At 38.9% G+C, this 69,763-nt stretch overlaps 5 protein-coding genes across 5 annotated transcripts in view; 3 read left to right on the top strand and 2 right to left on the bottom strand.

Moving 5' to 3' along the window:
- Nucleotides 1–6,347: 6,347 nt before the first annotated feature.
- On the bottom strand, nucleotides 6,348–11,187 carry LOC139711964 (protein HGH1 homolog). The gene is made up of 3 exons (XM_071623814.1): nucleotides 10,483–11,187; nucleotides 7,268–7,458; nucleotides 6,348–6,578 (listed from the first exon to the last, which is right to left on the bottom strand). Exons 1-3 carry the CDS (start codon nucleotides 11,156–11,158, stop codon nucleotides 6,348–6,350), a joined length of 1,098 nt encoding a protein of 365 aa, XP_071479915.1. The 5' UTR covers nucleotides 11,159–11,187.
- Nucleotides 11,188–11,528: 341 nt separating this feature from the next.
- LOC139711976 (serine/threonine-protein phosphatase PGAM5, mitochondrial-like) lies at nucleotides 11,529–17,380 on the top strand. The gene is made up of 5 exons (XM_071623823.1): nucleotides 11,529–11,713; nucleotides 12,435–12,610; nucleotides 13,479–13,696; nucleotides 16,189–16,322; nucleotides 16,667–17,380. The coding sequence occupies exons 1-5, from the start codon at nucleotides 11,529–11,531 to the stop codon at nucleotides 16,815–16,817; spliced, it is 864 nt and encodes a 287-aa protein (XP_071479924.1). The 3' UTR covers nucleotides 16,818–17,380.
- A 6,471-nt stretch (nucleotides 17,381–23,851) lies between these two features.
- On the bottom strand, nucleotides 23,852–28,298 carry LOC139711392 (mediator of RNA polymerase II transcription subunit 19-like). Its single transcript, XM_071623281.1, has 6 exons — nucleotides 28,184–28,298; nucleotides 27,304–27,426; nucleotides 26,656–26,786; nucleotides 26,008–26,116; nucleotides 24,699–24,811; nucleotides 23,852–23,920 (listed from the first exon to the last, which is right to left on the bottom strand). Exons 1-6 carry the CDS (start codon nucleotides 28,296–28,298, stop codon nucleotides 23,852–23,854), a joined length of 660 nt encoding a protein of 219 aa, XP_071479382.1.
- A 5,916-nt stretch (nucleotides 28,299–34,214) lies between these two features.
- Nucleotides 34,215–40,497, top strand: LOC139711986 (complement component 1 Q subcomponent-binding protein, mitochondrial-like). The gene is made up of 5 exons (XM_071623833.1): nucleotides 34,215–34,515; nucleotides 35,916–36,057; nucleotides 37,297–37,384; nucleotides 38,932–39,156; nucleotides 40,007–40,497. The coding sequence occupies exons 1-5, from the start codon at nucleotides 34,215–34,217 to the stop codon at nucleotides 40,151–40,153; spliced, it is 903 nt and encodes a 300-aa protein (XP_071479934.1). The 3' UTR covers nucleotides 40,154–40,497.
- A 24,136-nt stretch (nucleotides 40,498–64,633) lies between these two features.
- Nucleotides 64,634–69,763, top strand: part of LOC139711997 (ubiquitin-conjugating enzyme E2 G1-like) — a 9,160-nt gene continuing 4,030 nt past the window's right edge. The window contains exons 1-3 of the mRNA XM_071623842.1: nucleotides 64,634–64,777; nucleotides 67,428–67,530; nucleotides 69,008–69,105. Coding sequence (XP_071479943.1) covers nucleotides 64,732–64,777; nucleotides 67,428–67,530; nucleotides 69,008–69,105 — 247 coding nt within the window. The 5' untranslated portion in view covers nucleotides 64,634–64,731. The remainder of the gene's footprint in view (nucleotides 64,778–67,427; nucleotides 67,531–69,007; nucleotides 69,106–69,763) is intronic.

Raw genomic sequence — 69,763 nt, forward strand, 5'->3', positions numbered from 1 at the left:
CCTAATTTACCAACCCAAGATGGTGTCCGATCAAGTAGTTGTTAGTTTATGAAATAATGTACGTGACATGAACTAAACATGTGCAAAATATGGGGGTGATAAAGGCTTTTTTTCTTGAGTTATTGCAAAGAAAGTTTCAGCAAAAAAAAATATCACAAAACATCGAAGATAAGCTTTAATTTCAACCAAGTTTTTTGACATGATGCCGACGTTGTATGAAGAAACGAATTCGACATTACGATAGCCCAAAGTCTCAGCTACAACATATTACAATCTGGGAGAAATTCACTGAAGGGTAAGTGAGCTAGTTCTCGATAAAGACAACCATGTCAATTTTCACATCTAGAAAAATTCCCTCCCATAGAGATAACACGTCATAACGAAGATAGAGGAAAAAGTACATATGACCTTTGACCCCACTTTGCACAGACAAGATGGCATCTGAGCAAAAGGTGGTTATTTTGTTCAATGATTCTTGTAACATGGTCTTTGCGTGTGCAAAATATGGGAAAGATAAGACATGTATTCACCAAGATACAAGATAAAACATTTATGACCTTTGACCCTAATTTACATACCCAAGATGGTGTCTGATCAAGTACTTGTTATTTTATGAAATAATTTATGTGACATGAACTAAACATGTGCAAAATATGGTGGTGATAGGGTATGTTTTTTCTTGAGTTATTGCAAAGAAAGTTGGAAAAAGAAAGAAATATGAAAATACATCGAAGATAGGCTTTGATTTCAACCAAGTTTTTGGACGTGATCCCGATACCGTATGAAAAAATGAAGGGCACACTTACGATAGCCCAAAGTCTCAGCTACAACATATTAAAATCTTAGAGAAATTCACAGAAGCATAGGTGAGCTAGTGCTCGAAAAAGATAGTCATGTCAATTTTCATTTCCAGAAAAACTGCACTCCCATTAAGATAACACGTAAACTGGTCAAATTTGACAAGATTACTCTCAATCCAATATTACGAGGTGATGCCGTCATCTAATCAAAATGTTGTTAATATATAAATGAAAGAACATTTAATAAGCTACAACATACTGAAATCTGGATGTAAATTGGCAAAGGATAAGTGAGATATGCTCGAGTGAACTTGTAATTTGATGACGTCATTTTGAAAATTTACTCTTTTTATTAGGTGATACGCTATCAGCGTATCACCTATTGTGATTGTCAAAATCTCTCTTTATTTCTTTTTATTAGGTGATACGCTATCAGCGTATCACCTATTGTGATTGTCAAAATCTCTCTTTATTTCTTTTTATTCTTCTTTCTTTCTGGACAATTTTGTGTCATCAATATCTCAAGAATGACATTACGGAATAACATGACATTTTCAGGGAACATGTCTCATGACAATATCTAGCCACAATAAGGTTTTCATGACAGTAACATATCTATGACGTCGTCTAGGCGCCATTTTGTGATTTTTGGACCATGTTACATGATCGATCATAACTTCATAACTAAAGGTCATTTCTGTATCATTTTTTGTGGACATAAAGTTCAGGTCACGTTCTATCTTACTTCTTTTGATGCTAATTACCTAGGACATCATTAAGTGCGCGTAAGCGCGCGTCAAAATTTTAAAAGGCTCAAAACAACTTTCCAATGGGAAATCTCGAAGTTTCAGACAATTTTATGCGTTTCAAACAATTTTGCGCGTGCGCGTCCGTCCGCGCATTTTCGCGCGCACAGCGCGTCAGCAACATGAAAATACACTTTTTTTTGACAGATTTGGATTCCTGATACTTTGAGCAACAATATCCATTGATTTCTAATCGATTCCTACAAATAACAAAGCAATGCACTTGCGTCAAAGTTCAAATTTCGCGTGCGCGTCTATGTGCAAATATAGTGAAAAAACATGTCTTTGTTTATTTCGCCATAGCTCTTTAAAACGTCAGGTGACCCTATGTTTTTATTGCATATTACAAAAGCATATAAATTGGACATGACGTTTCAAGTATCATTATTTCCATAATTACATTATGACGTCATCATATCGTCATCTGAAATCAAAAAAGTGGAATTAATTTTTTTGAGGTACTGTTTCTGACATTCATTTGCTCGTATCTCTGTTGTTTAAGCTCAATATTATCCCAAATTCAGATATGTTGTACTTTGAACATTTGCCTTTCAAGTCCATGTCATGGTTTTGAAATTTGATGACGTCATCATGCTTTAAATTGTGTTTAAAGGTAAAGACGCAAAATCGGACAAGTTTACGTGTTATGTCTATGGGAGGTGATTTTTTTAGAAACCATGCATTGACTTGACAACGTTTAAGCACCTTTATCTCAGCTGATTTTGCTTCATTTCCTCTGAAACTTATTTATGTTGTAGCTGTGACAATAAGCTGCAGTAATCATGCATTTTATTCTTTGAAATCTCCTCATGAGGTTGACAATTTTGCAATTTAAAACTGAAAATGAGAATGGAATGCGGACCAAACGATTCCTGATTCATCTTTCACGTACATAAGCTTACGTTCCTCTAATTTTCTCGTCGAGACGTATGGTCGAGTGGTTAGAGGCGTCGTCTTAGAAACGTGAGGTTGCACACGTACGGGTTCGATCCTCACAAGAGCACGAAAGAAAATAATATATTTTTTTTACTTTTTTTCTTCAATAGAGTACTACACCTTCGTCCATGTAGAAATCACGTTTGCATGTAAACACACCTATACGCACACACTCACACAGTATACCTTTGTTTTGCGTTGGAGACTGCATTACTTCGACTGCTGCAAAATTATAGTTTTGCAGGTTGGGCTTTTCAAACTGATATAGTATACTGTCACAACATGAAATTTGTTCATATTAATTCAGTAACACAATGTAGTCGTGGTTACTTTGTGCTGATTTATACATGTAACAAGCTATACATTGTAAAAAAGGTATTCAGTCTTCTGTATTGATGATTATTTGTCAATTAGTGGTTTTTGTGGAGTTTCAGATAGTGATAAAAAGTATGGATGATAAGTGCAGCGATAATTCCTATAGTTAGTTCAAAGCTGTGTTACAGATGTTTGATACATACATTTAGCATTGTGTGTGTGTATATACGTGTGTATACAGGTTGGCCATATGACACATGCTAGACAATTACTCTTAATTGATTAGCAAACGTGATCAGCTATGGAACTGAATATGGTACTAATGTATGATGTTAATGATTCTGATTAAACTGTGACGAGTTTAAAGGGATAGCGTAACTGTGTGTAAAAATAAGGCAATTATAAGGATATTTTAGGGCAATTTGATAACCATGCCTATAATAATTTCATACAGGTACTAATGCCTGCCTCATATTCAAATGATAGATCGTCATGTCAATAGCAAACTGACAACGTACGATGAATGTGTTATATATTGAACAACTGTCTTTCAAGTCCATAACGTTCCCCATATTTTCCCGTCGAGACGTGTCGCCGAGTGGTTAAAGGCGACGTCTCAGAGACGTGAGGTTGCGGGTTCGAACCCCACAAGATCACGAAACAAAATAATTAGCTACTTTACTGTTTTTTTTTCTTCAATTTTGTATTACATATTCGTCCATGTAGAAATCACGTTCGTATATAAACGCACCTATACACACACACAGACACACACACACGCCATATCCCTCTTTTTTGTGTGTTGGAGACCACATTGCTTCGACTGCAGCAACATTTTGCAGGTTGACTTTGTCAAACCGATCATAGTATGTAATGACGACGACTGAGGTGTTGTACTTTGAACAATTTTCTTTCAAGACCATGTCATTGTTTTGTAATTTGATGACGTCATTACACTGAAAATTGTGATTAAAGGCAAGGTATCAAAACCAGCCGATTATAGGTTTTATGTCTGCGGGACGTATTTTTCCCAAGTTGCCAGAAATGGCATAGCGACCTCAGTCGTTACAAGGCCGCTTTTCCGTCTAGCAATGCAATAGATGTTCACACGGCCACGTTAGTTGAGTGGGCATTGACTTTCCCCCCGTTATATCTATACATTGTTGTTGTTTTTTTGTCTTACCATTTCCGTGGATGACCCGTGGTCGAGTGGTTACAGATACGGTTTCGCATGCACGCTCAATATAACTTCAAGGTGCCTATATCACATTCTTTTCTTTGTCGATCACAGATGACTGTCATCTCATGACCACAAGCGTATCACCTAACTCGTCCTCAATGTGACGAGTTTTCATGTCTCGTTTTATTAAGAAATTTGATATCTTTTAATCATTTTTCCAGCATCGCCAACCCATGAAATGACATGTACAACTCATCAGCTTTCAGAATATGTAAAAAAAATGGGGGGTCACCGTCCATCCTGATGAGTAATATCGGATTTAAAATTGGCGGTTTTTTGGCATTGTTGCACTGTATATCGCCATTGACGCGCGCGCGGAATTTCAACTTTGACGGGCCCGTATGACGTCATATTGAGTCGGATTGACTTGAAACTTGGTAGAAATATTCCTTGACATTTCAGGCATCCGATAAACGTTAAAAAACGGGAAATTTCAGTTGCATATGTGCTGTGCATGCATATATGTGTGCGCGTGTACGCGTCCGTCCGATTTTTTCAATTTTTCAAAAAATGCTCCAAATGGTCTGAAACGTGTGCAAAAAAAATTTGAGCTCGATTTGAGCATACAAATATTTCAACGCGCGCGTACGCGCGCGTTTTAAGAGAAAATGTAAATTTTGAGAATATGAGTAGAATGCGCATAACTTGAAATATATGTGACGTAAATTTCATTGAAAAAGTCCATTCCATTGATGAGATATGATTGAGAATGTGTTTTCATATAATGACGTCATAGTGACGTCCCGGTCGACTGATCACTATGATTTTATTAGACCCGTCGTCTTTGGGACGTGATACATATATGGTATAAGTTTGAAATTGATAGGAAGAACACTTTCTGAGCTAATCGATACACAAATTTTGTCCAGAAATAAAGAAAGAAGAAGAAGAAGAAGAACCACCAACAAAGAATCCGTACAGATACAGAAGGTGATCCGAGAGGATACTCGGATCACCTAATAATAGAGTTCGACTTGGTTGCGACAGAAGACTCTAAAAATTAGTACTGTACACAGTGGTGCAGTTAGGACCTATGGGATAAACAGCAGTTCAAGCTCTGTGACAGAAGCAAAGAAACATTGCAGATGACACTACATTGCTATGATGGCAGAGGACCTATTGTATTCTCGACTACTTGACTAACTCTGAGGCACGTGCAGGCATGAACCCATGGTCCAATGATGAGGCCCTTAAATATTTAACTGCCAGGGGAGTATTGGTATGTGTAAAACAAACGGGAAGAAAGCTGACTTGTCCCCAGCTCATCAGTGGGCTGAAGCAACGGTTGGAACTGCCCACAAAACAGAGATAATCTTGGCTGAGCTATGGACAAGATGAAGGAGGCCAAGGAGGCTTTGCAGAAACTGAGGCAGAGTATGCAGGAATTGACGGCACTTTTTAATTCAATTCAAGTCAATTCAATTCAATTCAATTCAACTTGCCTACCAAGATTTTGATGAGGCTGGGCACGACCGTCGACGGGTTGGCAAGAGGGCACTTCAGGGATGCAGTGGTGAGATCAGAGATTTGTAAAGGTCTGTTTCGTGCATAACCCCACACAATGGACAAGACAATTGAAACTGTATTGAGCATTGAAGCACTTTTAAAGATGGAATTAGAGAAATACAATGGTAGGCCACAGCAACATAACTGAGCTCTTGGGGTAGTGTCGAGCAGAAGGTTGAGTTTACTAAACAATGTTGCAATGATATTTTTGACACTGGATAAATATAAATCTGTTAGATTTACAACAATGCTACAAACTGACAAAACCATAATTTGCAATGGTCATGGGAATATAGCCCAGTGTACCAAAGCAAGTAGCAATGCAAGTACATTGCATCAGACACAAGACACAGCTGCATAGTGCTAGCTATGGGCTTTATGGTGATGCTGTGACAATGTCAAACATTCTACATGTACAATTCAAAACACCCAAACACATCACCCTCGGCTAAAAAGATGTGAAAGTGTTACAAGAAAAAAAAAAATAACAAATCAAGTTTCTCATGGTAAGGTCAGTGGGTGTATATAGACGAGACTCTCATGAGTTTCTCCTATGATGGCTGCTTACATCAGGCTGGGGCTGTTGCGACAGAAACTTATGAGGCCGGAAGACTTAAAGAGAGGTGACAGAGCTCGGAAAGGATGCTGTGAGTGGAGAATGTGCCAAGGGGTCAAGCTCCCCCCCCCCCCCCCCCCACTAAAAGAATGTTCCACAGCCCCTGCTCAAAACCCTGTCTTATTCACTCAGTCCTCCTCTTGATCTCCTTCTTCAAGCTGAACTTTGACGTTTTCTGGTATCTCGACCTCATTCAGGTTCTCCATCCCCGGCTCTGGGTCGTCCATGATCAGTACGTCAATCACCTTGCGGCAAAGGGCCTCGACTTTGGGGTCCTTCTCCCACTTCATGAATTCACGGAAGATCACATAGGTCCTCTTTTCTTTCACTATCTGCCGACCGACAGCCGTTGCACATAACTGTTGTGAAAAAAGACAGGAGTTTCATTAGATATTTGCAAATTGACAAAGACCAAAATAAATATTATATTAATAGGCTATACATTGACATCTAGCCAGATATAGGCAGGCTGATGGAACTGACAGAGGTAGATATGCATGCATGTGTTTACTTTGCGTCCATGTGAAATCTGTTTGATTACACACGTACACATAGTACACATAGATGTGGTTATTTACTCACAGGCACATAGTTATGGACTGGTAATTACCATGAGTAAGTGCCAGGATGGAAATATCAAATATAAATGACATTCAAAGGGAATAAAGAAATGCCAGAGAGTATTTCTTTTTCTTTTTTTGGTTAATCAATTCAGTTTTATTTACTTTAATAAATGAATATATTGAAACATAATTATAATAACATAATTCTAAGGTTTGCTGCAATGCCCCACAACTTCATTAGATTTGTCCAACACATAGGAATAAATCTTCAATGCAGGGCATCAAATCTATCCCTTTTGATTGAGTTCTCAAATCCCATTCAAGTTGTCTAGGCCAAAAGTTTCTTACCTAGGCAAATGGTCAACATGCAAACCAGCATGATATGACATTTTAGCAAGCCTCAGCTACAATAAACCTGTTTTTGGAGAAAATCGAGAGGCACATGGATCACAGATCTAGCATATCACATGATCGACTTAGATTACCTGATACACAGCTTCTAGGAGCATGATCCTGATCTCAGGATCCTCCTCCCTCTGTTTGTCCTCCTCGAGATACTGGAGGTCATCGGGCATCCCTTCCATGTCCTCTTCACTGAGTTCCTCTGGCCCAGCCAGTGGGAGGAGAAGATGTGGTAGGATGTCCACCTGGTCTCCTAGCAACCATTCATGAGATGCTGCAGAAAATACATTAGAGGGCAAGTCCAAGATAAGGTCCCCTCAGAAGGCAAAATTTCATCTTTGCTCAATATTGACATGTTTGGTATCATTTTAAAGCTTATGAGTTGAAGTTTTGATTTCCGTGAAGGAAAAAATGATATTATGTAAATTTATGCAAATTTCAAGGGCTTCATTTGCATAAATGTGAAACACAGCGTTACGTATGGGACATTTATAAAAATTCATATTAATTTGAAGGAAAGCAAATAGTAATTGATTAATATGTGGACATAAGAAGTTCATCACATAGTTTAACTTGGTATGAAAATTTAGGGATTATGCAAATGATTATGCAAATTAGCTCGTGTCCTATCATGAGATGTCCCATACGTAACAAAATGAGGTCATTTTTTTAGGTTTTTTCTGAAATTGCTAAGGTTATTTTAATGCCCTTTTGGAAAGTTCTAATTTATTGTTTAGAGAAATTAAATACCAGAGAAAAAAGAAAAAAAAGTAAAAGAAATACTTTTTATTAGGCATTGAAATAATGTTACGTATGGGACAAATGCGTTACGTATGGGACATCCTCATACATATTGCATGTGAATGCATGTAGCTAGCTGGGAAGGTCCCTCAGTACACAAATGGTCAATCATCCTGAAGAAAGCATCCCAACATTGTAGCTACTTTTGGAGTTATAGACACTTGAAACAATACATGAACTTGACTGAACAATTTTCAGAAAGGGGAGGGGAAAATGGCAAAATTATTACACAATGAAAAATCAGCATTAAAGGGATAGTATAGTTTTTTGTAGAAATGGGGATTCAGTTTTCAACATTTAAAGAGATGATTGGAAACCAATTATACGAAATACTTAAGAGCATAAAATCCTAAGACTAGAGGAATTCAAAGTTTATGTGATGGAGATCCAATTTGAAATGGCTGTGATAGTATATATATAGAAGGAAAAAAAAGTAAAATGATTTTTTTTTTGGTTTATTGCAAGTGATACACAAATTGTCCTTATTCAGTTTTCAGTAGTAGCCACAACAAAATTCATGGGTATACATACTGAGTTGTGACTCGAATCAATGACCCAACTGCTAGACAGACATCATATATCTACTCGATCACTGGGGTTCCACGCAGCAGGTATTGCTTATTTATTAAACTTAATATTTCTTGTGTCAAGTTGTTTTTTACTGAAACTAAATGGCAAACTGCCCTTCATCAATGGAAGTAAACACTTTAAACTATTCAATTTTTCAGTAGTAACTATCCTGATAAAAATAGGGCATACATACTCAGGTTGGTCATAGAAAATATAGAATATGATTGAATGTGATTATGATGGTAAATATTTGGGGAATATTGTTCCCTTGTCAATCTGGATCAGTATTTGAGTAATTTCAACTGATTCCACCTCAATAATTATGCAAAAATTTGTTTAAATGGATATTTTGCAAAATTATTAAAATATAGAATATGATTGAATGTGATTATGATGGTAAATATTTGGGGAATATTGTTCCCTTGTCAATCTGGATCAGTATTTGAGTAATTTCAACTGATTCCACCTCAATAATTATGCAAAAATTTGTTTAAATGGATATTTTGCAAAATTATTTTGCAAAATACCCATAAACATGGTTCTCCACACACTAAACGAATGGGGGACAAAGGGCATGCATACCCAGGTTGGTCATAAAAATATAAAAATATGATTGAATATGATTATGATGGTGAATATTTGGGGAATATTGTTTCCTTGACAATCTGGATCAGTATTTGAGTAGTTTCAACTGATTTTACTTCAATAATTATGCAAAATACCCATAAACATGGTTTTCACACACTAAATGAATGGGGGACAAACTGTCCCATACGTAACTGTCCCATACGTAACACGTCATGTCTGTCTTTAATTAGAACCTGTAATTAGAGCTTTTTGCCTAATGACATGAAACTTACCTGTGATAATCTTGAGTGTTGTGACTTTCATCACAGTGAGTTACAAGTTGTAGAATGAAATACTTTCAGAGAGTTTTGAGGTTGAAAAAAATGTTCAAAAAAACAAAATTTTTCTGGTCCCATACGTAACGGCACATATTTTCTCTTCTAGAATATAATTGTCAAAGTCATTTTTCTCAATTTTTTACATGATTATACTTCTTCTAGATATCAATCACCATGATGAAGTTCAATATGATCAAAGGCCATTAACACTATTTTTCAGGTCATAAAAGTCTCTGAATGTCCCATACGTAACGTGCGCATTATCTTGGACTTACCCTAGACACAATAACTGACAATTAGTTTTCTATGTCAACTATTTGACAGTGCAAATAAGAGGCAATTAATGATGATAATCAAACATTTTAAACACGACTCAATCAATGTTATATTAAACCATTACAGGTATTCAAAAAATCACAGGAATCTCAAGAGAACACATGAAAAAAACTGTTCAATTACAGTGCACTCCCGTTATAACGAAATGCTCGGGACCGGCAGTTTTCTTTCGTTATAACGAAATTTTGTTATAACCGAACAAATACAATATATAACGAAAACAAGGAAGCCACATGCATAATATCATAATTTATGTTTGCTGAATACTCATCATACACTGGAAAGCTATGTGAAATGTGATGGGATAACTGTATTACAATAATAAACGAAAGTTCCTCTCAGAAACTGTGCGTGACACAAGGAGCGAACACACAGTGGTGTGAAGCGTTAACCCATGCAGAGATGCTATATGATATGCTTGTTCCGCTACGTATTTTCGAAAGCAATTCGCATTTCGTTATAACGGAGCACATTTCTTTTGTTTTTCTTTGTCTGTGGTGCTCGGAAAAGACTTCGTTATAACGGAAATTTCACTATATGGTAGTATAACCGTGTTCGTTATAAGCGAATTTTGTACCATAGACTTTAATGGTGATAATTTTGGGACCAGAAGATTTACTTCGTTATGACGAAATTTCGTTATAACCGTGTTCGTTGTAACGGGAGTGCACTGTACTGTGCCATACCAATATCAAAGCAGCAATTTTTCAGAGCAGTCACCACGCCTCTCCGTCTGACCTCGGATTTGATGTACTGAGTGTATGGCAGCAGTCTCTGAACAGTGCAGCGGTTCCGATCCAATACAAATGTCCTGGCTTCACTGAGTTGTGTTAAGTTTGCTAGTAGGGGACCTACAAAATCGAGACACGAATTTTTCTTGTTGTATCCTTGCAAGCAGAATGCTTCTATGAGTTTATTCATCCCCACCTGTTGTGACTCGTTCTCACTTTCCAAAATTGACAAAACTCTTTTCGATCCGGTCAAGGTTCGAGTTAGGTTGCTGAGTATCATGCATGCCGGCTGAGCGTATTGACTTGAAGGATCAACGACAGTCTGCAAGAGATAAGGAATGAAAGTGAGATCCCTGGCGAGCTTCTCCGCGAAAGTGTCCTCAGACGTCAGGTTGACTAGCGCGTGATAGCACTGTTTCACGTGAGGGTCGCCTATCCCTTCACTGCCACTAGCACGGATGAGCTCCCCGAGAGCTTCGGCGCAAGGAACAATGTGGGTGCCGAGCGCTTCACGTCCATCCCGAGTCGCAGTTGTACCGACGACGTGCTGGAGCGCCGTATTTCTGACGTCTTGCCTTGTCGCCGGTGATAAAAATGGAAGTAACTCTTCAATCACAGATGCATCTACCATGCTCAACTATTGTCAAAGATACCAAAATGGAAAATGTAAGTATGATTTCAACGACCGAGATACGAGTACACGATTCGCAATTGCGACACATGTGGGACAGTGAGATGAGAAGCCATATATCTAAATCCAGTCGTTTCTTTGTTTTGTATTAACCCGTAATTTCCCTTTGCTTGAATTTACCAAGCACAAACATTTTGTATTTCTTGAAGTGTCTCTTAGCAAGTCTATTCGTGTCTCCGCGCGCACTGAGCTTCCGGTTTGTTGAAACGTTATTCGCGTTGGCGAGTGCCCGGAAAAAACACATTCTCAAGTTGAAAGTAGGCACTGTTATATTGTTGTGATAACACTCAGAATAAGTTGCCAAATAATAATGCCTTCTTTTCAACAAAGCTACCGACTTCTGAAAGTAGTTATTGGCGTTACGAGTAGCGCCACTGCCGGAGCTGTAGCCGTCTGCTACTCGCACGAGAATAAGAATGGATTCCTCCCTGCAGTTCTGGCTGCTTGGACGACTAATCATTCGCCTAGTGTCAAATGGGACGCCAACTGGGATAGGTAAGATCATGAGCAGGGAGCAGAGGTGATGATATGACTATGAGCATCAAAATGTCAAACCAGAGTGGTCAAAATATTTTAGCATTTAATGATGTATTTTTTTATTTCGGCAATAACAATACTAAAGGTATGACGGAGTTGTGCAAGATTTCATCTAAACTAGGAAACTTCTAAGGCAGGACAAAACTCAAGAGAAGAGGTATAGCTAACATTACATCTAATGTCTAATCATTTCACTTAAAGTACACACTTTCCAAAACACAATTTCACATTTTAAAGCATAAACACTCGATAAAAGCACACTTTTGCATTACTACACAAAAAGCCCTGACCCTGCATGTTGCTGTACACAAAACAGGTGTCGCGATCAAGCACTTTTGTCTGGACAGGCTAACTTTTAGACAGATTGTTTTTCCTAATTATTTGATGCTAGAAGGAATGGTATGATAACACACAACGTTGCTCATTTAGACTTGGGGAATCAAACCCGGGTCCTTTGGATCTACTGGAGGCAGGTGGACACGATATTGACTGAGCCCTGACTGTATATTATGTGTATTGTTTGATCTTTTCTTGATGAAATTACATCAGTAATCAGCAAGGATTTGAGAACATGTTTCATTTTCTCCCTTTTATTTTTTTAATCTCTAAATCTCTTTCCTTATTTTTTTTTCCCCTCTCTTTTCCTTTGCTTTTCTTTCACTTGTTGACCTACATTCAGGAGGGAGCCGGAGAGTTTGACGCAACCATCAAGGACCGAGGTAGATTCCAAGGGCAGCCAGGAGAGCAAGCTAGAAGGTGTGAAGGCTACAGCAACAAGACACTTGATTCTCATCAGACACGGACAATACAACTTGCAGGGTGCCACAGATGAAGCTCGGATACTTACTGCCTTAGGTTTGTCAGCTTCTTCTTCATATTCTTCTCTCATTCTTTTCCTCCCTCTTCTTCTTTCTCTTCTCCTTTTTCTTCATTCTTTTTTCTTCATCTTTCCTCATATGGGATCTTCTTCTACATCCATCAAATTCAGTTGTGAAGATTATGCTATCTGTTTATACATGCCAGTCAAATTTTCTTCAAAACAATACATTTTACATGATTCAGAAATGCCAAGTCTCCCAGAATCTACAGGATGCTTCCTTAAAAGTAGCTGCTTCCTCACATCCTGAACAAAGAATTTAAAAACATCCCTGATAACTTGGAAATCCTTTACTGTTGCTTGCTGAAATGCATGTCTATGCGACACCCAAGTACATGTATCTCCATGGGGCACTTTGGAACCTTATTGATTTTGATGTTTGAATGTGGTAAGCCCTGTATCACTGAGTGAGAGATGATCATGAACTGTAAACCATTCAATTGCTGTAAATATTAGCATGCCTTGATTTGACTTAACAGTCATTCTTCTGTCTTAGCTTCAAGGAGTGATTCTATGAAGTTTCACACTTTCCTTTGAACGGATGTCATATTTTAATTGTTCTGCAGTCAACACCATGCTTTACCATTTTAAGTTCTGGGTTGCATGGTAGCAAAACTAAAACAATTACCTGGCAACAATATTATATTCACTCCTCAGAAGCATGTATAGAATAATGGTTGTGCTAACGATTTGTTGTTGTATCATACTTCAGTAGTTCTTGATGGCAGTGATAGTCACAGAAAGACAGAGCTGGATAAAAATAAGAGAAGATTATGCTCTGTATATGCTTTGTATAGCTACAATGCCCAATTCTACACCCATTCCCTTCTTCAATGATATCTCAAGGCCGGGAGCAGGCCGAGCTGACGGGAAAGAGGCTGAAGGAACTGGGCCACCCCTACACCGTATTGGTCAGCTCCACCATGGCCCGGGCCAAGGAGACGGCCGACCTCATCCAGGCCCAGTTACCACCAGAGATCCCCCGCATGGAGTGTGACCTGCTCAGGGAGGGTGCCCCCATCCCACCTGAGCCTCCTGTGGGTCACTGGAAGCCTGAAGTCAGGGTAATGTACTGTCACTGCCTTTTGGCCACCTGTTAGAAACATACCTGTATTCTTGTTTAAAGTGTTGGACTATTTTTTGTAGTCGCAAGTTTCATTTAGATATTCAGACGCAAGTGTTTTCCTCAGAGCTTGCAATTCTCTTGAATTGTAATTATTGCCTCTCTGTTTTATTTCAATGGGGAGTTTTAACATTATCAATCATTCTTTTTTTTTGTATCTATTTTCATAGAGCCACTATTTCACAGCCCCTTTTCATGTAGGTAGAGTTGATAGGATAGAAACAAAATTGAAATTTGATGTGTTTTTTTCCCCCTGCAATTATAAATGCAGAATTTTGTACACCATCAATGATTATGATTTTAGGTGTATTGTAGAGTGCATTCATATGTTTTTAGCAATCTCAGTTTCAGAAAAACAAATTCTGTTTGACACATTGCATCAAATTTGAATGAATGAAGTAATGAAAGTCTATTTTTACGGGCTTAAAAACATTTTAAAATTTTTATGGTACCTTCTTGATGTTTTCTGAATACCAAAGACCTCCTCCACCTAACTTGAGATCAGTGAGTGTAGTGACCGAAGTTGATCGGATTAGCTATGAGCTTGAAATAATGTTGTGAATCCTTATTTGATTATTCAGTATACATGTATCATTACTTCTTCTCCACACTTCCTTGATATTTTGTGAATGAAGGCCACCTTCCATGATTGTGGCATTCCTCCACTACAGCTAGCTAGCTATCCTCCCTTCCTCTTCTCTATGAATATCAACCGGGACTTTCAGAAACCAGTCTTTACTATGCTCTTTATTTATGGGTTGCTGGCTTTATTAATCATCAAATGCAGACACACTGTCACATTCATACACACACACACACACACACACACACATACACACACACACACACACGCACACACACTCACTCACTCACTCTGCAACCCAACACACAAAATTTACTAATCTTAAAAACTGCAGAGAAATGCCTGCAAAGTTAGTTTTCCTGCTTGTCCAGTGAAGCAATGGGACCACCAAGCACCATACTCATCCTAGGTGGCAAGTTTCCGCTTTTCTTAGAACAGACAAATACAGTGCACTCCCGTTATAACGAACATGGTTATAACAAAATTTCATTATAACGAAGTAAAATTCTGGTCCCAAAATTATTGCCACATAAGTCTAGCGAAATTTTTGATATAACAAAGTCTTTTCCGAGCACCACCGACAAAGAAAAACAAAAGAAATGCGCTCTGTTATAACGAAATTGGGATCGCTTTCGTAAATGCTGAGCGGAACAAGCATTTCCAGCGTCTATAGACGAACGATTCAATTAAATCTGTGCTGTGTGGTCGCTCCGTAACTTGCGTTATTGTAATACAATAATCTGAAATTGAATTAGGTTCGTTTTATTGTTCCGAAGGCTCTTATTACAAAAACAAAAAACAACAACAACAACAACAAAACCAGTTCTGATACACCTCAATGTCCGTTAGTTCGGAAATGAAATATGGTTTTGTTATTACGAACATGTTGACGTTATACCAAAGGTTCGTTGTTCATAAGGTTCGTTAATCCGACAATGAAATAGGGTTCTTATTACGACGGTTCGTTAATCCGAGTGATATAGGAATTTCAAACGTTCATTAATCGGAACATTAAAAAAGATTTCGCTAATCCAAAAGTGAAAAAGGTGACTCCACTAACAAAACTTAGGAATTTCAAACCTTATAACCATCATTAAAGGATAACCAAAACTTCGAAATAACTAACCTTTCTCATTTTTGTGATAAATAACGGACCTTTTATTTTCATGTTTGGATCGAAAAACCTTCGGAACAACGAACCTTCGGAAAAGTGAACTTTTCTTATTTTATGATTTACAAACCTTCGAATGATGAACATCATTTCATTTTCCGAGCAATGAACCTTCAGAAAAAGAACAATATATTAATATCTAAATTATGAACTTTCGGAATAACGAATCCTCGGAAAAGCGTAGCTTCAAATGAACAAACCTTCGGAATCCCGGGAATGGCAAAACTTCGGAATAAGGAGCCTTCGAAGTAACAAACTTTTGTTAAAAAAACAAACAGTTGGCATAGCGAATTGTCATTTTCTATACGGGTCTGAAAATACAAAAAAAAAACTTTATGTTCTCTTTTAAGTGTATGATGGGTATTCAACAAACATTATATGATATATGCGTGGTTTGCTTGTTTTCGTTATATTGTATTTGTTCGGTTATAACGAAATTTCATAATAACGAAAGAAAACTACCGGTCCCGAGCATTTCGTTATAACAGGAGTGCACTGTACCCTAGTATCCTGGCTGAATCATTTTTACTGCCCATAGCTGCTATTTTTGGTCTCTAACACCCTTCAGCAGATGTGTGCTGACTTTACTCTTTGCACCTTTCTCTTCTCGTGTGCACCTTCATTCCTAACACTGGTCCCGTGTACATCTTCTTGATGACATGCCTTGGCCCCTCTTCAGCAGTTCTTTGAGGACGGGGCCCGCATCGAGGCGGCCTTCAGAAAGTACTTCCACCGTGCCGACCCCGAGCAGGTCAAAGACAGCTACGAGATCATCGTCTGCCACGCCAATGTCATCAGATACTTCGTCTGCAGGTGAGTCGCGGCTCAAGATATCCAAGTCTTTCAGATTAGCTGTGTGGGATTGTAGCTCTTTACATGTCCTTATTCACTGACACCTGTCCACGTACAATTTTTTAGGTTTTGTCACCTTATTAGTCATTTGTGATGCTAAGTATGCAGGCCTTGGGATAGTATGCATAAATTGTAAAGGAACTAAACACATTTTCCTTTACCCCTTTTCAGAATGTTTTTGCAAGTCACTGGAATGAAAAGTTTTGGATCTATCTTTGTGTCTGTTTTCTCTTGATATTGATTTTAATTAGATTTGTATTTTATCCAAAAAAAAATTTGTCTTTGTTTTTATTTTTCTTTGACAGAGCCATGCAGTTTCCACCCGAGGCCTGGCTAAGAATTAGTCTAAACCATGGCAGTCTTACGTGGCTCTCGTTACGACCCAGTGGGCGTGTCTCGCTCAAGTTCCTTGGTGACGTGGGCTTTATGCCCGCAGACAAGGTGACATCCTCATAGGGGTTTCCATGGCAACCATACCTCACCGTCTTAACAATGAAGCCTGCACAGTCCCTGCAAGTCAAAGCTGCCAATTTTAGCGAATCCTCAGGATTGATCGCCTGTCTGTTGAAGTGGATGTATGTATATACTAGACATATAGGACAGGATCTGGTGATATACTAGAAATTGCATGTTTTTGGTCCAGGACCGTGCTTGAGAAGGATAATCCACACCATTTCTGTCCGGCACAACATGTGAAATACAGTTACAGTAGTAAATGTATTTGTTTAAACTCGTCTATTTTCCCACTGGAATGCTCTTTCCAGGCAGAGGCTTCTGTATTCCCTGGGCATGATATTATTTTCAACTTATTCAAGTTTTGGTGTTCTATCTTCTATCCTTTTTCTTGCAAATTTTTTTTCTTTTCTTGTAGATTTGATTCTATTTTCTTGAGTTGCAGCAACTGGCTATGGATCTGTTTTATTAGTGTTATATAATGACAACAATTCATGGCTTCAGATGTTTGACTTGCAAACCTAGGTTTTGTATGTTTAACAAGAAAGTACTTAACTGAAATTATGTCCGAGTCTAGTGGTTAGACTGGAGTATTCAGTATAAGATTGTTGAATGCCTTAAGCGTCATCTGTATTTCTTACGTAGATTTATAATATGTGTGTTTATGAGTTGAACGAGTAGATGCTGGTAATTCTGTAACGCTTATATTTAAGTCATTCTGAGCTTTTGTGATCCCAAGTCTAATTTTAAGGAGGAAAGAATGTCAGAAATTGATGCTGATGAAAGAAATGCATTCTCCCCTTCATTTTTTTCCCCCCTTGAGGTGTATAATGGGTTTGCACTGTAGCTGATGAAAACTTCACATGATAGCTCCTTTTGAATTCAATAATGCTGCAAGTAAGTTGTATGGAAATTGTGAAAAGTACCGGTATGGCTGCAGAACATGTTTGCAATGCAAACCATGGGATAGAGTGGAGAAACGTTTTTAGCAGAGTGTGGGAGATATCAAGTCTTGATGCTAAGGGTTAAGTCTATAAATTGTATGACACTTCTGCTGACAAAGAGAGTCTATCTATCATTCTATCATTCTATCTGTCATGAGCCGTGTTATTGTTGGCAAGGGATGAAGCCTGACTCTATGCTATGAAACCATTTTCACTGGCATCTATATGGTCATGGTACCTTTGTCATGCTCTTGAGGCACAATCATTCACTTTGCAATCAATCAAGTAGTAGTCGTACCTCATGTGTTCTGTTTGTATGCTGCATTTCGTGCACACATCTTGTGCTGTAAATTCAGACTGGTATTAAGTTAAGCAGACCTAGGTAAATTATGCTCTTTTGCATGTTGGTCAATTCTAAAGTCTTTATGTAAGTCGTCATAAACGAGTACAATGAAGCTTTCTTCCACTACCTCCCCCCCCCCCAAAAAAAAAATAAAAAATAAAAAAATAAAAAAAAAATAAAAAATGTAATTACAACATAATTCTGATACTCACTTAACAAATTCTAGGTGTGTATGTTTGTAATGTAACATTCCAGAGTTCCCTTATGTGCCAATATCTCCCCAAGCACTTTTCTTTTGTCTTATGCTGCCGATTGTACTGTTGAGAAGATTATTTGAAACATAAGGTCATTAAAAATGAGTAAGATGTAAGTGCTACTAGTAATTGACTCCCCATGGATATTTGTTTTCAGGCCTTTGCATTGCCACTCCTCCCCCCCCCCCCCCATTACCACCACCAGTTTGCACATAACATTCAAATATGACTGTTGGGTAATATGCACAAACCACCTGTGTAGGGTGCATTGTTTAAAAGACCACCCATGCAGAATGCTCTCCCCTCATAATGCACCCCCTTCAATTTCTTGATCAAGTTTGTGTGGATATAAAAGTGACAAACTATGCTTGACACAAAATTTCTCCATTCTATGGAATTAGCTCACACTGATGTAAAAAATTTTGCAGGCGAGTCTCCAGGGGGAAAAAAAGTGATTGCAGACCAATTGTAATTCTAGTTATAATTTCCATAAATTATGATTATTAAATGTATGCAGATTTTGGTTTCTTTTTTGTTATTGTCATATAAGTGAAATCTAATTTGAATTTATGCTGACTGTAAGTGGGCATACTGGGAACATAGTGTCAAAAACTTGAAGCACAACATCTGCATTATCTCATGGGCCATTTCATGTCAATGTGTCTGGAATACATGGGTTAGCTGAAAATGCTTTTGCACACGTACCATGTAGACATCTTGTACATGTATTGACTTGTCAGAGTATCTCAGGCATACAAAGAGAGCCACAAACTAAATATACATGTATGTATGTGGGAATTTTCCCTCGAATAGATGGATGAAATAAAAGATAAATGAATGAAAACAGTCTCCAAGTCTCATATTGCCTTCTTGTTGGGGAATCCCCCTCTCCCAGACCTGCTTACAATTTACACTGAAAACTACTCAAACTTTAGTACAATGTACTTGGATAAGATTATCACACCTATAGATGAAGTGGAAATGAGTATGGAGGTAGACATTGTAATTGCTGAAAGTGGAATCACTCAATCTTTTGTCAGATGTTCAGCTACGTTTGGGTTTTGTGGATTCTACGCCCCATTTTGTAGAACACTTCGTGATTACCAATTGTACGGGAACATCTGTGAACATATGAACAGCTGTTGGCATATTAGTTGATACATTGCACATTGTGTACTGTGGTAACTGCAATTGTGGAAACAATCTGTAGAAATGTGGTACTGTAGTAATGAAGACAAAATGTGTATGTTGATCACCATTGCTCTGTATTTTAATTTACGATCTGTCAGTGTAACTTACCTGAAAACCTTCCCAATCCCCCCCCCCCAAAAAAAAAAAGAAAAGAAAAAAGAAAAATGGCAATCATGAAATAGTTAATGTACCTGGTACCAACAATATAAAAGACAGATTTTTGTGATTTTTGGATTTATAAATTAAGAATCCCCATGGCGTAGATCGTTAATTTGTATACACTCCCTTGCAAGCCATAAACACACAAAATACTGTATAGTAAGAACACATACACGTATGTATAAAGCAATAATTACAGTGTGCCACTTTTTAGAACATCTTTTCATTCAAATATGATCTTTGGATACTTTGTAGAAGTTGGGTGAAAATGCAATTTAGCAATGGTTAAGATTGAAAGATGGACAAAATTGGGTTATCTGAATCACTTGTAGATGTATTGTCACAGTTTTATTAAAAGTACATGTTGGGTTTGTATAAAGGAACTGTTGGAAGACTCCAAGAGAAAGCAGCAAGATTCTGTGATTACTTTCTGATGACGAGACATTTTTAATGAAACAAATTTTGCATGTTTCCATTGACTTTACATACATGCATTCTTAAATCTCACAAAATGTACAGTACATAATTCTGTTTATACATCTTTGACGTCTATCTTTATATAAATACAGTCAACCTTGCGTAAATATATTTCCCCAAAAGATCTGATCTTTCCCTTGTATGCCATGGATACAAATGATGTTGTGGTTAATTCGTCCTGAGACTTTACATCAGGGCTGCCAACTCTCACGCATTGAGCATGAGACTCGCGCATTTTGGTCCTTTCTCACTCTAAAATTTCATTTCATTTGCGTGCATTTCTACTGATCTCACTCATTTTGACTCCTAAATTATAGCATTGGCCTATGGGAGTCTCACTCTCAACTAGTTTCCAGTGTTGGCAGCCCTGCTTTACATTATGGTCACCAAACTCTAGTATTAATACAACCTGCGATCAGCAGCAACAGCCAAAAATTTGTGATATACATGGCGGCTAATTTGACCAATGACCACTGTTGTATAATATCAAATTTCACAAATATCCAGCATCGCCCTTACTGCGTATTGCCTCTGACATTAAGAATGATGATGGACAGAAGATAAATCATCATTCATTCACCAAAGGTACCTTCATCCTCACCATACATATCCTTGTTGTAAGAGGGCTGTTTTCCACAAGTTCTTCACAATAGCTTTAACGCCTTTGTACCAAAGTGGGTTCTTGCTTATGAGCATTAAACTGCTTTCTGTATAGGGGTCAAGTAAAATGAATCCATACACAACTATTAAAACAAACAAACAAACAAACAAACAAAATAACAATAATTGCAATGCCTTGTAGGCAGAATGAAAGTTGATCCTTTCACAGACAATGTTGCAGAATGAGTGCAAGGCAAGGTAAATGTACAGACACAGTGTTTGCAGGTGTTCAAACAAATGCTTACATTTTGGCACCTTTTTGGAGGGAGCAACATTTAAACTGCCCACTGCCCCTCTACTACATCTCACAAATATCAGTGAACAGTTAATATTTAGTTTTCAATGTCACAAGGTACATGAAGAGAATGGGTTTGCAAAGTGGAAAAGCAGTTGGAGGTAAGACAGAAGCTGGACATATCTCCATCCGGTCCTTGACCAGGGCAGTGTCCAGCAGACTGGCACTTGCTACATGGCACGGTAATATGTCGCATCATCATCATCATCACCTGATATCACAATGGCATCTGGAAAGCAAATGCTACCACTATAGGTTTTTTACTGGCTGTCCTGTCGGCTTCTCATGGCTTGGGCTGAAAACATCACTACATGCATAGTACAAACTCTCTGAACTGAAGTCTTCCTGGGTAATCTGCAACCTTGGGGCTTAGTCCTTACTGTTTGTTTTAATAAACTACTCTCCCAGCTCTAAATGAACTCCCCTCATTGTAATTTTCATGCTCACTGTGCAAACGCTTGACTGTCAAGCAATGTCCGTAAACTGTTGTGGTCATCCAGTATTCACTCATTCATGGCCACTATAGTGCGCATACAAGATCATACACACATGCAACCGAGACTTAAAGGGGAAGGCTAGTAACTGATCAGTGGGAATCAGTGGAAATGCTGGGAGATGATTGTTCCAATCCTTATGGGATTCATTCAAGAGTTCATTGTATATCTATTGTTGTGTGAAAATGATTTGCTTCAGAATGGTCTCATATTCAAGTAATGTGCCGTTTAATGCTTCCAGGTTAGCGTCCCTGGTCAGTGACGGAGCATTAATCTGCACATTACTTGAATGTGAGACCGTTCTGAAGCAAATCATTTTCACACAACAATAGATATACAATGAACTCTTGAATGAATCCCATTAGGATTGGAACAATCATCTCCCAGCATTTCCACTGATTCCCACTGATCAGTTACTAGCCTTCCCCTTTAAGTTTTGTGCATGCACTGACCTCAAAGTATGACATACTACAAAGTATTTACAATGGGAGGAATCTACGCCTCTTGTGATGAATCCTTTTTCTACTGCTGTCATCTTAATGGTGAATTGGGGACGTGGAAAGATGTACATATTCATGGACAGGCATCAAAACAAATCTGCAGAACTGGGCTGCAAAAAGTACAATGCCCTTTCAAAATCAAAAGAACGACTCAACCTTGCATAAACTTAAAGACAGATGTACATATTCTTATACAAAGCTCATGAGTTTTCACAGTTTTCTTTAAAACTGCAGACTAGACTTATCAACAAGGATGGCAATACTTCAGAACATTTTCCAGTAACAGTCATCTCTTCACAATCTTGTCTGAAATTAATGACTATAGATGCATTTATTCTCACGACATGTACTCAAAGGCTTCACTATACATATATTCATGCTATCTTTAATCATTCTCATTCTCCCTGAATTCATATAAGTATCTTACTGATTTCTGTAACAGCATGGCTTCCAACACTACCAGTCTCTGCTCTCCTTTGACTCTCAATAATGTATTTTGATTCATTGCTGCAACAATAAGATTTGCAAAACCATCTCATATATATCTGAGCACTAAATGCATATCAGCTCATTTCTATAACAAGACTTTCTAAAATATTCCACATGCTTGTAATCTCCAAGTGAACAAAATTAGGCATTTGGTCAATTTGGAAATATGGATGCTGTTAGCAAAAATCAAATCAGCTTCTTTGCATTATACTTTTAATCAATGTTAAAAAAAGTAGAATTTGTCACAAAGAGGTATTTTCATATCTATTTAATTTTTCTTTTGATACTCACAACAACCCATATCTTCTTGATTGAAGTTGTGTGAATACCTGTGTTTTAGACTAATAAATAACTTTTACATCACCAAACACACATATATCCGACATGACTTGCAGTGTCTGACAAAAAGGAAGAAAGAAAATTCACCTTTTCTGCTTGCTTTTTCATCTTGACTCTTTCATGACAGAGTAACCAATGTTTTACTGCAGTCTCTTGGAACATGACAGTTACAGTCAAGACCTTGTCACTTCAGAATGAAAATAGTAATTGATACTGTGGGTACAATCTTTCAGTAACATGAACAGAATAAATTCTGCAAGTGCTGAGAATTCATTCAATGAATAGGTCACAGACTTCACTTCTGACAGTATCCAAATGTGTAGTTCCCAAGAAATGACCACAAATCTTCGAGTAACAATGATAAGGGCTTTAAGGTGCCTCGAACACAATGGCTTTAGTGGCCACTTAACGCCCTATCATTCTCAACTAACGAAATTATACTATCAGGGGTACAACTTTCATTAAAAAAGCAAAAACAGAAAAACAATAGAAATAATCATGTCTACAGTCCCTAGGAAATCCATTATCATCATATGTTAATAGACCTTGAAAGGGGTATAATCCACCCCCCCAAAAAAAAAAAAATGCACTGCTGTCTTCTGTCTTGCTCATCTCCTCTCAATGCAAAGCTCAAAGACTTTTCATATAATGCCTTTCAGCCTTGTAGATGGTGTCACTTGCGGAGATATAGATCTTAACAGGTACAAGCACCAGCGTAGAATACTCAGAAAATAACACATCCTCATCCCTGTACCCTACTGATGAGCTGCACATGGAACTGTCCACAGTTGTTAAGTCACACCGTTCCTCTGTACAATTTGTTGTTTTTGTTGCAAAGAGTCTGGGAGATTTTTTCGCACCGCTGCTCCAACCACTCCATCCAGGCTCCAGATCATGGCCTGCCTGGTCCGCTGCCCTCTTGTGGTGTCTGCATGCCAGGATGCATGGGGATTTGACGAGTCTGTGTCACACCATAATGTGGCAGAGAGAGGGAGAGATAAATTGCACAGGGAGAGTGAAAATTTAAAGCTGCTTGACATGTACAGAACAATTTCAGCTATCCTCTTTAAGCAGGTGATGAAAGAAAAGATAAAAAGATAAAAGAAAAGCTACCAAGAAAATATCATAACTGTTTTACTTTAAAAAAAAACATAAACATATACAACTTTGGTTTCTAGAATACCTCTTGCAAAGCGTTTTATGCCTCTTTGTCAAATATTAAAGCTTGTGCATACCATTTACAACCCTGAATGTTAGAATCCTTCCATATGCTGGTATACATGTGTATTGTAGAGGCAGGTAATACAGACCTCTCCTGAGAATGATAAAACTGGCAACTTCTTTATGATGGAGGGGAAACAATACTATAGATTTCCAATTAATTGCATTTTTGTTGTGTTGTGTTGTGTTGTATTGTATTGTGTTGTCTTTCTTTTAAAAAAACTCTTAGGTCAGGTGTATTACTCTAAGATTCTGTATACAATATTGGGAGATATTCTTCAACCATGCAAAATTTCATGACATTTGCAAAGGAGATATACAACCTTCAATCATGCTAATCAGACTAAAATCGTAGCTTTTCATATGAGAGAAAAACTTGCCAAGAGCTGTCCCTCTCTAATGAAAGAGTTGACTTGAATGCCCAACTTAATTTCGTGTTTTCATTTTGATTTCACTGCAATCCCTACCAGGAAATGTACGGGGAGGTCAAAGGTCAGAAATCAGTGAGACGATCATACCTTCTTCTTCTTTTTCTTCTTGTCCCTCTTCTTCTTCTCTCCATCCTGGTCTCCGTGTTTCTTGGTCTTCTTGTGCTTCTTTTCGTGACCACTGTCACCTCCCGCTTCAGCTCCTGTAAATGAAATGATTGAGACAAAATGAGAGATGCAAGACGCACCACGATAACCGTCTACTCAATGCCGCATGAACTTTTTCATTTCTGGGTTTTTTGTCTTGTTTACTACTTTTTGTTTAGTTTAATACAACAGACAGAAAATTCTACTTCTTTATCTCATTCTTGCTCTCTCTCTATTTATCTATCCATATATTTATCTATTCTATCTATCTTTCTCCACCCATCTGTCTCTATCTGCCTCTATCTATCCATCTATCTATCTATCTATCTATCTATCTATCTATCTATCTATTTATTTCTCTATCTCTCTATTCTATCTGTATTGCTCTATCTCTTCATCTATCTCTCTTTTTATCTCTCTGTCCATTTCTCTATCTGCCTGTCTGTCTGTTATTGAAGGATTGCCATGTGCATCATATCCTTATGCTTTATTGGAATCATTCACAACTAATTGAGTACAATACTCCCTTGCATGTTTAAATTGTGAAGTACGTCTTACTTCCTGGTCATCCTGCTAAACAATAGCATTATAAAAATAGAACAACAACACCACCACTCTGCTTCAAACATCCCAAGCCCTCAAACCTCCGCAGACCATACCTTGGGCCAGTCACCCTATGCACCAACTGAATGCAGCGCATGCAGGTCTATCCATGAAAAGTACCTCATTCAGTGCTTACACAGAGAACCAACTCAAACAAGAGACCCGGGGGGTCTCCTGCTCACCTGAATATCACAAGTTCACCTTCCACACACTCTTGCAGACTGTTACCCAATAAGAACACAACAAATTTGGGTGAGCTTTGGGAGATTTCTGGGAGGGCATGGTGTCCATTTGCATATTCTATCACACTGGCAAAAATACCTGCCAACTTTGTAGAATATTTGACCATGCATTTTCTAAAAGAAAATTAAATGTGGAATTACAAAACTGGCCCCCAATTTGCATGTCCCAGCCTCAAAGGGGCCACCCTACATAACAAACTAGTAGGTTCATTCACTAAAGTACACTGTATTTACTGAAAGTATTTCTGGTTTTATAGTAGACAACTTTTTAAAGATTCTCTAATTTCAGGGGTCCAAGCCCAGAAAGATGCCTGCCAAGTAGATGAAAGTGTGAAAGTTGGACCCAAATTTGGAGCCCCCCTCCCCCTCCCCACCCCATGAGAGACAGAGAGATTCTCCAGCCTTACCAGCACTCATGGGCTCATTGAGCTCTGGTATCCTGTGATCTCGTTTGTGCTTCTTGTGTTTGAGTTTCTTTGGGGGCTGATGATGGAGGAGCTTGTATTGGTCCGGGATCTGTGCAGACAGGCAAATAGACAAGAGAGAACACTGATGTGATGGAATGAACAAATATAACCAAATGGGCATAATGTGTGCTGGACTTGTCATAGACTAGGTCATGTTTGAGCATACTCTCCATTGTATCACCTGACTTCTTTTTTTTTTTCTTCTTCTTTTTGCTGATCACACAACTGCAGGGAGAAGAGGTTAGGACCCAGCCATTTGCTTCCTTGTTACTGATACCTGATTTCACATGTATTCAGTACAATGCATGCACAAAATGCACGACACAAACATGCTCTAATACCTATGTGTGGAACTATATTTGACATATTTCAGCGCTAACGATACCAGCACCAACACGGCCAAGAGTTTTAGAAAATACATGAGTTTTTAAATGTAACTAATATCATATGTCTCTATTTCTGTTTTTTTATACTTTGACCCTGTCTGTGTTGCTATTTCCTGCATGTAAGACTTTTGCTTAAAACTACAGAACGGTGAAGACTGTCACCTTTTAGGTAGCAACAAGATGGAGACAGGGTAATACTTACTGATCCGGGGTGCAGCTTGAAGCCCTGGAGGGCAGAGGCACTGAGATGGGTAATCTCCTTAGTAATGGGCGGCTTCTCAATCACCGCCTGCAGACTGCTATTGTCCTGAGAGCTCACTGTGTCTATATTTCCTGGAATCAAAGCATTGTTGACCAAACATTTGAAAACAATGTTTTGCTGTTCATACGACTATTATTTTACTTTACTCTTCTTCTTCTTCTTTTTTTTGGGGGGGGGGGGGGGGTGGGGGATGAAAAGCATTTGGTTACAGTCTAAACATACCCACTCACTTACTCCCTTGTAAACTATGTCATTTCCACATAAAGGCCATTGTGCTACAGGTATAACTACCACTATGTACAGGGTAAGTGGATTTCATAATCTATATCGTTTGAAAGTCAATTTGAGAGTATTTGAGATTACTGGAGAAAAAAAAAGTCGATGATTGTGGCAACAAATTAGACAAGTAATAATAGTGAAAAAGCACAGTGAGTGTTGACTTTACTCTTAATTTACCCATGATTGGTTTCTGGTGCCTAGATCAGGCATATATCAATGAATAAATGGTGAAGTTTTATTGTATTGTGGCAATGAGGATTAGTGTGTGGTACCAAATGTATTTATTATCAAACCAGATGTACTTCTTACCTGGTAGGTGTGGCAAGAATGCACTGAGTTGGTCTTTGAGTTTCTTAGTAGAGAACTTGTTGAAGCTGTGTTCTAGCCCATAGTGACTTATCATGTGGGTCTCTCCAGTGACCTCAGTTGAACCTGAAATTAAATTAGGCATCATAGCACAGAAAACTAGATGGTGCGTACAGTGGGATCTTGATGTCATATATTTCAATTAACATTATCAGATGTTATTGTTTCTTTGGCACAACTTATTGTTTGATGGACAAGCAGTCCTGACTACATGCAAGCAAATTATCACTCATTTCAAGAAAGAACTACAGTGTATACCAATTTCTGGTTTTTAAGGTTTTTATTCACTCAAGACTAGTCAAGTTAGTGAAGGTGACGGTAATATTAATAATGCGACATGAGATAGATCTACTAGATTCTGCATTTTTTGGTTTAGATTTATATAGATAGAAGTCTAAACCATACATGTACACCAGGACACCATTACCAGTTTAAATTTCACTGTTCTGATCAAGGCATATTCTGTAGCACTATTGCTGTAGCTGTAGCGTAGTGTAGTGAGTGTAAAATGTCTAACGTTAACGTTACAAAAGTTTGATATTCACCGACACTCTTGGACGTTGCCGACACTCATCTTCCAAGCCCGTTAGTATTCATTTTCCCCTAATGTGTTTATTCATGACAAACATGCTCGCCTTCCTTACACATTTCGGGTAACGTGACAGTGATATTCGATTCACTCTGATGTTTGATTCACTCTGATGTTAGATTGTCGATACATTCAGACAGCCAGCTTAGCTCTGTTGCGGCTGTAAATTTATAACATGATTTGCAGTATGTGGGACTGCTTGTCAATAGCTGAATGTAAACACAACAAGCTCACCTGATGCGGAAGTTACTGAGTCTTTAAGCAGATAAAATGGATCTGGATCAATACTACTCGGGCTTACAAACTGCTTAGATGACATAGGTGATCTCTGCCGGAGTGGAGTCGGCATTTTTGCTGGAATAACTCCGAAATTTGAGGTAGAATCGGATGGACTTCGCTTGAAACTCGCAAGAGTATTCATGTTTGGGATTACGACTGAAGTTACGGGATCGAATAGCTGCACGCTAAAACAGAAAGAGATAATTGCGTTGCCGAATTGATAATGAATCTCTTACCGATTATGACAAACACCTCGAGCAATTTGTGAGAGGGCCATTTCAACGTGGAAAATGGTTTCCGGTGCATTTCTTCTATCAATGGGTCCCGGATAATAGAATTTGATCAATCTCAAATAGGATTAAACTTAGGTTTCATTCCATAGTGCGATTATTGCAAATATCAAACTGAAATTGCGATCAATCTGTAGGTCCTTTATTGTGCGGACTATTTTAACACTGACACAAGAAGTATTATAGGTGCCTATCTATAGTATGATTTGGTATTTTAGTACATTGTATAGGCCCTACTCAGTGTATTACGAATTCAAATTTCCAGTAACCTTGAAATTGCTTTCATGACCATGATAAGTTACATATTCTGTATCTTATGATACTCTATTCATAATATGGATGCCAAGAATTACTGATAAAGGACAAATTCGGGCCAAATACAATTACACTTGTATGTGTGGATTTGCAATGCATGCAGTAGGCCTATATACAGGCGTAGAACACACCAGTGAAAGTTTGAGGAAAATTGGACAATCCGTTCAAAAGTTATGCATTTTTAAAGTTTCTACGACCGTTCTTGATGTCATGTACGTACAACGACACACTGAACTATATATAGATATATATATATATATATATATATATATATAAATCTTTATATATAAATATATATATAGATAGATAGATAGATAAACGATTTTCAACACATTTTCATAATCATAGCAATCTGAAAGAATCACCCTTGAAGACAGGGGGACAACCGTGTCAGTAACAAGTCTAAGGAATGTGTACTTTCATGAGAATGAAATTTTGTGGAGTTCTGTTTATATTATATTTATGTGACGATACATCAGAAACTGTACTGAGTCTTCTCATCCAGCGATGGCTGCATTGCACAAGAAACGTTAAAAATTCATAACGTTTCAATGGATTGTTTGATTTTCCTCAAACTTTCACTGATGAATTTATACTATACAAATATTGCTGCATTCACTCAATCTATACCCATATTTGGGGAAACTTGTCCAATTGCAAATTTCATGACACTAAAATTTGCCAATGATTTTTTTTTCAACTTTCTATGAATGATTTAGAATCAATAACAACTTTTGAGAGTTCGAGAGTGAGTCAGCTAATCAAAGTATTAACCGCTCTGATTTTGAGCTCCTCCTTTCGTTATTATTAACTATATCACAATAACCTATGCCGTGGCCTTATGTTGAATGCCATGAGCCATAATAATGCCTTTATATTGACCTTCATTGTCGTGGAATGTAGGCCTACCCTATCTATTTTCACTGTATTTCCAAAGAGATCAATGTAAGTATATCTCTTGGTATACTATGCCTTTAGGCCTATAAAAGTACTCCTATATGGCGTTGATATCAGTACACTGTGTATGAGACCTTGACTGATACCCGTTGTCTGCGGGCTTGATGTGAAGGAAAGCATGCTCTTACTTTTAGGAATTGACAATTGATTAATTGATTGATTGATTGATTGATTGATTGATTGATTGATTAATTGATTTGAGTATATTTCCACTTGTCACGTGTTCACAAAAACAAGAAACAAATACAGTATACGATTGAGTCACATCGATTCTATACAACATTTTTTTAGGTACTCAAATCAAAACGTATGATAATATGAAAACATAATACATTTGCAACGATAGTAAATAAGAAAAAGTCAGGAGAGAAAGCGGAGGAGCCCTCCTAAATCATAAGCACAACTTTCATTACCTAGGCCCTATAAGCCCCCGAAAATAGTCCCCCGCGCCCGATTAAATCACATCATAATGAGACCCTAAACGCATAACAAAAAACAGAGTATATATACCAGAATTGTATAAAGAACAACAGCAACTAAAACTAAAGCTGAAGTTCCGCATTGAGAGAGAGAGAGGGGGGGGGGGATGGGGAGACAGGATACGAAATAGAGGGAATAGATAAGACAAGTAGAGATGAAAAAGGAAAAGAGAGAGAGAGAGAGAGAGAGAGAGGGGGGGGGGTGTTGAACCCACAAATGTAAAAACGCCCACAAATGTAAAAACGCCCACAAATGTAAAAATACATCGCCCACAAACGTAAAAATCGCCCACAAATGTAAAAAACACCGCCCACAAATGTAAAAAATTTCAACCACAAATGTAAAAACGACAGCGCCCACAAATGTAAAAAACGCCCACTAATGTAGTAAAAAATTCAAACATCAACCACAAATGTAAAAATTTTTTACATTTGTGGTTGACGTATTTCTACTAGGTGGGCGTTAATGTAGACCCTTATTTCGTGCGTCTTTGATGTATACCAACTACTAGACGCGCGCTACTTAATTGCATGTATTCCGTGTACTGTGACCTGTCGAAGCCGATCCGTTTTCAGTTACGAGCGACATATGGGGACTGGAGCTCTAAAACTAAGGCCTTGTCACATCGTGTCTGGGGAAGCTTGCGGGTTGACTTGCGGGGAGTTTTCTCTCTTTTTTTTTTTTTTTGGTTTTGTTTTGTTTTGTTTTGTTTTTTCCTCCGGAGCTCCCTGCAGTGGTGTTGGCCCGCACTAGTACCCGAAGATGCGCACGCAAGTCTGATTTGCCAGTGTCGCTGGTCATCTCCGTGCATGTTGAGGGTCAGTTACTGCCTCTCTGCTGGTTAGTTGAGAGTATATAGACATTCTGTATGACTTTCTGCCATTTCAAATTACTTCAGAGGGATTCCTTTGCAGATAAGTCAGTCCTCACCCGCCGCCCAGAAACAGAAACTTGCAGGAAAACACACACACACTCACACACGAACGCACACACACACACACACACACACACACACACAAACAAACAGACAGAAGACAAGCATTTATCACAGTAGTACATGCAACGATACTCCATGGCAGGCAGTGGCGTATCTAGGGAAAACGGCGCCCGGGGCAAGCGCGAAAATTGCGCCCCTAATTTCTGAAAAAGTGTTCGACCCCAACCCCATCCCGGTAGGGACTTCAGACAAAGTCCATATGCTTTTTCAAGCACTTAAAAGGGGTCTTTTGAGGGTGATTTGAATGTAATGAATTTTGATAAATTTTGGCGAGCGAGCGCAGCGAGCGAGCGGAAAATTTTTGTATTTCAGCTTACCGTTGCTTATAAGACATGGAATTCTTGTCATTTTTTGCTTATCAAATCTTAGACTTCTAATCAAGATATACTGACGGCCTTACAGATAACGATTTATACCAACAAACTGAGGGTTTAAAAAATACTCCAAATTAGTACGCGCGAGTGCACCGAAATTTGTATATTTCCAAGTCATCATCACGTTTTGTTCTTATCTCTCTTTTTCTCTTTTTGATAAATTTGGCGAGCGAGCGCAGCGAGTGAGCCGAACATTTTTTGTATTTCAGCTTGCAAAACATGGAATTGTTGTCATTTTTTGCTTATTAAATCTTACAATTCTGCTCAAGATATAGTGACGACCTTACAGAAGACGATTTATACCAACAAACTGAGGACTAATACTCTAAATTAGTACGAGCGAGTGAGCCAAAATTTGTGTATTTCCGCGTCATCATTACGTTTTTTTTTTCTTATCTTTTTTTATTTGTTTTTTTTTTTGCCTCAACCCCCCCATGTTCATAACCGTTGGCGTCCTTTTGATCCAATCGGCGATCGCTTCAGAATGAATGAAATTGCAGCCGCTGCTCCTTACAACATTTTTCCTGCTAAATATACAATGACATGTGTGAACACAGTAGACATTGTCATTTTATCCGCGTCATCATCACGTTTTGTTCTTACCTTCTTTCTTTGATAAATTTTGGCGAGCGAGCGCAGCGAGCGAGCCGAAAAATTTTGTGTTTTAGCTTACAAAACATGGAATTGTTGTCATTTTTTGCTTATTAAATCTTACAATTCTACTCAAGATAGAGTGACGGCCTTATAGATAACGATTTATACCAACAAACTGTGGACTTGAAAAAAATACTCTAAATTGTACGAGCGAGTGAGCCGAAATTTGTATATTTCCGCGTTATCATTACGTTTTGTTCTTATCCTGCTTGATTTTTTTTTGCGCCCCCCTCCCCCTATGTTCGAAACCGTTGGCGCCTTTGTTTTGATCCAATTGGCGATCGCTTCAGAACGAAAGAAATTGCAGTCGCTGCTCCGTGAAACATTTTGCCTGCTAAATATAAAATGACATGTGTGAACACAATAGATATTGTCATTTTATCCGCGTCATCATCATGTTTTGTTCTTACTTTCTTTTTTTATATAAATTTTGGCGAGCGAGCGCAGTGAGCGAGCCGAAATTTTTTGTATTTCAGCTGACAGAACATGAAATTCTTGTGTGAACACAATAAACATTGTCATTTTGTCCGTGTCATCATCATGTCTTGTTTTTATCTTGTTTGATTTGGTCATTCTGCCCCCCCCCCCCCCCACCATTCTCCCTCCCCCCCCCCCCCTCTTTCCGGGCGAGTTTGTTTTTCTTTTTCATTTTCTTCTTCTTCTTCTTTTCTTTTTTCTTTTTTTTTTTCTTCTTCTTCGTTTTTTTTTCCTCTTTTTTCTTCTCCTTTCTTTTTTTTTTTCGTTTTTTGCGCCCCCAAGGAGTGGCGCCCGGGGCACGAGCCCCCCTTGCCCCCCCCCCCCCCCCCCCCCCCCCCCCCCCAGATACGCCACTGATGGCAGGTCGGCATGCAAATAGCAGGTAAGTGGCACGCGTCTAGCAGGTAAAACACAAGTACCGGTACGGAACTCTTAACATCTTTGTCCATCCGCAGAAATTGTACTGCTCGTACTCGCAACAAGCCTTCGTAACTTGCCCGGAGGCGCAGCTGCCCGCCGGAAAGGTGTGACACGCAGCACACCGTAACACACAGACAGACACACGCATGCACACAAGTCATCTCCCCCGCCGAACTCTCCACTACTATATACCCCCACACACGCACTCGTCTCCGTACACGTACACATTATTTTACAAGAAGTGCACTGCTATCCTGGAGAAGTGAGTCTATTTATATCAACGTACTATAGTAGTTTGTCGTTTTTACATTTGTGGGCGACGTTTGAAATTATTTTCACATTAGTGGGCGTTTTCTACATTTGTGGGCGATGTTAAATTTTTACATTTGTGGTCGATTTTCTACATTTGTGGGCGATGTATTTTCACATTTGTGGGCGTTTTTACATTTGTGGGCGTTTTTACATTTGTGGGTTTAACAGGGGGTTCTCGAGAGGACTGGATATCAAGCTGGAGAAAATTTTTGTAATAATTTGTGCCTAAATTGTGTTAATCAAAATAGACGTTTCTTTTAAACTTGCGTCCAATGAATTCCACACAGTTTAGCCCTGTGATTGTTTTAAAAAAAGTGTTAGCAGGATAACGTTCTATTAAAAGGTATGTTCATAAAATCATATAGAGTTTAACTGAACACTGAGCTGAACAGAACTATTTTTAATGAACATTTCAGAAAATAAATCCATATCGACATTTATGACATTGTTTTCCCTATTTCGTATGGTTTTCACACATTTTGTGTAAAAATAGAATTATTTTGATTTTGTAATCATTATCCCAAGTGTGCTTGGCAAATTGCCTCTGCAATTTCGTGGAAGGTAGACACTATTTTACACATGGGATTTGTTGCGCGATAGACACACCACCACACGGCCACATGTTGTACAGCGCTACACGGGTACCACGAAGGGGATTTTCACTGCATCTGCATCCTACAGTCACACGTGTGTAGTAGACACCGGCAAAAATGGCGTTTTCTTCAACTTCATCGAGATTGTTAGCGAATATAACAAGCCGTGCTTTGACGCAAGGAAGACAATTTAGTGTACTGAATTCATCAAAGAAATTTCTGTTGCGTGAACAACACGCGTCTCGTACATTCGCACGCTCCATGTGGAACCTCTCAAGTAGCCGGCGAAACTCCACGGGCAATCTAGGTGATGGCACGCCAGGTCCGCAGGCGAACGGAGTCGGCACGACGACGGTCCACTGGCCGAGTAAAACGTGTTCATGTGGTTGCGGAAGCCGGGCGAGTCTTCACACAAAAGGTGTTTGCTCTTTCCAAGGCCAAATTTAATAGTTACTTCTTCTTGTCAGAAAGTCTAACCATAGCCAAGTTTAAAGAGTAATAATAGGATTGCTGAGTAATCGATCGCCCAAGGATGCGGACATACAAAATGGCCATTTAATATGCTATTGTGCCTGGGTTGCAGTGGTGTAAATTGAATTAAGTTGTAGACCAGGCGATGTTAGGGACAGGGTCTAGGTTTTTGACCTTTGTTGAAAATATTATTAGAATATTGATCTTAGAATTCTATATTATTTTCAGTAATGTCTAGTGAGCCCCATGCCCTGGCGTGCAGTATAACTATTGAAATTTAAATATGAAAAGTCGTCAAGGAAGATGCCAAATTATATCCAAATCTGACATCAGATGCAGATGGGAGATCTTCATTTGGTTTGATTTGTCTTGTCTTGTCTTTTTCCTTTCTTTCTTTCTTTTTTGCGAGTGGACAGTGATGTAGAGTTATCAGAATTTAGCTAGGATTAAAGGTGATGGCTAGTACCTGTAACCTGATCAGTACAGTGGGAATCAGTGGAAATGCTGGGGGATGATTGTTCCAATCCTTGTGGGATTCATTTAAGAGTACATTATTATTTATATATCTATTGTTGTGTGAAAATGATTTGCTTCAGAATGGTTTCATATTCAAGTAATGTGCAGTTCAATATTTCCAGGTTAGCATGCCTGTACAGTGATGGGGCGATCGTTAACGGGCTGTTAACGATTGCTTTAGCTGCCATTTTTTTTTTTTTTTTGCTCTCCTGAACATTTGACATTTTGTAGATACGAGGTCTTGTCGCCCCAGCGACGACAGGGCTGCCAACTCTCACGCATTGAGCGTGAGACTCACGCAATTCAACCAATTTTGACTGTCTCACTCTGATAAACGAAATCTCACGCTAAACCCCCAAAATGGAATGTACATGACTACAAAATAAACATCTCAAAATTCTCTGATATTCTGAATATCGATATGCCCAAGCCCAAAATTTCGAGATTTTCCTGCGCGGGTGTAAAGCTTAACCAATAATAATCGTTTTCGGTTCGCGCGCAAAGACGAGCTATTGGATTACGATTGGTTTCTACCTATACCACCTGAGCGTAGCTTGTACTTTTGGCAAATTACAGTACATGTGTATGGCTATGACATATGACGTGTGCTTTTACATCGCTTTACATACACTGTGTACGTAGTACGTACGTACAGCCGCACAGCAGGCCGCCAGGCGCTAGCCAGGAGGTCGCTCCGCTCCCTCGCAGTGTCTCACGCCAAACACTCACCCAAAGTTGGCAGCCCTGCGACGATATATATGTACATGTATGTATATATATATATATATATATATATATATAATGCCTATTTTGTTTTCTGTGTTTTTTTAGCTGATGGTGAGCTGGTAAAATTTCTGCAAGAGGAGATTAATGTAGAGCAAGGCAGTCTGACAGATGTGCCCAAGGTTCCCGACTTTGATGTCAGCATAGATGGGGCAGACATCACTCTTGCCAGGCAGCTCAATGGTGAAAGGTACATTGAGACATGTACAACTGTATCTTCTGAAAGAATGTGTTTTGGACAAATCTCGGTCTTTTCCTTGTTGATCTCTTCGATAGAAAATGCCTGTGAGATTGGCATACTGTTACAGATAGAGAAATGATGGTTGGTTTGTGATACAATTTTGTATGCAAAGACTGTTTGAGGTAACCAATGAAACAGTTGTGTATCATTGTCTTCAAATGGTCAAAACTGCAGTACCTGTCATGTAATTTAGGAGCAAACAACTCCTTGTGTGGATGGTAATTCATTGCAAGTTTTGTTAATTATGTGTCTCTAGTCCTTTTGAAAAGTTTTGTGAATCAGTAGCACAGATATATACTTGATAGATAAAGCTGTATTTCATCATCCAGAAAAAAAAAATCCTCTATCCTAGCCAACATACTTCAGCTTATACATGTACATAAACTACACATATCTGTGTCAGCTAGAAAAACGAATCTAATAACAAATTGCAAGATTAATGTATACATCTATCAGTAGCTTGCTAGTTGCTGCTTCCCAAAATAATTCCTTTTAATCGCTATTTATTACCATGTGGCCCAAGAGCTGTAGGATCTAGATGTCAGCAAAATTTGGATTTTCAAATTTCTTAGTGACATTGACATAATCAGACCTAACGTTCTGTGAAAATGATCATGTCAAATTTCCTTTTGCTTTCAGCTTAACATTGTATAAAAACAATACCTTTATAATGTAATGTGAAGTCAGCTCATCAGCAGGTTAATGAGGGTAAAGAATGTCAATTAAAGAGAGTCACTATTTTTAGTTCTTTGTGTTCCACAGTTTAAGCCCCCTTTGTGCCACGATATTCTGAGATCACAATGCATGAGCGCTTTTGAAAAACCAAAGCTGTGTAACTATTCATCAGTGTTTTTGCCAGAAATGCAGAACAAATTTGTGGAGAAAATTGCAAAGCTTGCTGTGATGTAACGGTTATGACATAGCTTTGGCTATTAATTCCTGTGAAAAGCCAGTATTCAAAACAATTGGGCTATGCCTGGTTGTATGTTTGAGAAATATATGTGAAGTTGACAAGCCACTGACTGAGTTTGCATGTGAATGTGGCACTTAAAGAGCTAGTATGTTCTGGTAGAAGGGGGTACATTGTGACTTGAGTGATGCATGTACAGCTACATCCACACCTCTATTTATGATGTAATGATACAGTGAACTGATTGCATTGTTCTCCATCTTCTCACCCTTGTGCAGAGTGGTTGTGAAGTTCAACGTCAACCATTCAGTCGAGATGGAAGGAGGAGCCCTGGCGGAACAAGACCAGCAAGAAGCAGCACCAGAGGTAACAATCCATCCAGGTTTAGAGGCTGTAAGGCTGTAGTCCATCTTTGAGTCATCCGTGAACAGTGCATGATTTCATTCAAGGGAACTAAATGTTGTTTCTGGGTAATAGTTTATCAGAGATTTTGCCAGATAGGAACAGATTCTCATCTGAGGGGATACTCTGCAAAGTTTGTGTGTGTGTGTGTGTGTGTGTGTGTGTGTGCGATCTGTCAGTTTGAATAACTACAGGTATTGTGTGTAGTGAGTTGTCCAGGAGAATTGTGAGTCCATCAGTAGTCATTATTTTTATGCCTCCGCCAATGAAGTGGCCGGAGGCATTATGTTTTCGGGTCGTCCGTCCGTCCGTCCGTCCGTCCCGTTTTGTTTTTGTCGATATCTCAAGAACCCTGAGATGGTTTTGCATCAAACTTGGTATGAGGGTATATCCTGGGGGTATGATACTTTGTTTGGATTTTAGGGTCACGAGGTCAAAGGTCAAAGGTCACAGGTTAGTTTGTGAAAAAAAGGTTGAAATTTCATGTTTTTCTCCATATCTTGGTTCAAGGTATCTTCATGGAACTTAGTATATATGCATGTACCGATAGGCAGTGATTATCTAGGGAAGTTGGGGGGGTCATGGGTCAAAGGTCAAGGTCAACTCCTCAAAATATCACTACTTTCCTTATATTTATGCAATGCCTGAAGGATTTTTTTCTTTTAATGCATGTATAACCCAATAAATATTTTGTGGGAAGTTTCTTGCCAAAAGGTCAAAGGTCAAAAGGTCAAGTGAAAGTGCTAAATTGCACTTCTTCCTCCATATCTCAAAAGTTAATCAAGGTATTATCATGAAACTTACATATCTATGCATGTTCTACCTAACAGTGATTCTCTTTGGAACTGTGAGGTCAAAGGTCAAAGGCCAGGTTTAGATAATACTATTTTACCATTTGATACTGAAATTATACTTTTTCTCAATACCTTGAAAATTACTCAATGCATAAACTTATAAAAGGGTCAAAAGTCAAGTAAAAATCATCAGTTCCCCAAAATACCTGCACTCTGACATTTTAATCATTCATCCAATTGAACCTAGTTCTAGGAAAGTGAACATTCAGCACATTTGTGGCAAACCTGTCATTTCAATATTTTGCCAATTGTGTGAAACTGTCATCACACATTGTCAAGACATTGTACTATAGACCTATTAGGAGAACCATGCATTATGGCGGAGGCATACACCAGTCGCCGTAGCGACATTTCTAGTTAAACATAGTATGAGTAGGGATGATTGTCCATTACAGTGGCTCATTTGAATAGATCAGAATTGTTGCTGGCCCTTGAGAAACAATACATGTATTATGTAAGGAACAGCAACACTCTAACCTTCTTGACTGTACATTTGTTTCCCAGACACCAATATCTGTAAAACGAATATGAAGATGACTACATGCAATGTGCAATCGTTATGATGTCATAAGAACAAATTTGAAGCAACTGAAAGCCACCTACTATCTACTGAAAGAAAAGAAACTGTACAATTATTTGTTTTTCTGCCCCTGCCAGATGAGGTCATATCCAGATTTCTCAGTGGAGGTCAGTAAAGAAGGCACCAACACCCTGAGGATAAGCTGTGCCTTCCAGCGAGACGAAGCTCTTGAAGACCAGGAGCCCGACCCCGAGGAGGAGGAGGAGCTGTTCCTGATCGACGAGGTCCTCTTCACCAGGGGTGGTGCTTCCACAGAGGCCTCCGAAGCTGCGTATCGTGTCGGGTCAGAGGTCATGAATGGGGTGAGGCAGGAGCTTCCTTTTCCTTTTCTCTCCTTCCCTTTGCTTTTCCTTGCCTAACATAACAATATTCTTTTCTCATTAAGGCTTCTCTTTTTCTATACTTGCCTATAGTTATTTTCCTATCTTTCTTCCATCACTGAAGTAAATTGAACCAAATGGATAGTACACATCCTTTTGAAATACATCTACAACATTTTTTGTCATTGTATGTTTTTAGATGTGTATTAATGATAAAATACTGAAGACGCCATATATTTCACGAGGCTAAATTTTTGCGAATCGGGATGTCTCGACGATTTCGCGAGTGGTTAATTCATGATCATGGAGTACAATACTTAATGGAGAAATGTATGCGTGCACGTCAGATTCTTGCAGGGATCAGAGTCAATATTTTTGTGTGTCTTTAAATTCACAAATAGCACCTGACGCGTGAAAATGAAAACCTTGCGAAATATTCTGCGTATACAATATTTCATTGAAGGGGCAGATTTCCTAAAGTACTGCGATTGCTAGAATTGTGATACTGAATGGTTTAAATATATATGCAAGTTGAAAATCCAAGCTTCTTGATCTTGTGAAGATGCATTTAAGTCTGAAGTAAAACTGTTTTCTTTTCAAGTGAAAAATAGGATTTAGCTTGACAGGAGTGTTAGGGATAAAATTTTCATATTCATCAACTGTCTGGATGGCCCATGCATAAATCATTGATTATGATTCAGCAATGTATTCAGGCTGATTAGGAAAGTACTGACATTCAGTAAACAACTTCTTCTCTTCCCTCATGACAGTAAAAAATAAAGTAAAGTGAAGGCTGTGATGTTTGTTTTCTTCAATCCTTCCTGTTTACTAGGATCTGTATGACCATCTGAAGAACTACCTTGCCGACCGCGGCATCGACAACCAGTTTTCCGAGAAGCTGTCTGACCTCGCCAGCGCAGTGGAGCACCGGCAGTATATCAACTTTTTGGAGGAGCTTAATAGTTTTCTCAAACGTTGATAGAATCATCACATTGTTCCAAAGAGCAGATTCAGTCTTTTTTTCTTTTTTAATTTTGTGTTAAGCCCCATCATTCATGTGTTGAGGAAAATAGCAACATGTGTCAATTGTAATAATGCTCTGTACCAACATGTTCATAAAAGAGATTTGAAGCAAAATATTCAACCAGGCCTGATTAAGTGTGATTAGACATGCTTTATTTGGTGAGACAATAGCTGAAACTATTTCCCTGGAGGCTATTTTCCGTATCTCGTACTGCCTTGTACCTTCCAAGGCTGGTGAAGTGCATTTGACCAGATCCATAATGACTATACAGACTACACATTGACATGCTCTCAGTGACATCCAGCTCCCAGTCACATGTGTACCAGAGTGAGTTCCATGAACCTATTTGCTGTGTGTTCATGCTACATATCACTCAAATATTCTGTGTTCATATCCATAATGATTATGATTATGTCAGCAAGGTGACATTGTTGCAAAGTCAGGATTCAGTTTAATTCAGAGCCATTTGAAAAATCAAGAGATCCCATCACCCCCCCCCCCCAAAAAAAAGGAAACTGTTCCCCAAGGAAATTTTCATTTTGAATAACAAGCAATGATACCAATGCTCCAGCTCCATAGAATTTTAGTGAAATAGGAGAGATTTTGAGAAAGTCATTATGATTCAAAAGCCATCACTAGTAGTCTGCAAGAGCAAACAGTCATGTGACTCTATGGTCATGTGACTTGAGTCATATGATTAGTCATGTGACAAGTTATGTGACTGATATGATTTCCATTGTGCTTCTGTTTTGCTTCCAACATAAAATGACACTTTTACTGATTTTCTTAAATGATTTTCATGAATCTGCTGAATGCAGATTTTCATGAGAAACACCATGTCATGGCATGTTCTGAAATAGAGAAGTCAAATTCATTGTAAAGATTCTATAAAATCAAACTTCTGGTCTCTGTTGGTGAGAAAACAAATGATGAGTATGACAACATAAGCTGATTATAAAGACTGATGTAGGATGCCTTGTTAGAGGAATTGGTGAAATTCAGATAATTGGTGAAATTCAGATATTTATGATATCAGGCAACTTTTCTTTAATTCTCACCAAACTGTTCTTTTGCTCTTACTACCCTTGTTGGTAACAACACACTCTTCTTTCTGTCTAGACAAACATCTAGCTGATAAATCACAGAACGAAAATGAACAGGACTAATAAACTTTATGAATCCTAGCATATGCTTACTTGTAAGGAGTGGGTGCAGTGTTTTCTATTGCTCAACATTCAAACACACTTGACCTTGAGAGTGCCAATTGCACTGGATATGCACCTATCATGTCGAAATACGACAAGAATCTGTCTGTTGGGTATGTTTCATCATTAATATTGGACATGTACTAGCCTCTGTGTTGACTCGGTATTAAAGATCGAGTTCCAAGTCTTTGGCATCACTTTTAATAAAGTTGCAGTATTCCAGTCAAACAGTTATGTGCCACCTTTTGTTATCAACCGAGTGTCGGTGTACACAGTATATCCTTTAACCTTTATAAAGGTATAAACAAATCTACATATACAGTATTTATAAATGATTGTAATTCAGAACATACACATGAACATGATCAAAATATGATTGGTACAGAAAATCCAGTACAACTTGCGACAGCCAGTGCCTTGTGCAAACTGCAGATGACGTCATGGTAACTTAAAATCATGCTCAGATTCTAGCTGCCTACCAACACACTTTACACTAGATTGCTGCCCAATCAATTGTACAAGGCTCACAAATCACACTGGCATCACTGGGCAACCTTCGCAAATCAAATTTATCGAGTTCGACTTGTCCGCTAACAACGAGTTGATCGAAGAGGGCAGGCTTCGTCCATCAAAGAATGACACAATGTTTGTGCGGCACTGATTTGTCTCTCCCCGTCGCTACCTGCACAACGAAAGATAAGAATTATGACGTGGGAATCTCGAATTACTAAACATACACAGTTTCATTCTTTACTTTGAAGGGTGCAGAATTGACTACTTTCTTTTTGTGACAGATCGAGAAACTTACGTGTCGTATCAACACTCGAAAAAATAGCGTCAAGTTGGCTCTTGCCATTCGAGTCACAAAAGGAAATTTACAACTCTGTACAGTGCACTCCCGTTATAACGAACACGGTTATAACGAAATTCCGGTTACATCGAAATAAAAATTCAGGCCGCAACATTATCCTACCTATTTTTTCTTTTTTATTGTTTATTTGTTCGGTTATATGGAAATTTCGAAATGTGGGTCCCGAGGACTTCGTTATAACGGGAGTCCATGGTATTTCTCTTTCCAAATTGTGGTATCATTCAATTTAGAATGCATGTTTTGTTTTACGCAGATCCTAAATCCAAAAAAGTACATTTCTGTGCTCATTCGAGCTGCACAAGGAATTTTGCAACTCGGAATTTCTCTTTCCAAATGTGATACATATATCATTCAGTTTAGAATGCATGTTTTGTTTTATGCAGATCCTAAATCCAAAAAAAGTATATTTGTGTGCTCATTCGAGCTGCACAAGGAATTTTGCAACTCTGAATTTCTCTTTCCAAATGTGATACATATATCATTCAGTTTAGAATGCATGTTTTGTTTTACGCTGATCCTATATTAAAAAGTACATTACACTTTTGTATGCTCTAGAGTGCTGAAATGGAAGTAAGTTTATGAATCTTTCCATAGCCAAATCTTATGCTAGAGTTGCCAAGCAATGGCGTGAATGATGAAATGTAGGCCTTTTCTTTCTGAGTGATGTTACAGATGTCCAAACTTTTCGGTTTGGACCTACAAAGTAAATAAAGAAAAGGGGGTTGGGCAAACGGACGGGAGAGTAGTTTGGCGTTTGTTGACAATGTTTTTTTTTTTGTTTTTTAATATACATTTCATAAAACGGACAATACATTTCATTTGTCAAAGGATGTATTTCTGTCAGACACACTCAAACAGAGAGACACACAAGGTTTTACTACTCACCAGGAGTCGCCGATCGGTATATCGATCTCCCCAGGCCATCGTCATTTCCCTCGACATCGAATGTTGGCGCTGTGGCGTTGGCACATCGCCATATTCCGAAAGTTCCGACTGACTGACGGAAAGACCCGAGTGCCTGTCCGTCACCGCAGATTTCTGGATCGTGTCATGTTCGTGCGCTGTTCGACCGCCACTCGGTCTCCTTCCTGTGGTTCCAGAGCCTCTTATGGAAACTGAAGTCAAGAACATGGATTCCGCACGCGTCCTGTCGGCCTCGTCGTGTCTGAGCATCGATGCCTCACAACGTTTATGCGTTGACGAGTCTACTTTTCCTTCTAAGCTGCGTTCGGCAATCTTCGGGGGAATTTCGGAAGTTGGCGTCTCCAGTATGCTTTTCTCGTCTTGCCAGTATGACCTCGTTGGCTGGTCAACCCGAATGGTTGGAGGACTGTATCGCTGACTGCGCTCGATGGGACAGGTGCACCTTTTACATAGGTTGGGTTTTAACTTAGTACGAGGGATGAATGTGGTTGCCATCGCAACTGCTGGCTAAAGAGCAGAGAGAGAGAGATGGGGGGGGGGGGAGAAAGTATTGAGATCTGTAACATCAATGATGTGACGGAAGAGGATCAGCACAGAGGCTAATAAAGGAGAGGGGCATGGGTCTATACCGTTCTCGGAGATTCACGGTTCTGTAGTTTCCTTCTGATAGCACTTAAATGATTAATCATGAGACCCTCTGTTGATAGCCCAGCTCTTCCAACAGATTTGCTCGTGGGGATCAGTTAAAATGGAATCACAGTAGAGGAAAAATATGACAGCAACAAATCAGAAAATCTACAGTACATTCCGAGGAAAGAAGCGGTACATGACGTACAGTACATCTATTATGTGCAACACACTTTGCTTTTTTTTTGTGTTCACATTTGCTGATGTTACGCAGTATCATCAAAGTCAACTTGTGCTATCACAGAAATTCTTTTACTTCAGGCTTCCTCGACATAAAAGTAAACGGAGCAGTCCAATTTAGTTCGCTATGACTGCGAACTGTTCTACACCTCTGGGAGGGAAGTTACAATGCTTGTTGGCTTGTTTGAGAAACATAGTGTTTAACGTCAGCTTGCATCTAACGAACGCTCCTCACAACAACTAGCGAAGTGACTTGTGTGACGCTGCGTGGAATGGTGCCTTGGCTACACTTACGAACTCATCATGGCACGTACCTTGAGAGTGATGAGAAGGTCAAAGGGGAATCCGTTGGGGTTACTGACACAGTCTTGGAAGAACAGCTGTGTTTGTGCCCTCTCGTGTTTGGAAACTCCGCCGTCGAGGTATGCCACAAAGATGAGGCGATCTAAATTTTGTGAAAAGACGGGAAAAATATTGACAGGTGAACTAAACGTATCAATCAGTGGCGTATCTAGGGAAAACGGCGCCCGGGGCAAGCGCGAAAATTGCGTCCCTAATTTCTGAAAAAGACTAGTGTTCAACCCCAACCCGATCCCGGTAGGGACTTTAAGCAAAGTCCACATGATATGCTTTTCAAGCCCTTAAAAGGGGTCTTTTGAAAGTGATTTCAATGTAATGAATTTTGATAAATTTTGGTGAGCGAGCGCAGCGAGCGAGCCGAAAATTTTTGTATTTCAGCTGACAAAACATGGAATTCTTGTCATTTTTTGCTTATCAAATCTTACAATTCTAATCAAGATAGTGACGGCCTTATAGATAACGATTTATCTATACCAAGAAACTGAGTACTCTAAAAGATATTCTAAATCAGGGGGGCATTTCATGAAGCATTTTGTCCGACAACGTTGTCGGACAAAATTTGCTCTCAGCCAATCAGAAGCAAGGATTTCAGTAGCTTTTAACAGTTTGTCAGACGAGATATCTGACAAATTGCTTCATGAAATGTCCCCCATGTACGCGCGAGTGAGCCGAAATTTGTATATTTCCGCGTCATCATGACATTTTGTTCTTATCTCCTTTTTGTTTTGATAAATTTTGGCGAGCGAGCGCAGCGAGAGAGCCGAAAATTTTTGTATTCAGCTTACAAAGCATGGAACTCTTGTCATTTTTTGCTTATCAAATCTTACAATTCTAATCAAGATATAGTGACGGCCTTATAGATAACGATTTTTACCAACAAACTGAAGACTTGAAAAAATACTCTAAATTAGTACGAGTGAGTGAGCCGAAATTTGTATATTTCCGCGTCATCTTTACGTTTTGTTCTTATCTCCTTTTTGTTTTGATAAATTTTGGCGAGCGAGCGCAGCGAGCGAGCCGAAAATTTTTGTATTTCATCTTACAAAACATGGAACTCTTGTCATTTTTTGCTTATCAAATCTTACAATTCTAATCAAGATATAGTGACGGCCTTATATAGATAACGATTTTTACCAACAAACTGAGGACTTGAAGAAATACTCTAAATTAGTACGAGCGATTGAGCCGAAATTTGTATATTTCCGCGTCATCATTACGTTTTGTTCTTATCTTGTTTTTTTTTTGGCGCCCCCCCCCCCCTGTATTTTCGAAACCGTTGGCGCCTTCTTTTGATCCAATTGGCGATCGCTTCAGAACGAAAGAAATTGCAGCCGCTGCTCCGTGAAACATTTTGCCTGCTAAACATAAAATGACATGTGTGAACACAATAGACATTGTCATTTTATCCGCGCCATCATCACATTTTGTTCTCACCTTCTTCTTCTATATAAAATTTAGAGAGCGAGCGCAGCGAGCGAGCCGAAAATTGTTGTATTTCAGCTTACATAACATGGAATTCTTGTGTGAACACAATAAACATTGTCATTTTGTCCGAGTCATCATTATGTTTTGTTTTTATCTTTTTTTGATTTGGTTTTCTGCCCCCCCCCCCACACCATTCTTCCTCTCTCCCCCCCCCCCCCCCTTTCCGGTGAGTTGTTTCTTCTTCTTCTTCTACTTCTTCTTTTTTTTTCTTTTTCTTTTTTCCTTTTTTCTTCCTTTTTTCTTTTTTCTTTCTTTTTTTTTTGCGCCCCCAAGGAGTGGCGCCCGGGGCACATGCCCCCCTTGCCCCCCCCCCTAGATACGCCACTGGTATCAATACAAAGGAATTTAGCTTCAGAATGAATTTTTCCTCACAACACTCAAGAACAGAAAGCAATGAAACATATATTGGCTGTCGGGGTAATTTCACAATGACCCCGCTGTAATGAAGGTATCGACCGATCGTAAGGTCAAGGTCATCTGCTTTACCATTTGCGGCGACATTGAGTTCTGGATAATATAGTACTATTGCAGGCTACATTCGAATGACTAAACGAGAGAATAAAAAAAAAGACAATCACCAAAGTGGTAAGGGAGTCCTCAAACATATATGAATTAACGAATTGCCAATGAATTTTGAAGTTTTAGATCAGGGGTCGATATTGTCAAATCGTTATTTACTTTTCCTGCTTATTGGTGAAGTCAGTTCTGACCCTTTTGCCGCCGACCGATCACGGCGGTCGGGACTTATCATATCGTAGGTGATCGTTCCGCCGGGAAGGGTGCGCCCGTACGTCAGAGCGTGGATCTGGTCGACTACGAGCCCCGTGCGCCCGAAATCGACACACCAGCTGATGGAGCCGCTGGAATGTCTTGGCTTTCTGGTCAGATACGCCTGCGGCAAGGATATAGACGTGTATATGGATTACGGCTCTGAATAAGCCTTCATAGGAATATTGTCTGAGAACCTAACACACACACCCAGAACAAGCGCATTATATCTCAGCGATTATTCTGTGGCACCGTATCACAAGAAGATGCTTACGATGTCATCTTTGTAGTAACCTCGAGGAATTGTATATCTAAGGGAGTCGATCTGTCTCCTTGAACACAATAATAATCATACTTATACGAGTAATGCTCAAGGAGACCATACCACACACACTCTCATTGCCAACTAGTGTTTGCAATTATATTTTTTCTTTAAGATTCCTTCATCAAACCTTAGAATGGAAGGGTAATTTCAGTCTGGTCTATTCCGTATTTTTATTCATTCGCGGGGTAGCTCCGTTCTCACGACATAATGGTTTCAACCGCATATACGTAATACTCCGACGATGGGCATTGACGGAGATGCAGTATATTGACGCAGCGAAAGTAAACTTTTTCTGTAGTCAAATATACATCTTCATCGAAATACACATTTATTATGTATATGAGGTAAAATTATTATGCAGACACCCAAAAATCACTACCCTGCTGGACAAAATTAGTAATAAACTTTGAAGTAGCGGGGAATAACAAGCTGGCTTTGCGATATATCAAAATGAAATTTTAAACGTTTGTTGTTTGTCTGTTTTATTTTGGTTTGGTTTTGGGTTTGTTTGTTTTTTGTTTGTTTGTGTTGGGGGGGGGGGTATGCTTACCCACTCTCCTCTTTCAGGACCCTTGATGGCGTGGTAGCGCTGCATGTTCACCACCGTGAATGCACCCGCTTTCCACCCCCGAACTTCCGGGCTGGAGGAGTCTCCTCGGTAGTAGGAATCGTTCCTGGTGCTATACTGGAGACGGAAGCACCCAACCCGCGCTTCTTGCTCAGTCAGTGTAAACACGTGGTTTGGGTAATGGACCTACAAGATGATAAAGATGACATGAAAAGTATCGCTTCTGTAAATGTGTTTGCCGCAAAGACACTTGCTATATAAGCAATAAACAAAACACACCACCACCCCTAAAAACAAACAATCATGAAAGTAAAAATATGATATACACCAGGGAGTCAATGTGTTTCGCGCGTGTTTCGCATCTATGTTAACCCTATTTCCGCGGGGGGGGGGGGCATTTTGCCCCCCCCCCTCGACGTTTCGCGTGATTATGCCGCAACGCGTGATGCTCTCGCCGCGACATTATATGACTTTTTTCTTTCAAGTGTCGCGCAACTTTTGAGACCAAATTTGTCGCTCCCGGGCATACTGTTTTGAAGCCACGCCCCTTTGAAAAAAATTCCTCGACCCAAAAATTGATTTTGTGTACAAATCCAACGTAAATTGTGTTTTTGCAATTCATTCATATAAAAATAAATATTTTTACTTTCAAGGCTGATAATGATTTATTTTAGCCTGATTATGCTTTAAAAAGTTTCTGCGACAAATTTAGACAAAAAACCCAACAAAAACAAAAAGTAAAAAAACAAAGAAATACATAAGAAATTCAATAAACAATGAAATGCACAAGAAATAATCATGAAGCCGAATTTTTACTTCAATATTATTGTTGAGGATATTGAAAATAAAATAATGTTCACCAAAAATTAGAAGTCTTGGAGCTTTATTTTTTTATTTAAAGGCAAAAAAAATATTTTTGCATAACTTAGCATAAATCAATTAACATAAAATACATAAGTTAAAGTTTGAAAAATCTAACTACACAGTCTTGTAGATTACATTGGCCTCTACCGTAGTGCAAATTTTCGCGAGGATCGCGCGATCCACGACCGAGATCTGAAGGGGGGGGGGGGGGGGGGGGGGGGGCAAAAAGCCCCCCCCCCCCCCCCCCCCCCCGTGGTTTCAAGTCCCTCAAAAAACCCGGTGGGATTAGGGTTAAGAAACTTGTTTCACTTCAGTGTTGAGATCCATGCTCAAACTCCGCGCGTAGGGTAAGACAATGTTTTCACCATGCATAGAGCAAATGTGCGTATTACGTGAATCCAAATAGAGTCTCTCCAATAGTGTTTAGTCTACAAATGAGACGCACATCAAAGACAAATTCATACTTCTCAACCACAGCTACTGTTCTTATTCTTGTAAATTCAGCCTATGGCTCATCTATACGTCAAGAGGCTTTCATTCTCTTTGGAAGTGCGCCTGAAGATGACATATTTTGTTATCATCATGACAACATGTAATGTGTCATTTTCATTTTTCAACGGTTCAGAGAAATGAACATTCGTAAAGAGAGATGTATGCTCATTTTACGTCTGTTTGAAGGTGTGTGTGTGTGTGTGTGTGTGTGTGTATGTGTGGTTCTCCACACACATGCTATTTTACCATGCTCTTTAGAAGTTCTAGATTCAAGAGGATGCGATTTTTCTCACTTCTTTTTTCACGTATTGCTATATACTAATACTCTGCCTACCATACACCTTCGGATTCATGAGACTGCCTAGTCATGAATGTCACCAAAGCGCATTGATGACGAAACAAAGGGGCGCGCGCATCTTTTACTCCTCGTTGAATGTTTGCTCCAGGGTAAGTGAACTTTCATATCCCCGCAGGTCTTAGATGAGAACGCTAATTGGTCAAAAGTTTGCGCATATCAGTGCGTTTATTTTAGCCGCCTTATCATTGGCTGAAATCACCGTAACCATAGTATGGCACTCCGAGTGTGTTTCTTACGCTGTTCTGATGTGCTGTGTAAACAAATCGATTCATTCGGTATTTGCGTCAAGGCGTAGATATACGTTTTCTCTAGCTTCTAGTGAGCAGGTTGTTTTCTGCTGATTTTATTGTCGGAGAGAGAAATGTCTTCTGCTGACAGCATGGCTGATACGGTAAGGTTCTGTATGATATCACAGACTAAACTTTACTATAATAACACTATCGAATTACGATGTCGTTTCAATGTCTATGTAACAAACTTCATTTGATGAACATTTCGAATTAATATTACATGGAACTTGGCTGGTAAAATGAAATGGCCAATCGTATTAGATGTATACGAGTTGGATATCGAGCTACTATTTCGACGTGTTGTTTCATCTCGCTTTGAAAACGTAGAGATCAACAAAGATAAAAGCGATTTGTGTTAGGAGAGAGGGAAAGACATAAACACAGAAAGACAAACAGCGACTACATGCATGCAATGGGAGAAATGAAGACTGTACGAAAGACTGTATAATAGTGGGATACTGAGAAGACAGGGAGAGAAAGAGAGAGGGGGGGGGGTGGAGAATCAATGGGCACCGACATCATGATATTGTGCATGCGACCCTGACATCCATTGATATTATCTTGCGCCCACTTTATATTTCCTTTCACAGACCAAATCTGATTCAACCAATGTGCGGTCAGGATGCTCCGCATTTTGCTGTCTACCAATCTCCAAGCCGAAGTTCTCGCGCTCTGCGAGAAGGCTTTGCCAAAGATTCCGCCGACGTTCTACCAAAGTTGTAGAATTTCTGCCACCAACAGACAACTCGCCGGAATCTCCTGGTCGACATTCACTGCAGCCACCGCAGATGAACGACGTCAGTAGTGATCAACTGACGTCATCGACCACCTTCCTTGCAACCCCGAAATCTACTCGCCGGCAGAGGTCCGACGACAACACAGATTTTGTTGTGGTTCAACACTCAAAACTACAAGGGCAGACAGAAACTAACACTAAAACCTCAAGCTCGCATATAGTGACGACATACCTTCCGGGACAGATTCCGGAAGATGTTGACTCGCCATCGCCTTCTGCTGATAAAATACAGCATGTTACCATTTTGGACAATGATGATGATCGCAAAGCTGACCTCGTCGAATGTACTGCTAGCAACCAAGTCGTGGAAAAGCAGTCATCGGTAGAATACATGCAGCAGTGTCAAAAGGATAATTTCAGACTCTGCCAGATTGCTAGACTCGTCAATACTTGCCCAGACTCATTGGTTCGCCGAAATTTGATCAGCAGCAATACCATCGGTCAGCTGATCTTTCGAGATATCATGGTTGCTATGAAGCTCTGGTCGGCTGTCTCTGGGAAGATGGCTTCCATGCTGCTAAACAACTCGGCCAAATCACTGATCATCGACGAAAAGTCGAAATCCATTTACGCCAGATTAAAGAAGCTGGTCGGTTCTCTCCGATTTAAGATGTCAGCTCTTCATGAAACCAGAGAGATACTCCACAACATTGTCGCAGCTCAATATGAATTCGAGCAAGAGCAATGCCGACATCAACTCAACGGTGAGGTTTGGGGACCAACATTTATCGATCTCGACAATGAAGAAGTCGTATTCACCAGTGCCGTTGTCCTGGGGGTACAAAGCAAGCAGCAGCAGGACAAGAATTTCACGGACTTTCAAGGAGTGACCAGGACATGCCCCAGGTCACGTGTTACGGCAAAATTTTGTGACTCTGTTGCAGCTGTGCAGGTCCTGACCAACTCGATTGTCCCTCTAGTGCAGCGGTGGGCCGAGATCAGCTGTGGCTGCATACCTCGGTATGACGAGGCTTCTAAGTCAGAAGCTCTTGACAGAGTCGCTCTTGAGTCCAATCGTCTCGACCACCTCACCAAGGGAGTGCTGCAAGGGCTCGAACGAGATCGTCATGTGGCCGAATTCGTCCTGGACGAAGTGAAAAATCTGGACATCCAGCTGGAGCAAAAACAGCGACGTGAGAATAAACGAGTCAAGAAAGGGCTTTTTGCAAACCGGAAATGTCCGCACTCCAACCGAAAAGTCGCAGACTTTTACATGGGAGCCCGCACCAAGGATAGGAGCAATGGACTCCAATTCTACCACATCCCCTTCAGGAGATTGGTAGACGTTTTGCCTCCTGTTGAGGAGGACGGGGAAAGGGATTCTGAGTAAAATGTGAAAAAAAAATGCCACAGGAGATGAGACAAGGGAAGCAAACAAACCAAACTGCAACCATACATCTGACGATTTTTTTTTCAAATCTGGCATTTGAACACAAAATCAATAGGTTGTAACCAATATCTTATTTCTCTTATTTTTCTTCTTGCTCTGCCTTCTGTAAAGAAAATTAGCAAAATTAACTGGTGCCTTTAAAAGTGATTTGTTTTTGTTGATTGAAATAAATGCTGCATTTCCTCGTTAAACTGATGCTGTTCCGTGTAGTTATCGCATTTTCAATGTAAATTATGAAAGGTAATAGGCAGATGTAAAATATTTAAGTTATAGATACATACATACGTGAGTGCGTGAGGGTGCGGGGTGTGTATATATAATGTGTGTGTGTGTTTGTGTACGCGCGCGCTTAATTGTCGTTACATTGCGCACGGAGAATGAAGAAATCTTAAAATTGAACTTTACTTCGGTGGAGTTTAAATCACGAATCATGGCGGTTTTTTTTATTAAAAGGCGATTATTTACTGAGGAAAATATTTTTGCCGAAGGACCCCAACCAGAGATTATCATTATCATCACTAGCGGAAGTGATTGACATGCACACGATGGCAAAATCAAGTGATTTATTTTGCAGGTCTTGATGGCTTGTGTTTGTGCTTCACACTGCTAACTTTTGTCTCCCTATGAGTTTGCTCATGTATACTACATGTATACAGTTGTCTTAATTTCATTTTCAAACAATGTAATGCATCACGCAAATTGCGCAAAAGATTTGACACGTAAGGGATAATCTTATTAAGAAAACAATGGATTCTCTATATCTTTTTCTTTTAAAGTCAAATTAATTAATTAATTAATTAATCTATTTATTTCTTTGTCGACAGAAAACAACACACACTTCACACTAATTAGTGACAAAAGACTAATGTAAGCGGTACAGTGTGAAAGAGCGAGAGGGTACAACGATAGCGAAACATTATAATACACCTTGTTATAACGAAACACTGTAATAAATCACCTTGGAGAACAGACTATCCGAACGAAAAATATAGTAGAGCGACGAAAATGCAATGCTTGTAATTTCTACTCCTTCTCTACTCTTTCCTCCTCCTGTACAGTTGTGATGCTAGATCAATATCATGGTGATGTTTGAAAGATATAAAAGTATATTAAACCCCTCAGTGCATAAGTTCCGAGTGACACGACCATGTTTCTACAGAATATATTACTCGGCCAGGGTTTGTTCCGATTGAGATCGACTGTCTTTGAAGCCCTGCCCCCTTCGAGGGATCTGATTATAATGGTGAGGTATAACAAGTATAGCCTTGAGACGGTCGAGTTGCCGTACGTCATTCATGCTTCTATAACTGTCTTTATTTTGTTAACATTTTCGATGCAATTACCCGGCGATATCCCCTCCTTTCTTTCTTTCTCTCTCTTCCTTTCTTTCGTTGCCAGATACGTACATAGGATATGCACAATCAGATGTGCTCCGTGTCGATGTTAATTCACTTTTGTCCTCTATGACGTAAATACGTCTGTTAAAACACACACACACACACACACACACACACACACACACACACACACCAACAAACTGGGAAACAGCAGGTGACCAATGGGAGATGATAGAGTCATCAACTAAGACCAAGGCAGAGTTTATGAAGAGAGAGAGAGAGAGAGAGAGAGAGAGAGAGAGGGGGGGAGATATAGGGAGCGAGGATTGAGAAATAGAAGATGGATGAATGAACTCAATAACATACGCGGGTCAAGATTTCCAGGAAAACATGATGAGAGACGAAGTGCTAAAGAAGTATGCGAGTATCATTAATAACTTTGTGTATTTTCATAGTTGTGTGAATGTCAATCGAGGATTACGTCTCCTCTTATGATTAGTCATTCTTGACAGATTATTGCGACACTCATACTAAATTTCTTCAAGAAAATTTTCATGAGCTATTGTATCATATTGACAGTTTGATAATAAATGACTTAAACCTCCATTGTAATAACATTACCAATTATTCTGTCAAAAAAAAAACCTGACATCAGCTCAAGATTAGTAATGTTAGATAACATTATAGAAATGTTAAGCTATACTTAGTGTAAGGAGAAAGTAACTAAAATCAATATTTAAAGGGACGATCCATACCTCAAAATATTTTGTGTGACTAGAAGTAGAAAAGTGAGAGGAGCAGGACAAGGAAAGCTTGAACAAATTATGATCGAAACAGAGAAAATTATGATTTGTTTTCAAGTTACAGTATGGTCAATCAATAAAGCAAATTCATGATGAAGCAATACACTTGGTGAGCTCACATTCCATTTGCCCTGCATGTGCATTAAAAAAAAAAATCTTCTTCTTTCCGTTATTGATGACGGCATATACTTTTGGCATGTAGGGGGTGTATAGAAAAATGTTTGCAACAATTGCCTCGGTACACGAAAGGTTTTGTTGAGCTGTTACACTACTGAGTTCAGCTGAGAATAACCTACTGTGTAATAAACTCTCTTCCCATCCCGGGCCAAACCACTTCCAGAAGTTTAAAGAAACTTAAACCTCGCCCTTATTGTGTAACCGCATTATTCTATAGAAAATGTGATGGCAGCTCTTGCACAGTACTGTATTCCTTTGGTCGTCAACTCTAACAGCAACTGTTCAACTCCCTTTTCTTTAAGGCAGATCGAACTGAAGACAACGGTAAAAAATAAAAAATGACATAAAAAACCGAAAAGTAAGCCCGAAACAAAATACAGTATGCCGCCCATGGTGCATCATGCGCTCACGTTACCCTTTTCCCGCTGAGCATAAGTATCGTTGGTGGCGCTCTTGATTAAGACCAAACTGAGAACAAATTCATCCATCTGTATACAAACGCCAGCTTGTCCACACATTCCCATCCCACCTCCTAACCCGTTGCTGTAATCTGTCCCGACCATCACCATCACCAACATCATCATCATCATCAACATCATCATCATCTTCGGAAAGCGATGTCGCGTGAGGAAGAATAACAGGGCTTGTTGTCTTAGCATGCTGTGATAGCCCGTTGGAAGTAGGTTGGGCGTGCTCAGGAGTACGCCAAGCGTGAAAGATGCCGTTGGCCTTTCGATCCGGCGAGTCGCATTTCCTGTGCACTGAGGTCTTCAAAACTATATAAGGCTGTCAGAAATACAGACGAGTCCCACAGTCAGTAAAAGAAGTCTAGCACGGAAATAGTATGCACAAGGTACTTTCACTTGATATGGACATATGGAATAGTTAGAGCAGCCACTATCAAAATTCAAAGGGCATTTCCATTCCATGTTCAAGTTGACTTTATAAATGCCATAGAGTAAAGAAAGAAAACTAAAAACAATGTCTTGAAACAGAGCAAAAGTAAGAAACAACTGCGTTTTTTTTTTAAAATACATGTTTCCGTGTTTCAATTAAATTGAGTCACAATCACCATAATAATGTAGATCAGGCCGTCGTCCTTAGAAAAATCCCTCTATATAGTACTGAAAAAAATGCAGTTCAGTTTTACTGCATAAATGGCACTAGAAAACTATAATTTTCCTTGATGTTATAGCGTTGAATTACGGAATAACTTGATACAAGGTATGAAGATAAATATGTAAGCCTATCAAAAAGGGAATTGTCAGTTGGTAACCTTATCAATCACATCATCTGATTTTATTGTGGCGGATACTATAGCAATAGACCTACACTGTAACATTAATATTCTATTGGTAATAAGGCATGATAATGTTCGTTTTGACTTCACTGTCATGACGCTCAACTGTAGCACAGGATGGGCCTAGGTTTATCCTTGTCAACGATGAAAAAAAAAATCGTCATGACGGTTAGCAGTTAACACGTGCAAACGAGACAAAGCTTATGTGGTATAAACAACTGACGGTGAATGACACGCGCGGATCGAAACAATATGCGAGAGCGTATAACATCCACGAGATACATATCACCGTTTACTTTTACAGTATATTATTTCAGTGGTCATAATCTGTATGGTGTGCACGGATCCCGCAAAGGTCATGTGGTACGGTGACTGCTATCATCCAGTAGGCAATATTGCACGCGGATGAGGGCATGATCAACCACAGAAATATAAGAATTACTATGATCTCTTTGTTTGTTTTCTTACTTGTCTTTCTATGTTTGTATGTTTGTTTCCGTCTTAATAAAGTGAGAAATGTTTCTTTGTGTTCATGGTGTTCAAGGAACGTTAGTGGAAAAGAAATGTTCTGTTGAGACATGACACGAAGTTTACTTTTTCTTATGATATACCTTAACAAAGAAAAAACAACAATCTACATGCATCGTACAGACTAATAGGTGATAGTTATGACAATTTCAGACAGTCAAAAATTCTTCCAATGAAAAGTGGATTTGAGTTTATCTGTGACTTTTTAAAAGTATTTATACCTACTTTATGAACTAATTTCATAATTATACCTGTATATTACAATCAAGTTATAATTGTTACGTTGAATTACATTCAATTTCGAAGTTATTATTATCAGAGCAAGATTGTACTCGTCAAGTTTATCGATACATCTATATGTGTATCTATACATCAGTCTTTAATTTCTCTTGCGAAGGGCCATACCATGGCACAGCTATATAGCATATGAACATCACTGTCGGATACTCGCTATTCCCTGCTATTATTGCATTTCTATATAGAGTGTTTCAGATTTTGCGAGCAGTGACACTAATTATTGTCATCCGCCTTTAGAAATATGATTAAAATATGACAGTAGCTGATATTAGATATTGTTGCATTTTGATATACTTTATCAAGTTGAGATTCAATGGGCTCTTGTCGTTCCATCCCATGATGCAATGCGAATGACGTCTATCACGATAACGAGAAATGGCTGTTATGTCCTTCGTTCGGCCTGTATTTGTATTGATCGCGATATAGGACGTGAGTCTAAATACCATTGCACCGATCAGCCAGTTGTACGCGGCATCTCATGTTTATGAAAGCTGTATCAACATCACAATCATTAGGGGAGGCCATCCAATATGCCGTCAGAATTTATGTTCTGTTATAGCATATCCTGATATACCAGCGATATATACATCAAAGCAGGTTTATTGTTTAAGCTTCGCTGCGTGATAATATTATTATTTTATGTACTCCTGCCGACTCTCTGGAAATATACGACTATCAAAATCTGGCCCTGCCAGGATGTTCCACAGTCAAATTTAATCATTCTCTTAAATCCATGCTCTCTTTAAACTATTTCAACTTCAAAGCGGATACTAAAAACAAGAAAAAAATGCGTATTAGATGTGTAATTCATGACAAACCGCAAGGAAAAGAAACAAGCAAAATAACACAAAAACACTAAAATGAAATCCTTTCAAACTGCACAAATCTTTAATAAGGCCTAAAGATAAAACAAACTACATCTGTGTACTAACAAAATAATTACAGTATAGGAATATTGCGATCAAATAATACCAGTGTACTAAACATCAGGGTAAATCCGTAATCTCTCTTTTTTTCAACCATTATACTGCTACTCTGCAACAACATGACAACAACAGCAAAAAAAAAAAACAAACAAACAAACAAACAAACAAACAATAACATGCGGGCCTGCTATTATACAGGGCGGTGTTGTAGACAGAACGTATAGTAAAGAAAGGATATGGAAGCATAAAAAAACTAAAACATTCTAGACACTTACCTCATCAGGCAGTTCACTCATCTTTCCTGGATAAGGATGAATCAGGAAAAGAACACAATCGGATGAGAATCGTGTGACTCCACTCATTTGACGCCGATGACACTCAATGCAAATTTGCAGTGACGTTTTGTCGACAATTCAATTCACTCAATGAATATTTAGTGGAAATTAACATCAGAGACTTCGCGCTCTTCGGAACAGGGGAACTGGTTTGCGACATTATCCAGGAAGCATAAATGCTGAAAATGCATCAAGATAAGTGGATAATAATGTTGTTTGAAAAAAAAAATCCTTTGGAGCAAATTCCAAGTGAAATTTGAACAAATTAATCACCTGACCAAATGTTGCCATATACATTTCTTTTGATGCCAAGGTAAATTAATGTAATCAACTGATAAATTCGAATATGTATAAAATTCTAAACAAAACCTCTTTGGATTGAATTGATTTTGATTAGAACGAGAACCAGGTTATACATTATAAGGAGGAAATAATATCTGGTAGGCTGATGTAGCCTATGGTTCTCTTTCCGTGAACCTGCAGTGTGGCATTGTCGTATATGGTACCTCCATAATTATCATTATGCAATTCTTGTTAAATAGTTAAGTCTATTCCACTTCAATAATGTTCTTTCAGTATCGGTAAATATGTTCAAAACTATTTGCAAAAGTGAAAACCGTTTACAAATCTGATTGCAACTTACTGTTTACGAACCCTGATTGATGCTGATGACGAATTCGCTACGTTCGCAAACATTCCGGCCGCTCAATTATCTACCCCTTAAACGAGTCACAAAATGAATGCATATCTGTAGCCCAAGAAGGCTGAACAAAAAGTTCTGAACAGGCATGGAAGTATTTCTTGCTTCAGAGAGGACCGTCTCTAACTACTGTATGGCCTATTTAAAGCGAACATCAGAACAAAAAAGTTTGAATATGACAACCATTGCATAAAAGCAATAGTCTTAAGTAAGATATTACAGGTTTACAATAAGTGAGAGTTATGAACTTATGGCTTACGTTGCTTGCTGACAGCACGACGTGAAGAGGTTGCACCATGGTTAGCTGCCTTAGAGTTGTTCATGACTCCTTTGTCAGATGTGGCGCCTCTCCGTGTGTACACTTAGGCACTTGCTGCTTTGAAAATCGCTCTTGGAGTTAAGTGCACGCCTACGAGACTGTTGCTCTGACGTCGAGCAGAGGGGTTTTTGGCCGATGCATCACAGCGTCCTCAGTTTTACCACCCTGGACCTCCTATCCTTCGTGGAATCTAATAGCTCGTAGTGACTATGAGAATACCCGCTAACTGTGTCACGACCGCGGGACATCTGCCGCCCGAACGCGCCTGTTACTTTATGGCGTTTCACGTTTCTGCAAGACCGGGGATAAATCACCGCATCGCAACACTCGTACTCGAGCGTCACGTGAAAATTTTCCGAGAATTATGCCGATGCGCTTTAATAGGTACTTAGAAAGATGAGACGTTGCCCTCACGATATTAAAGCTCAAGTACAGTATACTTTCGACACTCTTGGGGATTTCAATTCTCCACACATTTCACATCAGATGTAGATCATCAGATCAATATATATATATATATATTTTTTTTTTTTGGGGGGGGGGGGGCAAAACGAGTTTTTGGCCCCCCCCCCAAAAAAAAAAAAAGTTCCCCCTGCAACAAATAATTAATCAATTGTTTAAAGACCAAAATGAACAATAAAGGCACTTTTCTTGTCTACAAGTTGTCAATTTCATAACTTAAAATGCGAAATTTTCGCCCAGTTAGGGGCGAAAATCCAAACACGTTATTAATATACATTGTCTATACACCAATATTTACTTATGAGTAAATTTAGTGTATAGATGGTAGCTTCGCGTCCTCGAGTGTGCCCCCTGAAACATACCTTTAGTAAACCTTACATTTTCCCTTTCTTCTATGCTTTTTAGCAATATAAGAATAATTTTTATTGCTCGAACAATGCGATCACGTTTAAGCTTTTAATAAATACATTTCAGACGAATGGCAAAGTGAAAGTGGCTCGCTCGCTCTGCCCGTACTTATAGTAAAATGAACAGTTTTCATAAGTTATGATTATAGTCCTTCCCAGTGATTTTTACTATGTTTAATCCCTAGAAATTTGAATTAAAATGTTCTGTAAACGCGACTTTTATACTCTGTTTCCACAAAAAGTCCCTACCGTGATACCCCCTCCCACACCCTCATCCGCTCGGTCGCAACGCTCCCTCGCCGAGGATCTCACACCGTCACATAATAATCGTAGTCCTTCAAACTAAGTTTTTTTCGTCATGTTTACTTCCCTAGAAATTTGCTTTTAAATGCTCTATAAACGCGACTTTTGTACTCTGTTTTTACAAAATGCCCTACCATGGGAGGGGGGCATCCCCCCTCTCACACCCTCCCCCCGCTCGGTCGCTTTTTTTTCACTATGTTTAATTTCCTAGAAATTTGCTTTTAAATGCTCTATAAACGCGACTTTTGTACTCTATTTTTGCAAAAAGGCCCTACCCCTACTTTTTTTTTTTTTTAACAAAAAGTCCCTACCCCTACCCCCGCTCGGTAGCTTCGCTCCCTCGCCGAGGATCTCACACCGTCACAATGTGCCCCCTCGAGATTTTGCCCCCCGTTGATGGCAACGTAACGTTTTGGTGATATTTGTGATCAGACAAAGAACTAGAAAGCTTGCAAAATTATCGTAAATCTATGATGTTACTCACAGCATTTGACTCACATAACCGTATTCATGTTAGGGGCGTTTAGATTAAAAAAGAAAAAAAAATCTGCAGATTTATTTTCTTCCTGAATCACCAAATCAAACGCGAACTAAAGATCAGCTTCACTGCATATCAGTCATTTACATCATAGGCGTCTTCTCTTATAGAATAGAACAAACTGTCTCGAAGTACATTTTTGTACTTTGCCCAAATACCAGCAACACTGACATCTTTTATATCCTGATATTTCGATGTATGCGTCTAACCCTCCTTAATGTTCCCGTCCCATCCCCACACTCCTTTAATGGAGGGGAAATGACAGTGTCTTCCATGCAGTCGAGATGACATAAATTATGACTGAATATGTTACAGTCAGGCCATATAAGTATCATAAAAGGTACGAATACAGGTCTCAAATGAATCAAGATAGTCAAATTATTTAGGAAAAAAAATACCTTAAAAAAACCGCGCAGGAACATACTTAATTCAATAACCTCTTTTTTATACACCGTGCTGGTAGAATGTTATCTCGCCTGCATCTTTATTTGTAACAAATCATGTTGTTGTTGCTGTTGCTGTTGTTTATTAGTAGTGGTTGTTGTGGTCCACGGTGTTAATGTTGTTTCTGTTGTTGTTGTTGTTGTAGAATTGTTCGTCTGTATCAAGCCAATAAGGACACTTTCAAACTCTTTGGCTGTTTTCTACGATTGAAAGAATTATAGTCGTTATATACAGTATCCGAGATGTGATCCGAAAGTCACAAGAAGCACGAGCAGTGCGTCAGAATTAGCCAGAAAAGCTGCGTCAGAAATACATAATCCTATTTATCTTTCTCTAACAATGATATGTGTATATTATTTCAGAAATATTACAACACGCGTTGCTGTATGTGTCAGAAGTACATACTAGGTAATCCGATTTATTGTACTTTAGCAATAATAGGATTATCGTGGTTTTTTTTAATATCCCTGTGTATAGGAGCAGAGACTAGTATGCGTTACTGTTCTAGAAGTAGATAGTTTGTCATTATCGCTGTCTTATTTACACACACACACACACACACACACACACACACACACATACACGCACACACACACACACACACACACACACACACACACACACACAAATGCCCACGAAATTATCATTAAAAACTCCCGGAGCAACGACACACTGAGGTGGGATGGGTGGGGCTCTATACACTGCCTCTTTCGAACGCGGCGGAAAAGGCTGAGTGAGACATTCAGTGACACCCCGCCTGATGATACAGCAAGCAAACGTATCGAGATTGACGTTCAATGAAAACTCCTGTCTATAGGTTCAGTGACCTCAGGACAGGTGTAATATAGGTTTTCCCGGTCAATTTCACACTTTTGTCATTCAAGTTCCTAATCCGAGCATTCAATTTCACGCATTCCACGCTCGCAGCACTGAACCAGCAATCAAATTCAAAATCTGGTCATTCGAATTCACTATCGGAGCATTTAAATTCACTATCGGAGCATTCAAATTCACTGTCGGAGCATTCAAATTCACTATCGGAGTATTCAAATTTAAGAGAGGAGTACGCATTTCAGCAAAGAGCATTCAAATTCATGTCAAGCTGGCGACGGAATCTCGTCGGTCATTCAAATTCGTGAATAGGCAACCATGTTCCAAATAGCTGCATTCAATTTAAAAGAAGGTCGGAATTTAGTTAGTTTAGGGCTGTATGTGCGTGTCTTTTTCATTTAGCTTTGAATATATCGAGATTTATGATGAATATTATCTATTTTGCAGTAGAGGTCCACCTGTTCATGGACAAATATGAACTCGGGCTTCACGAAAAGGAATATACAGGCACATGTCCCTCTGATAGGACGTAAAATGAAGGTACCATGTGTGACAGAGTCACAACTCATGAAAATATCCCACTTCATTCATTTATCGCAAAGACCAGAGTGTTTAACCCGGTGAAGTGGTCGCACCTTACATTGCCTTATATCCAACTGGACCCCATAGAGACCAGCTATTGCAGCCATCTTCTTAGATGAAAAATGCAACAAACAAACAAACAGACATTAGGCATTGTATGCCTACAGACAAGCATGATACGGAAGGTTGACAAAAAAGCAATTTCAACTAAGCCTACATTGAAACTGATAACATGAACATTAAGTTGTTTATTGCTATCTTATTGGTTTACTTTTGCGGGACTATTATGTGAGGTCATTGTGTGTCATTTTGTCTTTAAATGATAATGCATTACCATTATGTGGCTAGTGTTTGGGCGTTGTCAGCATGCATGCAGTATCATCAAGAAATATGATTAGATTGTCGTGTTGTTTGGATGCACTGCTGACTGGACCTTACAATTTAGAATTTTGTAAAATGAAAAACAAAGACAGAGAACAGAAAAACAATGTAGAACCTTTAAACAATAATAATTACACTATATGCAAGCATTCATTGGTTGTGTATGCCATTTCTCCTTTCTTAAAAAGTCTACTCCATTTTCCTCGTTAAATTGATCGCACGAATGTTGATAGGAACTTGATCGCCTGAAAATGAAAATGAACGCTCGATCCAAACAAGCTCATCGGGACTAGGTCATGACTAACGCGTGAATTTGAATGCACGAGAAGGAAATGCAATGCTCGCATTTGGAAATTGAACGCCCAATCGTGAATTTGACTTCACAAAAACGAACTTGAACGCCCATAAACGAAATTGATCGCTCGGATTCTGAATTTGAATGCCCGAATATTTCTGCGTGCGTGCGCTGTGTGAATTTGAATGCACGTTAAATGAATTTGAATGACCAAAGTATGAAATTGACCGGGAAAAACTATAATATACGACTTTATCATACACCGGTCGTTCGCCTCGACTTCCCTGCTGACGATGAAAAAGTGTCATCGTCCCCATGACTTCACACGAACTGATGAACGACGTAATCACATTGGGGTTCTTCAAAACTTATGTTATATAGGCCGTCATCAATGACACATTATGGACACTTTGTTTCTAGTATGCGCCAGAGGTAAAAATAGAAGTAACGTCAGGTAACTTTGTGAGAGGTGTTGTTTTTATTGATTTGTTTATTGTTAACATTGGTGTTATTTCCGATATTTTTTTTATCATTATCATTATTATTAGTGGTGATGCCGGGTGGAGCAGTAGGCCTAGTAGGCCTAGTAGTAGTAGTAGTAGTAGTAGTAGTAGTAGTATAGTAGTAGTAAAGTATTAGTTAGTAGTAGTAGTAGCTGTAGTATAACTATAATGTCTATAGAAGTTTGACAAAATATAAAGTCTTTATCCAATCATTTGATTTACGACAACAGTCATACTAACTATGATATAGTGCCAGATTGCCTATTTCCACGCATATTATACACAACTTAATTTTGAATTATAGGGCCCTACTTCATACGTCTGTAATTTCTTCGGTAAATGAACAGGCGCAAAGAACTCCAAGCAATAGCTATTCGCGATTTAAGATCTATTTTGTATCTCTCTTTTTTTTTTCTCTCTCTCTCTCCATCTCTATTGAGCCAAGTGAACTGGAGTAAAGCTAGGCATCACAACACAACATAATACGGTATTGAGATGCAGTGGCGTCATGCTATCAGAATGTTGTGTTCTCGAACGTGAATACATACACCAAATTGAAGTGAATTACGCATGCGCAGTCTTGCCAACAATCCATAGATGTCTGAATGTACTAGATGGCGAAGATAGAACCAAAGATACTGAACGTTTGATATTTCTGTACACGTGTATCATTATGTATGTGGATACGTACAATGTATGTATTATCAAGGAGCTTCACAGTTTGAAGCTCCTTGGTATTATCACCTTGTTAATCATTCTACCATGCTCCCAGGTGGGACCATTCAAGAATAAAATCCACAATCGTAATTATCATTATCATCAATCATTATCACTATCATTATACAATAGCCCGGCAGTGATATAGCCCCAGTACCAACGTATGCACCTACACCTTCTGTTTAGTAATAATAATGATGATAATAATGATAATAGAGAGACTCTTATAAAGCGTTCATTCTCCCTAGAACAGAGTACATTATGTATCACGTTACAACAGAGTAACTAGTATCTCAGGATCATCTTATAAAACATGCTGCCTACGGAACTAAAGAGAATCTGGGCAGAAAGACACATCGCAGACCGCGCTTGAATAGAATTTACAAGCTATAGTAGGGATAATGTGAATTTTTAGGAGGGAGAGAGAGCTCAGAGAGGGAGAGAGAGGACTGAAGAAAATGGATGATTTCACCCCCGCGGTGAGGCGAGACCTACATGCCTTCCATAATTATGGTTCTATTTCTATGGACATGCTATTTCGGCGCAGCTAGCTAGAGCAGCGAGCACGCTGATCGATCACACTCAAAAGCACTGCCTGGAACAGCTGAACAACTATCGTAATCGTCCGTAGGACTTCTCGGTGGTTCGGTTTTCCATAGATCTCCTACGTACGTACGGCCGGTACGGATACGCATACTGTGTAAAACACCGTGTAACTGCGGCGACACTTTCCTGTTTGTGACGTTACGGCAAATTGCAGTTCAATGTGCTAAGTTTAGCGTAATATGGCTGCACAACAAGGGGTCTTATTGCTTAAAAGACAGCTCCAAGGTAATTCAGCCGTATCTCTTAGTTGCCTCAATGTGTTAAACGTGTCAGTTCACCTTTGAGAGAAACTGTTAGCTGTCACGTAGTTTGAATGAGTGTTGTGCAGCGTAGGAATGGTACAGTGAGGCTTGTTCACCATTTATTGTGCGAATGAGTTATGCGTAGAGTAATGCGACCTGTGTGATGCATGTTGCGCCCTTTGTTCGAAGGCAAGGAAATCGGGCTCGATATCGAAACAAAAACAGAAGATCGGATACATTGTCTTTACGAGTAGATTACATATCCTCACTGATTACCGCAATTCAAATCAATTTGACAGTCTTGCTTGCATGGTATCGTTTATTGAATTGTTCGTAGAAGGAGCGTTATGTGAATGAATATGATGTGATTCAGACTGTAGAACATAGTGTAAACTTAGTGTTGTGTTGACGTGCTACCGTCATTCGTAATGTAGCTAGAGTCTAGTATTATTAGTAACGTTTATACTCCTAGTCCTACTAGATCCCTATATATAGTAGTCTATCTCATCATGATCTTAAAACGTGCCTGGTACCAAGGGTATCCTAGTCAAGTTACATAAAGCCAAGCCATGATTTGTTAGGGCAACCCATAACAAGATGGGCAACAAAATATGAACCAGGAAACAAAAACGATGAATACTTGGCTGTTTGTGGTCTAGTCAGATCAAGCTGGTCCAGTTCAATGTGGAGAGTGGTGTAACAATTGGTTAGACCCAGAGACCCTTTTCTTGTGCTGTTTTTGTTGTAGATGTTTTGTTGTTTGTTTGTTGTTTTTTTTGAGGGGGTGGGGGCGAGAAGCTTCATAATTATGTTTAGACTGAAACCCAAGGAAACTACATTATAGCTTGACATTGGTAACTTCACTTGCATCTTACATGTTATTGGAATGTGAAAAAAAAGAAGAAATAAACAAACCAAACACAGTGAAATTGAATTGTTGCTTGGTCAGTGAAATAGGTGATGCCCATTCTTTCAGGTGGTTTTCTATCTATTCAATAACTCTCTCATTATGAAAGGGATGATATAGTTTTGGTTGAGATGGGGATTCAGGTTTTATTATTTTTTTTGAGAGAGAGAGATATACTCTAGATGTCTAATAAGGAACCATTTATGAGATATGAAAAAGCATACAACTCTAAGGGGAATTCTAAGTTTATTTGATGAAAGTTGGTTTTGAAATAGCTGATATCCAAGTACAAAGTGGTCCTAATAGAAGGTGGGTCCCACCATTTACATTGTACATGTATAAGGACCTCTTTGTTTTGGATATCTCTGCCATTTCAAAACCAATTTTCATCAGATGAACTTTGAATTCCTCATAGAACTGTCTGCTTTTTCATATTTCATAAGAGGTTTCTCATCTCACAAAAAAAAACCAACAAAAACAAAAACCTGGAAACCTGAAGCCCCATCTCAACCAAAACCATACCATCCCTTTAAACTCTGTCACAGGTTAGTCAGCAGGTGTGTGCATCATTTACTAGAATATGTATGCATGCATGAACCAATACTGATATTAATGCCGTAAGGCTGTATATGACTGTTAGAACTGAACTGCCAAGAAAAATGTAATAAACAAAACAATGGTTAAGTCTTCAAATTAATGTACATTGTATATCAATATGGATTTTAAAGAGAAAGCTGCCAACTTATAGTAAATGCCATCACAGTGACTCAAGGTAAATCATGCAAGTGCTTGCACAGTTGCAGCCACGTCCCTAGATGTAAGATGCTTAACAGATGCACCCAGATAACAAAATTTAGATTTGAGATATGTTTAAATGTCCAATATTGATTCTTTAGAACTTTATTGTTTCTTTCTACACTGTAGTAGCATTTAATGAATTATGGCATAAGGCTTGATTTTTAATGCTTGATTAATGATTGACAAATAAGTGTATATTTCATCATTCATTTATTATTCATTCTATCATTTTTTTTCTCCCTGAAACACATTGTCGTGTACAAATTGTCGCAAACACAAACTAATTTTGATATACATTTCATTTTGTAATGCCAACATCAAAACGATATCATTCATTTCTGAAAAGTATTTCTTTAGTAATACGGGTACCAGAATTTCAACACATGGCTTGAGTATGACAGGGCAATAGACAAGATATTACACTTTGAGAAAAATATTATGGAGGTCAGGATGTAAAATGTAGTGTCAGAGTGAGTTCTGAAGCATTTCCTTTCTTATGCTAAAACTCTGAAACACTTCGCTATTCTACAGAAGTAATTTTGCGTGATATGGGTAGAGTTCATTTCGAAAATGATAATGGGAATTACAGTAGTGGTTTCTTCTAAAGATTTAGGCATTATGATATGCACAGATGTCTTGATATCAAGTTTGTCTTTTGAGAGACATGATTGTAAGGCCTTTTTAAACTGGTTTTAGATATACACGAATACACATAGAAAGAAGGAAGTCAACTTAAAATTACCTTGAAGTCTACACTAATCACTATAATTTGATAAAGAGCTGTAGAGCTATTTGAAGGAAATCGCATGCCACTGCAATCTTTTCCCATACGCTGCTGCTCATTCTTGTCATAGTTCCTGTCTGTCCACACTATAATTTGTTTGTTTGTTTGTTTGCTTATGTTTACCTTTCACTGCATCTCGAACAGATCTGAGGAAGCAGCCTGTGAGTGGGTTCTCGGCAGGCCTGATAGATGACGATGACATCTACAAGTGGGAGCTGCTGGTCATGGGACCACCTGATACATTTTAGTGAGTCATGAAATTGGCTTCACCTTGGTGCATTACTCAGGAATATTATTATCAGCTATGTACATGTTTGTGTTTTAATGATAGAAACGATGAGAGTGATGATAATGATAACGGGTTTAATTGTAAGTAATGATGATGATGATTACCTCTGCCAAGGAGATTATGTCTTTGGCAGTGTTGGTTTGTCTTGTTTACAAATAACTCAAAAAGTAAGAATGGATTTGGAAGAAATTTAAAGGAAAAGTTAATAATATGACACAAAGAACAGATTATTAAATTTTGGTAATGACCTGGACCACCATCTGGATCCAGGAACTTTTATGATTTTTTCTTAAGGATATCAAACGTTGGCAAATAGAGCCAATAAATGAGGGAGTTCAAGCTGCGCATATTTGAAATGTGCATGTGCGCACTGTGCACACACTTAAGGCGTGACATACAGGAAGCCGATGAGGTAGACTCTGAGACACTTGAAAGGCTTTTTATATATCATTTGCATAATGGACGATTTTCAGCATGTGTGTATGGGTGGAAATGAGCTGTTTGGTGGAGGTCCGCACTCTCAAAATGCTTTTCTAATTATCAATCTATTATCCTTTAAACCAGTTAGTGCTTGAATTATATTGTAGTGTTGGAAATAGTAATTATGCACTTACTCATTACTTACGTGTAATGTAGTTTAGTTTTCTACTCTTCAGTTCCTTTCACTTCTTTCCTCACTAGCTAGGCTGACTTTTTGCTCTTCCCCTTCCTTCTAATCCTAACATAAAGTATACCTCTTTTTTTTTTGTTAGTTTGGTCCTTCTTCATACTGTTGCATTAGAGTTATTCTTTCGTTTGGCTTCACATATAATATGTACTTGGAGTCCGTCATCCTATATTTAGTTGAAATTCATCTTTTTGATCCATGCTTTGGCAATCATATGCTTGAAACGTGTATGTTGCATGATGTGGATCATTAGTTGTGGAATCAGTTACAAAAAACCAAAAAAAAAATGATACTATCATGTGTGGTCATTGATTTCAATTGATACAAACAGTGTGTAGATGCCATGTTGATAATCAGGCTGAGATACATTGACCACACTACAATGGAAAATATATATGCATGGCTCGACACTAACTTTTTCTTTTGGTGGCCCGATTGGGCCAGCAACACCATATTCTTTCCTTTAAAAATGGTGGCCTGGCATCTATTTCTGGTGACCCTGGGCCACTGGGCCACTGCTAATGTCAAGGCCCTAATATATGGATGCAAATATGTGAGTGACTAAAGCAAAGAAGGCATAGTTTCTCATCATTGCAGTCTGATGTCCAACACTCTGCGGTAAATTTATATGGTTGCAACTATTTCCTTTGTCAGTGGATAATGCGCACTGCAGATCTTGATGGTGTATTCTGTATTCATTTCTACATGATGTCGAACTCTATTCGTAGTTTGATTCTTTTATTTCATTCTTTATTCTGTCCCCTGCAGTGAAGGAGGATACTTCAAGGCTCACCTGATATTCCCCAAGGACTACCCAAATAAGCCGCCCAAAATGAAATTTGTCTCAGAGATCTGGCATCCGAACAGTAAGTGTGATTCGAAAAGGCTAGCTTTTAAAGGACAAGTTCACCTTCATATACATGTGGATTGAGTGAAGGCAACAATGTTAGTAGAACAAATCATTGAAAATTTGGGGAAAATCCGACAATCCGTTCAAAAGTTATGAATTTTAAACATATCTGTGCAATCACTGCTGGGGGAGAAGACTACTACAGTGTATGATGTCACATGCGTACAACGATATAAGGAAAATAAAAAGAGAATTTCACAAAACTTGACTTTTTTGATAAAGTGCACATTTCCTTGACTTGTTAGTGACTTATGTTAGGGGTAATATTATTCCCCCTGACTTCTGAAAGAGAGAAGTCAAGTGTTCTTATATTGTGTGAGAAAAGTGAGAATATTTTGAATTTTCTTTATACTTTCTTTATATAGTTGTACTCATATGACATCACAAGCTATAGTAGTCTTATCATCCAGCCATGACTGAGCAGAAACTTCAAAAATTCATAACTTTTGAACGGATTGTCCGATTTTCCTCAAACTCTCATTGATGTGTTCCACTAAATATTGCTGCATTCACTCAACCCACATGTCTTTGAAGGTGAACTTGTCCTTTAATACTGTTCTTTCACGCTATGCCATACGTATACCCAGAGTATCCCATATACAACCCCCCCCCCC

This window comes from Diadema antillarum, unplaced genomic scaffold, assembly GCF_040938485.1.
Source record: "Diadema antillarum isolate AM-2024a unplaced genomic scaffold, OU_Dant_1.0 scf00000040, whole genome shotgun sequence".
NCBI classification, from domain to species: domain Eukaryota; kingdom Metazoa; phylum Echinodermata; class Echinoidea; order Diadematoida; family Diadematidae; genus Diadema; species Diadema antillarum.

What these genes read in the sequence shown, in the direction of transcription:
- LOC139711964 (XM_071623814.1), bottom strand. Translation starts at nt 11,158, where the DNA reads ATGGTAGATGCATCTGTGATTGAAGAGTTACTTCCATTTTTATCACCG. An exon ending in AAATTGCTGCTTTGATATTG is followed by an intron (nt 7,459 to 10,482) that starts GTATGGCACAGT and finishes TATTTTCTGCAG; the next exon opens with CATCTCATGAATGGTTGCTA. An exon ending in TCCTAGAAGCTGTGTATCAG is followed by an intron (nt 6,579 to 7,267) that starts GTAATCTAAGTC and finishes TTTTCACAACAG; the next exon opens with TTATGTGCAACGGCTGTCGG.
- LOC139711976 (XM_071623823.1), top strand. Translation starts at nt 11,529, where the DNA reads ATGCCTTCTTTTCAACAAAGCTACCGACTTCTGAAAGTAGTTATTGGC. An exon ending in ACTGGAAGCCTGAAGTCAGG is followed by an intron (nt 13,697 to 16,188) that starts GTAATGTACTGT and finishes GCCCCTCTTCAG; the next exon opens with CAGTTCTTTGAGGACGGGGC. An exon ending in ATCAGATACTTCGTCTGCAG is followed by an intron (nt 16,323 to 16,666) that starts GTGAGTCGCGGC and finishes TTTCTTTGACAG; the next exon opens with AGCCATGCAGTTTCCACCCG.
- LOC139711392 (XM_071623281.1), bottom strand. Translation starts at nt 28,298, where the DNA reads ATGCCGACTCCACTCCGGCAGAGATCACCTATGTCATCTAAGCAGTTT. An exon ending in CTCAGTAACTTCCGCATCAG is followed by an intron (nt 27,427 to 28,183) that starts GTGAGCTTGTTG and finishes ATTTAATTTCAG; the next exon opens with GTTCAACTGAGGTCACTGGA. An exon ending in AGAAGAAAAAGAAGAAGAAG is followed by an intron (nt 23,921 to 24,698) that starts GTATGATCGTCT and finishes GGTGTGACACAG; the next exon opens with ACTCGTCAAATCCCCATGCA.
- LOC139711986 (XM_071623833.1), top strand. Translation starts at nt 34,215, where the DNA reads ATGGCGTTTTCTTCAACTTCATCGAGATTGTTAGCGAATATAACAAGC. An exon ending in AGGCAGCTCAATGGTGAAAG is followed by an intron (nt 36,058 to 37,296) that starts GTACATTGAGAC and finishes ACCCTTGTGCAG; the next exon opens with AGTGGTTGTGAAGTTCAACG. An exon ending in GGTCAGAGGTCATGAATGGG is followed by an intron (nt 39,157 to 40,006) that starts GTGAGGCAGGAG and finishes CCTGTTTACTAG; the next exon opens with GATCTGTATGACCATCTGAA.